Source organism: Babylonia areolata, chromosome 24 (genome assembly GCF_041734735.1).
Source record: "Babylonia areolata isolate BAREFJ2019XMU chromosome 24, ASM4173473v1, whole genome shotgun sequence".
Taxonomy (NCBI): domain Eukaryota; kingdom Metazoa; phylum Mollusca; class Gastropoda; order Neogastropoda; family Buccinidae; genus Babylonia; species Babylonia areolata.
Genome location: NC_134899.1, coordinates 36,924,338 through 36,996,426, shown reverse-complemented (window position 1 = coordinate 36,996,426; position 72,089 = coordinate 36,924,338). Strand labels below are relative to the sequence as shown.

The window sequence follows — 72,089 nt, the reverse complement described above, 5'->3', positions numbered from 1 at the left end:
GCATCAGTAAAACGGCTGATGTTCATAAACATTTTCTTTAAATAATGATGATGACAATGATAATAATGATAATTATGATAATAATCAGAAGAAGAAGAACCAAAGGTTAAATGTCCCATAGCCTTTTATGGCCACCAGGGCAGTGAATTCTTTGCCACTGTGTCTAGGACTCGGCATAGGAAGGTGGGGCCCAGTCCTCTCCTTCCGCCGTTTTTACCTTCCCCAACTGAAGTCAGGTACCCATTCACACTTGGCTGGAGTGAGAGAAATGGGAGTGAAGCGCCTTTACCAAGGACAGACCACCAGGTCGACACGAGAGATCGAACCCTGACCATGGATCAGAGGTCCAACACCTTGCTGATCGTGCCACGGGCCTCCGTGATAATTTTGATGACGATGATGATAATTATAATAATAATGATAATAACGATTAGAAGAATAACACTGATGATAAAATCAACAATTATATCTATACAACGCGCAGTCCAATAATTGTGGTCTGAGCGCTTCACAGTAACACAGCTGTTCCAGTAAAGATGCATTGCAACACGTTACATCATCCATCAAAACATGCAGGTAGTTCTAAGTGAGAAAAGCATTACAAGATGCGTCAAGGTAATGCCTCATAAGTTCATGATGAATGCAAAGTACATAGCAAACTATATGTGTACACACACACACACAACAATCAATTAAAGGCATCTCTCTCAGGTCAGCGCAGCGTCCACATCTACGGTTCTGAAGGACAGGGGACGTCACCCTTACTTCATGCGTCTGGTTCCCGCTGACGACAAGCAGGCCCAGGTAAATCCCTCAACAGGACGGAAAGTGTAAAGGCATTTACACCTCCAGTTTTATATTCACACGTTTTCATTACCGTCTCTGTGAATTAGTTATGCATGCGTGTGAATGACTCGTGACTCAGCACTTTATTATCATAAAAGTTACTACTACGACCACTGCTAGTTCTGTTTTTTTTTTTAATCTTCTTCGAATCATTCCTATTGCACACATTTACCGATGTTGTGATGTCTGTTCATATGATATGCTTGAGCACGATATAGGCTGTTCGTTTGCTGTTCTTCTACTGTTTATATACTTGTGTGTGTGTGTGTGTGTGTGTGTGTGTGTGTGTGTGTGTGCGCGCGCGCGCGCGTGCAGTACGTTTTCTGAACAAAGAGTTGTCCAAACTAAACCAGTTATCATCGTTCAGGTCATGCTGGACATCGTCAAGACCATGAACGCCAACTACATCCAGGTCATCTACGACAGCAGCACCGCCTACGCCACCGGACTCTTCGAGAAACTGCAGGAAGAAACCAGCAGCGGCCGCTACAACATCTGCATCGCCCAGAGCATCCCCACCACGCTGCACGAGCAAACCAGCCAGTACAAGTACATCGTGGACGTGCTGCGGGAAGAGAGCGCCGCCAAGATCGTCATCGTCATCCTCCATGCCACGGTGACCAACAAAACCATGACCGCCATCTTGCCCCTGCTGACGTCAGAGGACAACTTCCTGTTCCTGGGCAGCGAGTCGTGGGGCCGGCGCCACGAGCTGATCAAGGGCCGGACCCGCCTGGACGGGTCGCTGGTGCTGTCGCAGGAGATCGCCGCCGACAAGCAGTTTGAGCAGCACCTGGACACTCTGCCCGCTGTCAGCGCGGTGAACCCCTGGCTGAAGGACTTCTGGGAGGCTCGGCTGAACTGCTACCTGGACAAGAGTTTCCGGAGAGAGGGGAGGAAAGGACCCTGCATCGGGCATGTGGCCCAGGACTACGTTCAGGACTCCCGCATCCCCTTCCACATCCAGGCGGTGTACGCCCTGGTGAAGGGATTCCACACTGCCCTGACCCTGCACTGCGGGGATGTCGCCAAGCGTACGTGCAAGAGTCTGACGTCCTCTCAGCTGGTGAGGGCGATGCATGACGTGCAGCTGGACCTGTACAGCCGCGGACCGACCTCGCCCGTGTTCGACAGCAACGGGGACGGGCTGGTCGGCTACAACGTGCTGAGGGTGGCCAGGGACAGGCAGTCTGCACACGGAGACGTCGTGTTCCTGGACGTGAGTTGTGCTTCTGTCACTCCAGTCAGTCAGGAGCGACCTTTCTCCTTTCTCTCTCTCTCTCTCCGTTCTCCCCTTTCAGTCTGTCTCTCACGTTCCTTTTCCCACTTTCAGTTCTGGGCCGGATTGCATGAGGCGATCTTTGCGGCGCTAAGTTTGCTCAGAGTTAAGAATGCTCCTAAGCATATGGAATTTACCATAGCACACTAAGCGCTGCCAAGTTCGCTCATGCAACCCTCCCCAGGTTCTCAAGGACGCGGCACTGCGTTCGGGCTCTTCCATAAACGCTACAACACATCTGCTATGCGGATGCCTGATCGACCACCGGCACAACCCAACGCGGCGTCACTGCGTTCGGACACGTCCGTATACGTTACAGCACATCTGCTGGACAGATACCTGACCAGCAGCATAACCCAACGCACTTAAACCCCCACTATCTGTCTATATTACACACTGACACAGACATTATTCGTTTTCATGAGAAAATACAAATGGAACTACAACTCATTTTCTACCACTACTACCACCACCACCCTAAAGTTCTCATTTTACGGAATACAATGTATGTTGATTTGATAAAGTAGAAAATGTTTTGTTGGAGCTACGATACTTGTCAAGGATCTCAAGATTGCTGACTGATATATCACGTTGATGGTATTTTATTACACATTGACGTGCCAAAGTATGGAGTCTGCCTCAGACAACGACCGCAGCCAGCTAGCTTCTTACGTGCAGCAGACTGTACGCTTAACGAGTGTGTGCATGTATGCCAACGAAGCAAACTTCTTGTTTGATTTTGCACCGTTTAGGAATCTGTGACTTTGCGGTAACTTATGTTGTTTTTGCTGCGAGCATATGGTAATGGTTTGTGGTATGGAGAGCAAATAATAGGTGATGATACGAGTTGCAAGGTGCGAAAAAACAACCACCAAAAACAACACAACCCCAAACACGTCCAATGATCATGAAAACGAGGTTTTGGCTTTGAATGAATTACGCCCCCCCCCCCCCCCACAATACAGATGGTGGATAATTTTACTTCCCCTTCCTCCTTCAGCAGTATCACATTTTTTCCCTCAACATTCCAAACAAATAAAATGCAGCATGACTGCGTGAGGAAAAAGCAAGGCAAACTTTCCTGGTTTTTTTGTTTTTGTTTTTTGAATTATAGTTTGTTGTTTGTTGTTTATTTGTTGTTACTTAAATACACTGATTAGTAATATTTGTGTTTGGGATAAATGCCTACTGACTTCTGGCATGTACACATTGTATAATGTTATATTTCTTGTATGTTAGTTTTTCTTTTCTTTTCTTCATAAAAAATGTATGTTTCAACCAGACAGCTGGTGTGGCCAATGTTAAAAAAAATCACAATACCAAATGTGGTTAATATTTGTATAAATTACATGAAATATGGAACATTTTCATGTGCCCCACAGGGTTTCCCGAAATAAACAAAGGACAATAAACAAATCACATAATTCGAGGTCATGTCCGAACAGCAAAATAAGAAACGTGTGTGGTTGATACTTTTTTTTTCAGTGGTGAACGCTAATTTGTAGGTAGAAAGCAAGGAAGTCTTTTGACTTCTTCTTTCTTTCTAACTTGACGGGCGCTATAGTTGAGTGGTTAAAACATCTGACTTTCAATCCGAGGGTCCCGGGTTCGAATCTCGGTAACAGCGACTGGTGGGTAAAGGGTAGAGATTTTTCCCCGATCTCCCAAGTCAGCACATGTGCAGACCTGCTAGTGCCTGAACTCCCTTTGTGCGTATACGCACGCAGATCAAATACGCACGTTAAAGATCCTGTAATCCATGTCAGTGTCCGGTGGGTTATGGCGACACGAAAATACCAAGCATGCATCAACCAGGACAGTCGTCGGCAAGTCGATGTTGGTCATGTAACGGAAAGAAGAAATAATTCCAGCAAAGGAGTGTGGAAAGAGGCGGGTTGAAAAGAAACCCCTCATTAAGGACTTTTTTTTTTTTTTTTTTTTTTTTTTTGCTGCCCCGTCATCTGCACCGTTTCAGTGGCATTACTCCCACGCCGCTCATTTAGATTCCCCCATACACGGCCACACCCGGGTTTGTCCGTCGTAGTTCCAGCGTCGGCAGTCCACAGGGAACCGTCGATGTTAGGTCGCCAGGAGGCCACACACCAGAGGAGACCCTGCACTGCTGCTGAGTCACTTCGGTGGTATTCAGTGGTGCCTGTTCTGTTTTAACGTACTTAGGACACCACCTACTAAGCCCCCTACTAACAACAATAATGGCTTAGTCGCGGAGCCAGACTGAGTGAGCGTCCCTCCCAGAGTGGAGATCTCATTAAGGACTTGATCTGTTGACCAGGTGGGGCGGTGGACGCAGGAGGGGTTGAAACTGGATAAAGACAAGGTGAAGGTCGTGAGTTCCGTGTGTCCCAACCCCATCAAGTGTGGCAGGTGCTTCCCGCCCCGTCGGCCCTCTGATCCAGGAGGGTGAGTCACTGTGTGCCGCTCTCCTCACCACACGATCTGTCATTACTCAAGTTACGAGCCAGAAGCTCGATATGGAAATAATTGTGAAAAGGAGTTTCTCTCTCTCTCTTCACTTTCAAAGGGACCCAATTTCATTTATTCCTTTCATTTTGACGACTGGCTTACAAAACCGCAAAGGCCACACACCAGAGCTGGGAACTTTGGTTAAATAAGGACTGAACATTATGGTAACAGGAAATTAAGTTTTATAGATCATGATATACATGTCTACTATAATTCCCGGTGTTCATTACTGGGCGATAAACTGACCGCCTGTCTATCAAACCCTGGTCTCGTCTATCACCATCCCTGGGTTCTGGCCCCAAGGAGCAGTGTGTGTTTGTCTCCATCAATGACTATCTTTTTCTTTTTGACCACCTTCTCACCCTTCACCGAGTTCTCGAGCATCTCTTTGAAATTTCAGTGGTGATGTACAAAACATGGCTTTACAATAAGTACAGCTGCGGTTTGCGTATATCGGAGAGCTGCTGAGAGTTGAGTGAATGTCTGAAGAGGACACCCTATCCCATTCCCCCCGAGTATACCAAATACTGTAGTAATCTCTCATTGTGTGCCTTTTTACCTTTGTAAATTCATGTAAATAACACATGGAGTAACATAGTGTACACATGTACAATTAAAAGTGATGGGGAGACAACGTTTCGAGTCGTGTTGGAAGGCAAGATTTGTCGAGATGAACTCAGTGCACTGACTGGATAATCACAGTTCAGCTTTCTGAGTTGAGTTGGATCCATGGTGAGTGAAAATGGCGAGCAGTATGAAGGAAAGTGAAGATAGGAGTGGAGGGTATGAGGCTGGCGTGCGGGCAGACGAGGAAGAAAAAAATGGGGGGCGGGGGGGTCGTGGATGGTACAGATAAATGAGGGATGGAGGGGGTGGAGGGGATAGGGAGGAGAAGCCGAAGATTGGAGGGTAGATTGAAGTTGAAGTGTTCAGTGTCATTCATTCATCTGCGAAGTTTCTTTTAAATCAGACCTTGAATAATCACCTTCAAGGAATCGTTTGTCCAGCCAGGCTCAGTATATTTCTTTCACTCTCTCTCTCTCATTCACCCTCCTGGGTCCCCCTCCCCCTTTATTCCCCAAAGCTGTAGTATCAGACATTTTCAGGTGCAGTAACGAGCTCAGGGTAAGGTTGCATGAGCGATATTAACAGTGCTAAGGTTGCTCAGCTCTATCTCTTTCATTACGACGTGGACTGCAGTCTTCCCTGCCTGGGAATCACTTTGGTAGAGCTTTGTCTTTGCAGCAGTAATTGTTCGGTGATTTATAAACTCTTAGACGACAGTTCGCATATACCACTCATATATCTCATTGTCAATGTTAATGATTGTTCTATACAGTCATTGGTAGGGTCAAAATCACATGTAGGTGCGTTAAGTACACACAGTGGTGCTGGTACAGTGCTTGGACATTGTGTGGAATAATTAAGAACACCCCAAGAGTCAGGAATTCTCCTACGCCTGTGGCATTAGCGAAGAATTGGGAACGTTCTTTGCACTGCTTAGATCGTTCGAGCAACCCCAGTCAGGTTAAGATTCTTTCCCCATTCTTCTTCTTCATATACGCACTATTTGCAGTGGATGTAGATAGCGAAAAGTGAATGGAATAATAGACCATGCCTAAAATCTTAATCCTCGAATAAAAACCTTCCGAGTTCTCTGTCTGTCTCCGTCTTTGAACGCCCCTCCCACGTCTGTATCAACCTCTCTAATGTGTGTGCGCGCGCCTGTGCGTTCGCCTGTGTTTGTGTGCGTGCGCGAGTGTGTAAGTGTACACGTACACATGTGTCAGGAGAGCTCTTTGCACGTGCGTGTGCGTGTGTGTAGAGGATGAGGTATGTGTGTGTATGCATGTCTGTACTGTGGGAGCAACGGAATATTGGACCGTGCGGGTGTGCATATATATTTGTGTGTGTGTGTGTGTGTGTGTGGATATGGGCTCACGTGTGTGTGCGCTTGAATAAGGGTGTGTATGTGTGCCGTGGAAGCTGCGATACGTAGCCTAGGGATGAGTGTGTGGAGGAGACGGGGGGTGGTGGTTCAGGGCAATTTGGGAGATGGTGTGTGTGTGCGTGTGTCGGGGCTCGTGTACGTTTATGTGTATTTGTTTGTGCTTTCCTGTGAAACTGCATGTGTGTGTGTGTGTGAATGTGTCTGCATGTTTTACATTTATTTGCTTATTTATCATCATTATTTGTCTTTTTATTCTTTTTTTTTTTTTTACTATTATTATTCTCATCGTCATTATTATTTTCTTTTTTTCTCAAGGCCTGACTAAGCGCGTTAGGTTTCGTTGCTAGTCAGGCATCTGCTTGGCAGATGTGGTGCAGCGTATAATTATGTATTCGTCCGTACGCAGTGACGCCTCCTTGAGCTACTGATACTGATACTGATCTAATGCTCCCCTCCCTCCAACCCATCCACCGCTCTATGCATTGCACGAAACAGTCCAGCGGAAAACCCAGGGCAGCAGCAGCAGCAACAGCAGACAGGCGGCGTCCCGGTCAGCGGCGTAGCAGGACTGGGCGCCGCTTCGGGGGTCATCATCATCATCCTCGTCATCCTCCTCGTCTGTGTAGCCAAACGACGGCGCTCCGTGTCTGGTAAGTCCAGTTAATTCAACAATGCCCCCCCCCCCACTGCCAGCGCCCCCTTCCCCCCACATCCGTTATAATATATATATATCTAAAAAGAAGTATTAATTCTTCTTCTTGGCTCGTGGGCTGCAACTCCCAAGTTCACTCGTATGCATACGAGTGGGCTTTTGCGTGTATGGCCATTTTTATCCCGCAATGTAGGCAGCCATACTCCGTTTTCGAGGGTGTATTCATTCACTTTTCGTCGACTGTGTTTTTTAAGAGAAGGCAAGGTGTTTCCGCATGAAAAATCTGCTAATAAGAATAGCTATAAAAGTGCGTCGAGACATGTCCCATTTTCGATATGACAAGACTGTTTACATTATCTCCAGCACTGGTTGCAAATGCTCAAGAACAAAATGACACCATCGCCAACAAACTGGTGGTAGATGCGTTCAAAATAGCCAAAAACCCACAAATAAAAAACAACACTTTTTTTTTTATCATTTAATTCTTTTTTTTACCCTCTGCAGAAAAAAAATAAACAGAAAGCAAACAGTAACATAAAAGTTTTCGTATTTCGTACAAAACATTTTTCAATTGTTAAGGAACGAATGAAACTGTGACGTGGTTAGCTGGGCCTTATACATAGACGTCAGCTGGATTCATGTGAGGCCCGAGAGAATTTAGCCGACTTTTACTCGTGATGGAATGGATGATGAAGAATTATGAATGTCTTTTGTAAACGAAGCTTGGAGTGTTGACTGTTGACAAAGTTTTGGGGTTGGACCCTGCGTATCTTTGACTTTAACCGTGTGCATGCTGATGAGAATAGTACTGCTGGTATGAAGCTTTGCTGGTGGCGGTGGTGGTGGTTTTACAGGAGCGGTAAGTTATTATACTTTCTTGCTTTGTGACCACGTGTGCGTGTGACGTCAGTACATGTGTATGGCACATTGAGGGAGGGGTGGTGGTGGTGAGAGTGCGCTAGCCTCGACTCGTATCAATGCTTTCCAGCACACAGATTTCTACGAATGACAGTTATCTAAGACTCGAAGTCTGGCCCAATTTTTTTTCATACACAAGTACAGACCACTGTTGCTGGATTGTAAAATGCGTGAGATCGCTGCCCTGTCGGCGGCTGAGGTCCCACTGAACAGCTGAGGTCCTGTCGACATGTTTTGTTTTCTCTCCCAGAGCCCAGCGACAGTCTGGCCCGGACCCGACCCGAAGAGGACACCCAGATGGCCAGCAGAGTGCGCTACGTGCCCTCGGATACCATGGGCGCCAACAACTGCTACGCCAGCCCCTGTGAGCTGACCGTCAGCGCCGGTCACTTCGAGCATCGGCTCCCCCCACCCCTCCCCTGCCCCACGAGGCAGCGGCTGGACAGGTACCTGACGCCCATTGGACAGCGTGATGTCGCCTCCAACAGCACGGGGTCCATCTCTCCTGACGAGTGCAGCCTGAGATTCGCCAATGACTGCGAGCCGGAACGTTTTTAAGTCCTACGCTTTCTGGACGACAGTGGACATTACCCGCAACCTCAATGGGATGGGTATTCATGGAAGCACACTCAATGAAATAACATCCATTTTCGGAGAAAAAAACAAAAAAGAAAAGAAAAAACAAAAAAAAACAACCCAACAACAAAAAGACAAATATGAAACGAGGGCGTTTTATGAAGGCTTCATATCGGACATAAACATTACGCGCTCTCTTATTCTGAAAAGATCCACTTCAGACTTGTGTGGAGAGAACGAATCCCACGTGCAGACTGAAACATCAAGCACTCTTGTTTAAAAAGATCCACTTCGGTGTGACTTGTGTCGAGAGAACGTTTCAATCTCACGTGCAGAATAAACAGGAATCTTTCGCTTCACAGCATTAAAAGAAAAGAAGAGAAGAAATCGGTTGTCTACCTTACAAGACGTAAACTATGGATTTGATGTGTCACATCGGCTGGTAATAATATATACTACTTACATGGCGCAAACCCCCCATGTAAAGGGCTCAAAGCGCCTCACATGAAACAATACATATTATACACATGCCAACCAGCTCAGCTATGGCTTATTTTATATTTTGATTGGATTGCACAAAATTTACCGTGGGCAGCTATCTTAAAAAACAAACAAACAAAAAAAAAACCCGTTATAGATAACAACTGTGACAGTGTTATGCTTGTTTTATTTTATCTATTATCATTCAACACTTTTTTTCTTGCTTGCGACATTTTTTGGTTATTTTTTTCCCTTGGTACAACTTATTGTGACGTTTTATTTCTCTATAATTTGTTTAGATATTTACTCTTTCTTCAACTTTTCATACCCTAGCTCACCCTTCTGTTTTTATACTATTACCCCCCCCCCCCCCCCCAATTTTTTAATGTCTTTGCATTTGACGCATGCTGTATATGCGAGCATTATTATGTCTCTCTCTCTCTATATATATATATATGTGTGTATCTATATTAAGAGATATACAATGTACATATCTATAAACAGAGATGCACATGTAAACAGAAGTTTAGATTTTTGACTCACTTGTGTAAACAAAGTGAGTCTATGTTTTAACCCGGTGTTCGGTTGTGTGTGTGTGTGTGTGTGTGTTTAACATTAACATTTTCTCTGCAAAAACTTTGTCAGTTGACACCAAATTAGGCATAAAAATAGGAAAAATTCAGTTATTTCCAGTCATCTTGTTTAAAACAATATTGCACCTCTGGGATGGGCACAAAAAATTAAAAAAATGAAGCCTAATTATATGCAAACTGCATTTACTGTTATATTTATATTTTTTGTATTCTCTAAACTTGGCACTTTGATCTGATATTCTGACCAAACAACAAGAGTAGTCATTATCATTTTTTGTTCAAACCGGAACTTCTTTTGCTAAGCATGGAAGTATTATTTATGCAGATAGTAAAAAGGGAAATTACTCTAATTAATGCTAAGGGACATAATTTGCTTTAAACTGATCTTTCTCATTTTAAACATTACATTTTGAAATTATACTCCATAAATAGCTTAGATTTTTTTTAAGTGTATCACAAGTGAGTCTTGAAGGCCTTGCCTCTCTTGTTACTATTAATTTTGACATTTTATCTGTTGTTTCTTTTAACACAAGTACGGAAAATACAACGAGTAATAGGAAAATCTCTATAGTTTAGTTTCAATTGTTGAAATTTTGATCATGTATCCCTCCGTTTTTGTATCAATGAAAAAAACCCCCAAAAAACATAGCGAGTGAATGAGAGAGACAGACAGACAGACAGAGAGAGAGACAGAAAGAGTTAGTTTTCCAATTGTGTGCTTTTAACAAATGTAATGGTCAATACTGCTGTGGATGATTATCTTTTGCATTACCGTCGTTGGTGGCTCCATATGCTTATATTATACAGGCCCTGTTCCTTGCTCAATTTGATATCCGTGTGCTACTGATGACACATGTTTTTCAAATAAACTTTTAGTTTTTGTAAAACTAGTTTCGACTTTTCATCTTCACCTTGCTTTAAGAGCATTTCACTCCTGCTAGTTTCAAGGAAGCATCAGAGTATGGACAGACCACTATACACTACACATCTGCGGGAAGACGGAGGAGAAGGGGGAGAGGAGCAGGGGTGCGGAGAGGGAAGTATGTAGAGCGTGTGGTACGCGCTATCAATCGGACTTGTTACTACCACTTCGCTATCAATAAGATTTATTACTATCAGTCAGACTACCTGCTGCCTAAGAAACTCTTCTTCAGTGAGCTTCAAACGAGCAGTGCGGTCCCACGATGGTCAGAAGAAACGTTTCAAAGAGCCTCAGATAAAAAAAAGAAAAAAAAAGAAAAGCGATTTATATCTCAGCTGATGCCAAGGGCAAATCAGATCGGTTTTCCAACACGGTTTAGGACCAACCTTTGTACATAACAGGAGACGCATGTATGCAGGTCTGTGCACGGACAGCAAGCGGGCGAGAGATGAGCCGTTTTGTCACTCTTCTCTGTACCACTTTTGAAAGCGTGTGCTTTAATTTGCTTTGAGCTTTTCGTTATGTTACCTAATCATTCTGGTTGTTGTTGTTGGAAGGAAATAAATGTGGTGGTATCATGATCAACCCGGAGGCTGGCTTGCAGATACATACACAAGTCAAGCATGGACTTAAGTCTATCAAACAATGAACATTAAAAACACACCGTGCATGTTGCTTCTGTGCTTGCTACTTTATTCAGTTAAAGATTAAATGAAAAATGTGTACTAAACATTAAATGAAAAATGTGTACTAAACAACAGCAGCAACAACAAAAAACTTGCTATGTCTTGAGTTGCACATTTCAAAACTTGGAATCATTTTCTTGCATTTGTGTAAATCTAGAATGAATTTGAACTCAAATACCAATTCAGGTGAGTCTGCAGATGCCAAGGACTGTGCATTCATCGGCATAACAAAGTGAAGGCATCGCTGTTCCCTGGCAAAGTTCGTTCTTCAAAACAAAATGCTTGGTCTTCAGTTCATCTGACGCAAACAGAAAACGAGTACACAATCATGGCCCATACATCTCAGCGATCAAAATGAATTACTAAATATAGTAAAGAAAGAAATTCTGTTCTTATGATCAAAGTAAACTAACCAGTTTCATGGCTTTTGCAATGGTCGTGAAAGCTCAACGATTTAAATTGAGAGCTCCCTTCATGTGTGGTCCTTTAAAAACATTTTTACAAGATGTTCACATGTGTCCTACGGATAAGCAAAAAACAACAATTTGCCTATGTCACAAAGGTAGAATGAAAAACAAGACAATCAAAATTTCAGAGGTCAAAATAAGGGAAGTGACCCTATGCACCGCCAAATTAGTAATACAGATGGGGTTGTGCAATGGGCGTGAAATCTCAATGATTTAAATTGAGAGCTCCCTTCATGTGTGGTCCTTTAAAAACATTTTTACAAGATGTTCACGTGTGTCCTACGGATAAGCAAAAAACTACTTGCCTATGTCACAAAGGTAGAATGAAAAACAAGACAATCAAAATTTCAGAGGTCAAAATAAGGGAGGTGACCCTATGCACCGCCAAATTAGTAATACAGATGGGGGTGGGTGTGACTGAAAACATGTCAAACAATTGTCTACATCAAGGGGTAGACTTAGTGAAAACATATCATACAGCTCAAACATTCACAATATGTCAAACAATTGTTTATACAGTAAGGGGTACACTGAGTGAAAACATATACAGCTCAAGCATTCACAACCTCAAGTCCAAAAAGAATCTTACAGGTAATGTGGCCGGTTTGTAAAACAGTACCAGGGCGTGGTTGCAGAAGCAAAAAGTAACACTCATTTGTCCAGACTAACAGACGAAAGAGATTTTTTTACAAAAAAATTAATTTGACGTTACTGGTTTAGTCCGGTTACAAAATACCCGTCTACTCTTCTATGTTGAAGTCAGAATCACTGTGTACCCAAATGGGTATACCCTTTGGACGGAAAAGTTGTCCACCTTTCTGGTTTGACATTCTTATATTCTACTTAACATTTTTGCCCGTCGGCAGTGCAAAACATATGTGAAAAAAATACAAAACGGGCAAAAATGTTAATTAGATATATATAGAAATGTCTACTAGATTTGATGATTTTAAATGAAACTTGGCCCGATTATAAAGGTGTCTAAAAAGGGATGCTTTTGGGGGCATTCCATGCACCTAGCAAGAGGCTTGGAAAGAATAGAGGATAACACAAAGTGAAGGAGAAAATGTCACGGACGGGTATTTTCGATTTCGCACGTCTGCCCGATTTGTAAACGGTCATGCGTAGACATGGGTAAAGATGAAAATAAAGAATGGCATACAAACTCAACGGAATGAAGTTAGCAGTGTGAGACCCAACTCATCGACTTAACGGAATGAAGTTATCACACGAATCGGACACAATTCTGGAATGAAGATATCATTCTGAAACACACTTTGACGGAATGAAGTTGTGCTAGTACATACACACCGAATCCAGGAATGAAGTTGTCAGCTGTACACACACATTCGCGGAATGAACTGTTCATCGATGCAAAATCAATGCACAGTCAATGTACACTGACATCCAGACACATGTTCCATGGAAGGCTGTCCTAAATCATCCCATCTGAACACGTGGAGATGCACACGCAACATCATTAGTCACAGAAAGAAGTTGTCATCAATGCACAAACAATCACGGAATGAAGTTGTCCGCTGTGGACACACAATGCCTGACTGAAGTTCGCAGACACACGCAATCACGATTTGAAACCCCCCAATTAGTGTCTTCAAAAGTCATTTTTGCAAGGTGACACAAGCATGGAATGAAGTTGTCTTGTCTAACGCGGATAAACATTGTCCGCGGATGTAGAAAGCCTACACACACATTTTCTAATTCTCACACGTCAAAAACGAAAAGGTACTCGCCTGCGAGGGTCACGAGGAAGGGATGTATGAGTATTATGTAAAGGCACTCGAACGGTGTACTGCAATATATTCTTGACTTTATTCCGTTGTTTGGCATTTCCCATGTGCTTTCGTGAAAATATTCACATATATGTTCATGGGTTTGTATTCAGAAGCACGCGATTTTGTTTCTTGTATGTTGTTGGTTTGGCGCCTATGAGCATTCATAAGAATATGCTAGATATTCGTGAGTTGCAAAAAATCGGGATGTCCATCCATCATTGGGGTCACAGCAAACAACATGGCCAGTGGGAAAGGTTCTTGAGGTAGCTTTGGTAGAGCGCTCGGAGAGGATGAAATAACATGTACTTTCCGGCATTTTGAAAATTCGTTTAATTTCTTCAGACTGATGGATACCGACACCAAAATACTAATTAAGTGAATGCAAGAAAACGGGGCTGCTTATGGAAGTTGTGCAATGCGACGTGTGCCAGTCAACGTGCACTCTGCAAAAGCGAAGGGAAAAGAATGGATGGGATTCAATGGAGATGCCAGAGAAACAAGAACTAAGAATTTTCCAATCGAAAATGGTCCTTCGACAGGTCCCACTTTAATCTCCCTGATATTATGCTGTTCATTAAAAATTTCCTAGACGGCCACACCCTTCTGCAGAACTCCAACCAATGCGGCTTCAGCTACCATGGCAGTGCTGTAGACTGGGCCTCTTTTGTCCGCGAACTTTTTAAAGAGTGGCTGTCACCAACTTTGCCAACAATTAAATTTTCCGGACACGTGGAAATCGACGAAAGCATATTTGGACAGAGGTTAAGTACAACCGAGGCAAAACCAAAGGAATGCGGGTCTGGATTTTTGGTTTGGTAGAACGGCATTCCAACAGAATAATTCTGTACCCTGTCGAAAAGAGGGACAAGCCGACACTTGAACGACTCATACTCAGACATGTGAAGCCACTCACGGAAATATTTTCAGACGGATGGGCTGTCTACGATGGCCTGAACGAATTAGGCTATAAGCACTTCACTGTGTGCCACAAAACGACATTTAAGCAGACATATGTCAACGTGTCAGGCACTGAAGACAGTGCACACCAACAAAATCGATGGGGAATGGAAACATGCGACATCACATTTCCGTAGAGTCAACGGCACACACCTCGTTCAATTCGAGGGCCGTCTAGCAGGTGATGTGACGCAATTGGCACCGCCAAGTACACAAACTTCTTCCACCTTTTAAAAACAGTGTACCCCCTTACCCGTGCTCCCCAATACACTTACAACACCCCGCTGTTTCCAGCATGGACGAATGAGCCGGTTCTTGAAATCAGCGCACACTGATACCAGAGGACAGAGGACATGGGTTTATCAACCGAACAGTCCTTCGATGTCGAACCTCACAATGTTTGCTGATGTGTCTGCACATCTGGACGTGTCCACGGTAGGTATAATGTTAATTTGGTAACCAACAGTACTGGTTTTGTTACGTGGCACGTCCCTAGTGCACACTTTGATTTCATGTACCAGCGTCCATACAATATCCAACTGGCTTACGAACTACAATGTAAAAGGTCATTCATGTATGTCCAACAGGCTGAACGAAGCCCCTTCCCCGCCCACACTGAGCCCGGCCCATACACAAGTGTGCCCAGCCCCATCCGCCTGGCAAGATGCGGGAGCACCATTCAAGTTTTCCAGTCTTGTCCGAAAACACACTGACTGAAAGTACTTCCACGGCAACATTTGTGCCGAAACAGCTCGTCATAAATTAGTCTTTTACGTACACGTCTTAACGGAATGAAACAATGTGTAGATCGACGCCACCAAGCTGGTTTATTGTATTGTTCGTACAGCGAGTGGATAATTTGTTTGAATGGACTACGTTAAATGTTATGAATTTTACAGTGCGTTTGCCGTTTGGATGATTTCATGTGACGACGGGTTTGTTTGTGTGTGTGTGTCCGTCTCCTGTCACGTTATGGATGTGTCGCGTGGGTGTATGTTTCTAGTTCAGCATGTTTCCTTGTGTGTTAATACCGATGTGTTGACATTTTCTCGTGTTGCCGAACTTTCAGCTTGAAAATAGCGACTGGGCTCAGACGGTGATGAGCTTGCCAACACAGCAGCCCAACATCCTGCACAACAGGCAGTGCGTGAACCACGTTCTGATACGGTCAGTTGCTGTTATTGTTGGATATGTTCGTGGAAACTAAAGTGCACAATGTAGGTCGATGAAACTTCGATGTAGTCTTATTGCTTCTGCATATGGTCGCCTGTTTGCTTTCTTTATTGACATCTTTAATTTCGACTTCCTCACATGGTATGAAGATTTACATGTCATTGGTAATGAATGCATGTATACACATACAGACATGGGCTTATGAGACAAGATCTCGCATCCGACACATGGATGCCCGACTAGGCATCGACAATGTTGACAGCGAGGAGGAATTCTGCCCCCCACCTCCTAAAAAAATAAAAAGAATACTCGCCAAGTCCTCCGCTGCCCAGCTAGCTGGAAGCCAGCCCCGTCCAGCCAACAGCACTGAAGTCACAGTGGCCACTGGCCGTTGTATATATTGTACATACATATTGTGAGTACCATTCTATTATATTTAAAAAAAATTATTTTATCGCACGGAACGCCAATCAGTAAATCCGTCGAGTTTACAATTGCCTTTAGATACATCATCATATTATTCGTTAAATCAGCATTTTTGGGGCGTGTTACATGCACCCCTCACAATCAAACCTCTAACTTTAAAACCCATTTGCACACCAAATGCTTAAAACCCATTTGCACATCAAATGCGTTCTCTTGAAAGGCACGAGGGTGGCGTTGCATGGCACGTGCATGTGCAACCTTCACGTGTAACTTGGTTTTCCTGTGTGGGATGTCATGGGCTTCATGTCGCATGCACACATGCGTGAATATGAAGATCTTCCATGACAGTACACTTTGAAAGCTCTGACGTCCACTGCACAATCGTATGTCTCCTCATTTGCCGTTTATTCCGTCTGCATTGTGTCCAACAGCGGGTCTGCATCAGACAATCACCAAACGCGTTGTCGGAATACAGAAATCTGTAGACTGTGGCACGGTATCACAGACATTATTGGCCCTGCCACACTTTGGCCACATCAAATTCGAAGATTATTTTGGACTGAAAACAGTTCATTTCAAACGACTAATTGTTTGCGCATTTGTATTTGAAAATGGCTTCAAACCGTTTTTCTGGAATGGGCCGACCTCATGGGTTTGTGCAGAGACATTTCAGCAAGAAGGCACATGGACAACTTATTCCGCTACTTCGAAGAAAGACGCTACGGTGGCTCATTGTATGCATATAATGTGTCACAAAATCAGTACCGGTACCTCGACGGCAATGTGCGCCATTTTCGGCATCGAAGCCGGCGACAGTATGTGCATATCGCGTATCGGTAAGTACAATAGTACAATCATTCTCTTAAACTTGCAGCGTCTTATACTTCCCTCTATCCGACTCACACGAAGCACAATGCTATTCTTTTGGTCTACATTTTACCAAACTGTACAATCTTAAAAGTGATTTACGTAGTGTGAACGAATCTGACAAATGGGCGAAATCGAAAATACCCGTCCATGACATTTTCTCCTTCACTTTGCGAGTCCCCAATTCTTTTCCAAGCCCCATGCTAGGTGCATAGAATGCCCCCAAAAGCATCCCTTCTTAGACACCATTCTAATTGTGCCAAGTTTCATTTAAAACTGTCTACTATAATAGATATTTCTATATATATCTAATTAAAAGTTTTGCCCGTTTTGTAGTTTTTTCACGTATGTTTTGTACTGCCAACGGGCAAAAATTGTTAATTCGAATATAAGAATGTCTAACCATAAATGGTTACCATGTTCGGCCAAAACGGGTATACCTATTCTGGTACACAGTGATTCCGAATTCAACATAGAAGAGTCGACAGGCACCAAAATTGTTAATATTGCCCAAAATACCATGAGAATAGCTTAACGATAATAAAAGCATTGCATTCATCATTAAACGATAAACAACCAGCACCAGGCCAACCTTCTTGGTGATCTTCAGACAAGGAGCAGTAGCCATCTGGACAAGACAACAGATATAACAGAGCATGCTCAGATACATCAAACCCATCAATCCCGACTGTTACTTTTCTCACTGAACACCTCTTTTTTTGACTAAGGCATCCATGATTCTGGAGCCAGTTGCATTGCTCGGACGGAAGAGCCTAGTATGGTCGTAACCCGCTACAAACTGTGTGTAGTATGGAACTGACCAATGGCGTAGTTCGGTCAACGTAGGCATTTAGTCACGTTTAACTGTCAAAAAGTTAGAACCAAGCAATGCAACTGGCACCTGGGCTCCAAGAATTATCAAGATTACAGGGGCTGATCTATCTTCTCCAGAAGACATATATCATAAGCGGATACTAAAAAAAGCAAAATCAATCAGCCAGGACGAATCACATCCAGCTTTTGGGATTTTCGAGATGCTCCCCTCTGGTCGACGGTACAGAAGCATAAGGACGAACACCAATCACTTCGCCAATAGCTTTTTTCCCCAAAGCAATCAGTGCCCTGTCTCCCGAACAAATCCAATATGATAAATAGAAAGAATTGTGCAATCAACAAACATCTACCTGAGGATCCAGTCATCAGCCCCATCCATATGTAATATGCAGCTTCTGCTCAAACGTACGCGTGTGTGTGTGTGTGTGTGTGTGCGTGTGTGAGCATGCACAAGTTTTTATATCAATATGCACTTGTATGTATCCTAATTTCTACTGTATCTGTGTGTATGATTTTCGATTTGTGTTCGTATCTTGATATGTACTACCCCCCCCCAATATTCCTTGTGACCTCGGTACACTTGGTAATAAAGACATTTCTATTCTATTCTAAAAAAAGAAACCGCATACAATAAATATGTTTTTCGCCTGTTGGTCTTATTTCTTACATTGGGACCAGACCGCTCTTATGCTCTGTACCTTTGAGTCAAAACAAGTACATCGCTGCCTGCGACAAGACTTGAGTAACACAACATCCAGTTTTCGCAGCACCGTTTTGTGTCTGCTTGAGTTACTCAGGTTTTACCGTGACTGGCGAACTCGAAACGACCACCCACCCTTTCTACTGAGTCTGGTTTTTCTCTCCCTTTTTTTTGTAATGGTCCTATGTCTGAAATTTACTGACATTTTCTAGCCTTTTTTTGTTGTGTTCATTTGCTGACTAATCCGTTCCTTTCATCTGCTCTGGAATGAGGTAACAAACAACGCTTTGTGGCACACACAAGTTCTGCCTTCAGAAGAGATGCAGGTAGTCAGGGTTATTGATGCCAGACACACCGCAGGGCCGAGGAGGGGGGAGCCCATGGGCAGGCGAAGTGACTGGATGGCGTGCAATGTCCATGTGGTCACTGGCCAGCTGGCTGTCCGTGTGGTCACTGGCCGGCTGGCTGTCCGTGTGGTCACTGGCCGGCTGGCTGTCCGTGTGGTCACTGGCCCGCTGGCTGTCCGTGTGGTCACTGGCCGGCTGGCTGTCCGTGTGGTCACTGGCCGGCTGGCTGTCCGTGTGGTCACTGGCCGGCTGGCTGTCTGTGTGGTCACTGGCCGGCTGGCTGTCCGTGAGGTCACTGGCCCGCTGGCTGTCCGTGAGGTCACTGGCCGGCTGGCTGTCCGTGTGGTCACTGGCCGGCTGGCTGTCCGTGTGGTCACTGGCCCGCTGGCTGTCCGTGAGGTCACTGGCCGGCTGGCTGTCCGTGTGGTCACTGGCCGGCTGGCTGTCCGTGAGGTCACTGGCCGGCTGGCTGTCCGTGTGGTCACTGGCCGGCTGGCTGTCCGTGAGGTCACTGGCCGGCTGGCTGTCCGTGAGGTCACTGGCCGGCTGGCTGTCCGTGTAGCCAAACATACCGCAGGGCCGAGGATGGGGGAGCCCAGGGGCATGCGGGGTGACTGGATGGTGTGCAATGTCCCTGTAGTCAATGACCGTCTGTCTGCAGGGTCGTGGGGGGCGGTCAGCCACGGGAAGAGGGGGGGAGGGTTCTGAGGTGAGCTCCAGGGTAGTGTGGTACACGTGCGAGGGGTCTGACTCGAACAGGGTCACGCCCCCCCGTTTCCTGTGGCCGCTCCCTCCCTGGGAGAAATGCCCATCGGAATCTGAAATTTCCAACCACACAGTACCAACATTACGGTCCAATGACATTCGTTTCTGTTTCAAAAAACAAAACAAAAACAAACCAAATCAACACAAATACAGGTTTCAGGTCATTTTCACACACACCACACACTCTCTCTCACCTCTCCGTCTACGCCGGATGAGCAGAATGACGACAATGAGGAGAACGATGATGATGACGATAAAAACCGTTCCAGCCCCAGCTGCTACAGACACTGACAAGCCATCTGACCTGTGTAGCAGTGGAAAAAGATTGCTGATCTATTACTTCAAAGCGTCCATAATTATGCCACAAGGTTTAAACCAATCACCGCATGCACAAACACACACATACAATATCAAAATGTAGCCAGAAACGGAAATTTGAAATAACAGACAAATCACATTCACCTTACACTAAAAATACAAGGTTAATCATTATACAGGAAACACAGACATCTCATTGAGATAAGTTACTGGGAGGAAACAAACAAACAAAAGCCCACTGAAGAACATGTAGAACCACATACACAAAAGAAAGGATGAACAAAAAAGAAGAGAACTTTTAAGAATGATGAATCACAAGCAGCATGCATCAGAATTAGGCCAAAAAAAACAACAAAAACCCCCAAAGAAGTGAAGAAGAAAAAAAGAAAGACATGACAGCATACCCTGTGGAGGAGGAGGGGTTAGAGGAGCACAAGTCTCCATCATGATTCAGTGCAGGGCACGAGGAAGGGCGCTCAGAGTGATCCTTTTCTAACGGGACCAGCTTATCTTGGTTCACTGATAAACCTGTCGCCTTCATCCACGTGCCAACCTTTCCGAGCATAAGAATGAAATATCTTAAAGATAAAAATTTATCCATATACAGTCTCCAATCTCACTTCAATCTGTTCTACTCTCTCCTTTCATAAACATTTCATGCAAAATGCACAAACACCACGCACACGTATACAGCTTGCACACACCAAAATTACTATTCATGCGCACGCACGCACACACACACACACACACGCACAAGCGTGTTTAATGAGTGTAGAGAGTTAAGTATGTGTGCGTTCGTGCGTGTGTATATCAGCGAACAACCAAGCATGTCGGAAAAGAACTAGGGTCCATAGTAGTATGTCAGTATGAATCATATGTGACGTTTCAACTTCACAATCATTTTCAAGCTGCATGGCATGACTATAGTCAAGTTGTAATACCTGATGAGGGTAAGGACACACACACTTACACCATAGAGAGAGAGACAGAGACAAACTACAGATTCAAGAGATACTTCACCGTTCTGTACACGAGCCGCTCCCCATCAGATCCAGATGAAGCGCCATCATCCTGCGAGCCTGATTCCACCTGCAGCACCTCGTACCCCACCCCGACCACATCCCCACTGCTGTCAAACACGCGGGTGTCCGCCCCTCCACTCTGCACCTCCACCTCCACCCCGCGCACTGCCTCCGCTAGCCGGGATGACGTCAGCCCTCGACAAACCCTTGATGCGTTCGCCCCGCAGTGCCGGGTCAGCGCGGCGTGGAACCCTTTAAGCAGAGCGCGTGCAGACAGGATGGACAGGGGCACGGCCGGGGAGTCCTGCTCGTAATCAGCGGCCATGTTCTTGGGGCACGGCCGCCGGCCTCTGCGTTGGAAGCTCTTGTCCATGAAGCAGCCGAGCCGGGCCTCCCAGAAGGCAGGGAGCCAGGGATTGGAGGACTGGGTGGGGTCAACAGAGGTGGTGAAGTCATGCTGGAACACTGGGTCCCCGTGAACACCCGGCGCCAACACCAAAGACCCTTCCGGCATCGTCACGTTCCCCCTCCTCCCCCACCACGCATCGCCCCACAGGAACCGGAAGTGGTGGTCGTCGTCTGACGTCAGCAGCAGCAGTGGCAAGATGGCGGCCATGACGTTGTGAATCAGGGAGTCGTTCAAGAGGATGACGACAACCCTGGTGCTGCTCTTCTCTCTCAGTCTGATAGCGATGTGCCCATGATGGGAGGATGGCGTTGTGGGGATGCTCTGGGCGATGCAGATGTTGTAGCGGTCGCTGCGGCTTTCCTCCTGCAGTTTCTGGAAGAGTCCGGTGGCGTAGGCGGAGCTGCTGTCGTAGATGACCTGGATGTGGTCAGCTCCAAGGGTCTGGACGATGTCCAGCATGACCTGGAGAGGTCAGAACGTGACGGGAGTGAGGCGCACATACAACAGAACACAAATTACGTTTGGCTAGACGGGTCCACACACAGTAGCCCAGTTTGGACTACTGCTACCGTTTCAGTTTCAAGGAGGCGTAAAAGCAAGCAGACTGATCCATATACACTACAACATATCTGCTTTGAAAAGGCGGGAGCGTCTGCCTAACTCAACAACTTCGTTTGTTAGCACAGCTTAATTAACCTACAAGTGCGCGCACGCACACACACACACACACACAATTTCAAAGAAATTGTACTGTTTTGGTCCTTCCTCCAAACACATCAGGCAGGCTAAGGAAAGTACTTCAACTCTCTGAGTTCAGTTCAGTTCAGTTCCTCAAGGAGGCATCACAGCGACTGGACAAATCCATATACGCTACACAACATCTAAGCCGATGCCTGACCAGCAGCGTAAACCAACGCGCCAAGAGGTCGTCAACTCTGAATTACGATTCAACACGAATGTAACAGGGAGGTGGGAGGGAAATGATAGGTGTGTGTGTGTGGAGAGGTATGGAGGTGTGTGTGGAGAGGTATGGAGGGGGTGGGCGGGGCAGTAGAGGAGAAAGAAAGAACGAGAAATAGAACACAGCGAGTGAGACTGGGATCTCACCTGCACTTGAGTGTCGTCCACAGGCACAAGCCTCATCAGGTAAGGATACTTGCTCCGGTCTTGTTGAAGCGGTGTGGGAGTTGCACTGACCTGTCAGACAAGGAATTATGAGTAGTTTTAAAGCAGAACACACACCCCCCCCGCCCCGTCCCAGCCATCACTCTTATAAAAAAAAAAAAAAACGAGCAAAGTTTTCGGTTTATCATATATCTGCCAAGAATTTATAGCATTTTCCATTTTAAATGAATTTAAATATACAGCAGGACAGTAGGCGCTGTATATCTATCTGTATACATATTTTATACGTGTGCGTGCGTGCGTGTTTATTGAAATATATTTGCATTGCTGATAACGAATGACTGTACAGTGCCTTCTATAATTATGTACTAACATTAACGTTAGTACCAGCCGCCGTGGCGAAGTGGTTAGCGTCACGGACTGACGGCTGGGAGGACGCGGGTTCGAATCCCAGCGGAGGTGGGTTTTTCGGCCCGTGGCCGGCTCCTACCCAGAGTTGAGTGTGCTGTGGGCTTAAATGGGGAGACTGGGACCACACAGTCGAGTGTCATCCACTTCAAGGATGCGTCTTTGGGTGTGTTGCTCTAATTACCTGACCAACACTGCAAGTGTCTGTATCTCTCGGGCCTGGTTAACGCCGGGATATCATTATGACAGGAAGCGTAGAGTACAGCCTTGTCACGCAGTCCCAAACCAAAATGGACCTCCATAGCAACATCGTCATCATCATCGTCATCCTCCTCCTCCATCGTCATCAATATAAAACAAAATAGTCTCAAAGTCTGTGGCCTTTCATGCCCTGCTCTCATGGTGACCTCAGTTTCGATACCCCTCCACTTCCGTGCTTGGGGTGAGTCCTGTCAATGTCGTCAGTGTCGGCGGATTCATGGGGGGCTGTTGTTTGAGGGATGTGGTGGCGGTCTCCACTCTGGGAGAGACGCTCACTCAGTCTGGCTCCGCGACTAAGCCATTATTGTCGTTAGTAGGGGGCTTAGTAGGTGGTGTCCTAAGTACGTTAAAACAGAACAGGCACCACTGAACACCACCGAAGTGACTCAGCAGCAGTGCAGGGTCTCCTCTGGTGTGTGGCCTCCTGGCGACCTAACATCGATGGTTCCCTGTGGACTGCCGACGCTGGAACTGCGACGGACGAACCCGGTTGTGGCCGTGTATGGGGGAATCTAAATGAGCGGCGTGGGAGTAATGCCACTGAAACGGCGCAGATGATGGGGCAGAAAAAACAAAACAAAAAAAACAAACAAAAAAAACAAACAAAAAAAACATTAACGTTAGTACCCTCCCCATGTGGGACCCATACAACCCATCCTCACCTGGACGAAGGTGGTCTGCAGGTGGGTAAGAGTGTCATAGGCGGCCAGGCTGCTGTCAGTGTCATCCGCCGTCGCCAACACCACCACCCCCACCACCCTCTCCAGCACCAGGCTGCTGTTCCGTTCACCTCCCAGCACCAGCCTGCCGGCGTACAAGTCCGTCAGTCTCTGCCGGACGTGTAGCGGACTTCCACAGGTGTTAATCACCACAAGACCCACTGTTCTACTCGGCTGAACGGCCTGAGGACAGAAAAAAAAAACTTACCACGGTGACATTACTACTACTACTGCTACTGTATCATACCTATATGGCGCCAACTTATCCTATAACAGGCTCTAAGTGCTTCACATGATCGCCACCAGGCCTACTGTTCTGCCCAGCTGAACGGCCTGAGGACTGGAAAACCTTACCACAGTGACAATAATAATATTAACAATAAAATAATAATAACCATAATACTTCTAATAATAATATGATGTACTTACAAAGCGCAAACTTATCGAAAATCGGCACCAAGCGTCTCACATAAACACCACCAGGCCTACTGTTCTGCCCGGTATAATGGCCAGAGGACAGGAAAATCTTATTATGATGGCATTAATACTATACAACTACTATATTGCACTTATATGGTATGCACATTTCATATAATATTTCGTAATTACTATTATAATATCATCATCATCATTATCATTATTGCTGCTCACTGCCAAGTGGACTGTTTTAGGGTCAACTCAGGGCTGTCGATGCCATTAGTATCAATGTCAGGATTGAACAAAGTAAACTGACCACAAACGGAGGCGATAGTCACACAGAGAGAGAGAGAGAGAGCTCAGAACTCAAAACTTTTTTTTTATTCAAGGATTAAGATTTCAGGCATGGCCCATTCTTCCAATCTGTCCTTGCTAATCTACATTAGTTACAATAGCACTTCCCAGAGAGAGAGAGAGAGAAGGGGGGAGGGAGAAGGGAGAGAATTAGACACCGAGACAGAACACACGGAGACATACACAGGAAGACAAGAGACACCGAGACAAAACGGACTGGCACAGGCAGCAGACACACAAGATTCGGACAAGATACAGCAAATGCTGAACGACAGCGCCAGACGAAGTTGAAACTGATGTTAAGGTGGTGTAAAATAAATAAAAAAGTACCTTTAAGATCAAGAGAAAAACACGACGTTTCGAGTCTTAGACTTTCTCAACTTGACGAAGAGTCTCCAAGACTCGAAACGTCGTGTTTATATCTTTGACAAAGCGTCTCTAAGACTCAAAACGTCATGTTTTAATCTTCATCTTCAAGTACCTTTGGTTTTGCACCACCTTTCATCATTTTTAACTTCGATTTAAACGGTTCAGCAATCACCAACTTTTCACCGTCAACAGTGCCAGAACTTTCCTGCTCACCTTCTCCACTGCCAGCCTCATGGCCTGCGCCACGTCTGCCCCCTCCCTCCCCTTCACACCCCCGCACATCAAGGGCACCTCCCAGCTCCTCGCGCTCACGGGCACCAGCGCTATGACGTAAAAGTCGCCCTCCACGAACATGACGTCAGCGCTAACGTCACGCACGCAGTGCAGGCAGTCGTGGTCGTCATCACACTGCGCGTGCGGCAGCTGCTCCCACGTCAGGGGGTGGTCGTTCCGGTCGTAGAACTCTGCCTGCTCTGTGTCCATCTTCAGGGTGTTGCCTTGGAACTCGCCGATCTGTGTTTTGGGCAGACATAATCATGCACATAACACACAATACGCGCACATACACACACGCACGCGCTCACACGCACACATACGTAAATACACGCACACATACGTAAATGCACACTTACACGTGGAAGCACATGCAAACACACACATATACACACGCACGCACTCACATCCACAAGAACGCAGAAAACATATACACACACGCAGACACACCATGTACAAATGGATTATACAGCCTCCAAAAATATAGGACCATCTGTTATTAAACTAGGAATAACGTTGGCTTAAAAAACAACAGCCGGATAGTTTCAGTTTTAATCCCCAATAAAGAATAGTGTATACTGTTACAGTCACAATCTCTGATAAACAAAACTGAAAAACATTTACAGTTATATAATTTCGATAAACAAAACTGAAGAATAGTTACAGCTATATCTCCCATAAACAAGACTGAAGAATCATTAAAATCACAATCTCAAATAATGACAGCAGACATGCGGGTGTGTTCATTTTGTTATAATTATATCCTGACTGTTCATTAACTGTTTCTGTGAATGTCTGCCATTTACATTCTCATGGAGACTTATGGTCTGTAAGCACTTAAAATACGCACATCGCGCACGCAAACACACAATGTATAGTAACAGTAACCAGGATACCAAACCTGAGAACGATAGATCGACGGAGAGACTGAACATGGGTGTGTATGCAAAAAATGTAAAGTATGCCATGATGCTGACAATGCACACCGTCCCCTACCCTCTGATTTCTATTAGAAAAAAAATGTTGAAAATTTTAAGAAAAAAGGAATGTTTGCTTCTCTAATAACTTTAAAAGACAAGATAGTTCACTGCCATATTAGCAAGAGCAGGAACTGGAATAAACTGAAAACATTTCATATCAACAAACGGAAAAGAAAAATAAATACCTCTCTGAAAGAGTACTCATCACCCGTTCCCCTGACCAAGTTGTACACCATGTACGCCGTAACCCCCTTGTCCACAACCACGTCACCGTCGCTGTCAAAGCGTACGGAAGTCTCGGACCTGAAGGCGCCGACCAAGGACGAGAGGCCCGCCAAGTTCAAGGTCGCCGCCTGCAGAGCGTCCTGCACGTGCTGGCGCCCTGTGATGCTGGAGGACAGATCCTGGCAGACCCCTGTGTGCCCCTCCCCGCACTTGTCCCTCTGCATCTGCTTCAGCAGTTCCACCATGACGGCTGCCGCTTTGAGGGCGTAACCCACACTCGCGTTTCTCTGACCCCCTTCTCCCATTCTCTGAGCGGCGAGCAGATTCAAAGACTTTTCCCAACACTCCACATTCGAGGGGCAACCCGTCAACTGAACAAAGTAAGCCTCCAGCCAAGGCAGCCGCCGTGCGTGATGACTGAACACCGTCCTGTTGGTCCACAGGTGCGTCCAGAAAGCTTCGAACTCTGGCGCCGGGATGTGAGGGGGCGTGGTGAGCAGGGCCCCCGCAGCCAAGGGCAGGAGGCGACCGGTGTGGTGCTGCTGCAGGGTGGCGAGGTTCAGACCCACGGCCTCGCTGAGCACGAGCTGTGGGGAGGGGACGAGGCTGGCGTTCAGGGTGTGGAGCAGCTGCCGGGTGCTGGAGGGGCTGGCCACCACCACCACGCCCCGGATCGGGCCCTGCTCCGGACTCTGCAGCTGCCGGCACAACCAGCATGGTAATGTACAGTCAGCCTTGTGGATTGAAACACCATTCCACTCTTTACGACTACTGCTAACTTCAGTGCATATGTGAGCAACAACCAGAACAGTACAGCTGTCAACCTTGTCGATCAAAACACTATTCCACTCTTCAACTACTGCTAACTTCGGTGCATAATTTAAGCAACAACCAGTACAGTAAAGTCAACCTTGTGGATCAAAACACTATTCCACTCTTCAACTACTGCTAACTTCAGTGCATAATTTAAGCAACAACCAGTAAAGTCAGCCTTGGGTAATGATGAAAACACTATTCCACTCTTTTCAACTACTGCAACAACCAGTACAGTACATCAGCCTTGTGGATTAAAACACTATTCCACTCTTTTCTACTAATGTTAACTTCGAGATAGTACATAATATGTAAGCAACAACACACCTACAGGAAAGGAATGTCGTGATTTGCTTTGGCTTTGCTATGTTGTATGCTATTTTCTTATGTTCTCCTTGTAATCTGCACAACAACGTGTATCATACACTTCATCATTCTGAAAACAAATATACAAGTTAAAAAAAAAAAAAAAAAAAAAGCTGGAAAAGAATACCAAAATACAATATGGTAAAAATATGAGAAACTTGATACCCCCCCCCCCCCGCCCCACCCCAATACGGTGCATGGATGCCTAAACGGCGGGGGTAAAAACAACCATACACGTGAAAATGCACTGTGTACATGCGCGTGAGCGTGGGAGTTGCAGCCGACGAACAGAGATTGATTCTTACAACTGCATCAATAAAGCAAAAGCCAACTGCTGTTCTCAACACCACCACCGCACACACACACACACACACACACACTCTCAATACCTTCTGCGCCACACTTTTGGCTGCAGTGTCAAACTGGGATGAGCGGATATCCAAGGGGAGCTCTGCGTACAGAGGAACGCAGATGTTTCTGTCCTCCAACAGTTTCCTCAGTTTACTTGCTGCTGATTGGCCGTAATCGTCGTCATCGTAGACCACGGCCACATAATTCCAGTCGAGGGCTGCCAAAAGTCTGGCCATCACCTGTAAAATTTTTGGACGATACACGGATTATGGTGCGAGACATCGCGAGTGACACATTTTTGCGTTTCTTTTTTTTTCTTTTTCTTTGGCACGACAAATGTATGAAATCTCAGAGAAGAGATTGTAAAATTTTAAAATCTACAGAATCCGGGATGTGGGGTATACAGTCTGAAAAGCTGATTATAAATTATGGTTTGAAAGCATCTGGAAAGCTCTCCTGCAATCAAACATTGTAAATTTCAACTAAAAAGTATTTAAAAGGTGCGTGGTGAATCACTGACTTGGTCGAATAAGCATACAATTAATGAATACAGATACACATAAACAAATAAAATAACATACTGGAATAACATAATATTACTGATGTTAACTAAGACTCTTTTCAATGCAACTGTAAGTGAGTTTGTGAGTGAGTGAGTGAGTGAGAGTGTGTGTGTGTGTGTGTGTGTGTTCAGTTTAACTGTGTGCTAGTGCACACTCTTAAGACACAGAGAGAGAGTGAGAGAGAAGCGAGAGAGAGAGAGAGAGAGAGAGAGAGAGAGAGAGAGAGAGTGAGAGAGAAGCGAGAGAGAGAGAGAGAGAGAGAGAGAAGCGAGAGTGAGAGAGAAGCGAGAGAGAGAAGCGAGTGAGAGAAGCGTCAGAGAGAGAGAAGCGAGAGAGAGAGAGAGAGAGAAAGGAGCGAGAGAGAGAGAGAGAAGCGAGAGTGATAGAGAAGGAGAGATGAGAGAGAAGCGAGAGAGAGAGAATCGAGAGACAGAGAAGCGGGGAGCGAGAGAGAGAGAAGCGAGAGAGAGAGAGAGAGAAGCGTGAGAGAAGCGAGAGAGAGAGAGAGAGAGAGAGAGAGAGAGAAACAGAGAGAATGTGGTGTATGTTTGTTTATTGAAAACAATGCAATGCCTCCTGTTCATATCGAAATAAACGACAATTATGTGCTAAGTTCATCTGACTCTGTGTGTGTGTGTGTGTGTGTGTGTGTGTGTGTGTGTGTGTGTGCACGTGCTGACTACAATGCCACGGTCCCTGCTCTAAAAGAAATAACGAAAATAATGTGCTGCATTATCTTGTGAAGCTCTGTGAAGTAAACGTGCATCCCTACTTATATGTTTATTTAAAAAAACAAACTAAAAACCGAAAATCACGTGCTCAGTTCCTTTTCTTCGCCCACTGTGTGTGTGTGTGTGTGTGTGCGTGTGTATTTGTGGGGCTGTGTGTGTGTGTATTTGTGGGGCTGTGTGTGTGTGTGTGTGTGTGTGTATGCAGACAACTATAATAATCCCTGCTCATATATCAAAATGAACGAAAATCACGTGCTGAGTTCTTCCTTTTTCTTCTGTGTGTGTGTGTGTGTGTTTACATCGAAATAAACGAGAATTACGTGCTGAGTTGCGTGTGTGCGCGCACGTGCTGACGTAATATCAGCACAAAAAGGTATTGATGTCAAAATTAATGCTTCGAAGGGGGGGGGGGGGGGGGGGGGGGGGGGGGCCGGGGCGGGACAGGAGAGAGAGAGAGAGAGAGTGTGTGTGTGTGTGCTGTGCTGGTAGTACCCTGAACTGGTCCAATACGTGCCACGGAGAATTCGCCTGTCAGGATCGGTATTTTGATAACAGCGGCCTTGACTTAAATCAACCAACCACCACGATTAAAAAAGACACACATGTCCGAAAAATGACTTTCTACTCAAAGCCTTTTTACTACAGGGTCAATTAACGGAAGAGTGGTGAAAAGTGTTTCCGTTTTGGAGAGTATCTAATTCAGATGCAGATCCATGAACGCAACGTGCAAAAAAGTATAGCGTTGCATGGCGTTTTGAAACGGGTTCTCTTCAAGCATCCAGTTCGCCGCATTTTGAATCAAGTAAGAATCCAAACCGTATGGAAGTATGGATCGAAGCATAAATTCGATCAGTTGGAAACGAACCTATCACATACACATATGTACCTTTTGATTTTCTCAAGGGATTTACACTAATCTCACGATCGACCCCTGGGGCTTTCAGTTACTGATTTTCGTTGAATTTACGGAAAAATCTCATCTCTGATTTTTTTTTTGTTTTGTTTTTTGAATAGATGTGTATATTTTCAATGTCATCATTATCATCATCTTTTTTTCAACGTCACCCCTTTTTTCTTTACCACTACCACTAAAAATGATTATTAGAATCAGCACTATGCATATTCTCTGTCACACTGAGCACTGGATTAGAGGATACATATGTATATACATCCATTTTCCTCATTTTCTTCTTTTGTGTGTGGCCGAAGTTGCACTTATTCCATGGAACATCAGCTGCTTTTCTTATCTTTATTAGTAAGAATGAATGTATCGCATGCATGCAAGCATACATTGTTATTTCCGCCATGCACCACGCTGAGATGAAAATCCAAATGTTTTAAAAATTGTCTTGACGGGCTCTTACCTTGATTTGAACGTGGTCATTGGCCACCACACGAAAGAAGTTAGGATGCAGTTCTTTGTCGCTTAGCTCCTTCCCTGTGGCCGAGCCACTGATCTGAACCAGTCGCTGATTGGCTGGCAGGTAACCAATCAAACGGGACACCACCGAGGCCTCTGCAGTTGCATCCGGACCAAGCATTCCTGGAGAAAAGGAGATGAACTTGGCACGAGATCGATAAGAGATTTCCACTTCCTCCAGAGAAAGAAATACCTTTCTCTTTTGCCGTCTCATGCACACATACATATTTTTGGCTTATACCACATTAGTGAACAGACGTTCAATCATTTATCAACCCTCCTCACTCACATCCTCTCCCCCAACACTACACTGCACACACCTATGATTGATGTCAAAACTGAATAATGAAAATCAAAGGTACTTTTGATTTTAAACCATCATTTTATCCCTTTTAACTTCGTTTTAAAGGGTGCAGCGGTCACCATTTTTTCATCTGAAAACATGCAAGGCCCTCACACACTCGCCCATCCCCGACCACCACACACATACTCTACATGATGTCAAGATGACCAAAAACATGAACGGTCCCAAACCAAACTTGGTGAATGGAAACAGGAATTGTGGAATGGATGGATGAGAGAAGACTGAATAACTACATAAACAAAAAAACACAGATCCCAAACTTCCTTACCAAACAACAAGGGTTGTTGCTGTTGCACAGACGAATCCTGACCCACACGGTACTTCTGGAGCAGTCTCACGGCGCCTTGGGCTGCTTTAGCAGGAAGTCTGCACGTGCGGTACGCTTCCAGCCCTTACCGAATGAATGGATATGAATACGCATTTACACCAACAACATACACATACGAAACAAAAAACAGCACGGCCATACATAAAACCAACATTCATTCCCCTCAGGATAAAAAACCAAAAACGAAGAAAACGCACTATGACACGGAAGTAACACCGTTGTCAGCTATGTTTTCCACTTGCACGTGGTAATTAAATTTTCACCTTAGCTTCCTAAAACGCACCTGATGAAGTTTCGACGCCAGTGTCCGTTTATTTGCTTATTTATTTATTTATTATTTTAATGTGTGTGTGAAAGGAATGTATCAGCTGTTGAATCGTTGCGCCGAAAGCATATTGTCTGCTTTTTCAAAGAAAATTCTTATGTCACAGTTTTCAAACTGGGGCAAAACGCCTACAAGGTGTTGGGGCAAGACGCCTACCATTGGGGTTTTTGCTTCTTCACACAGCGTTTCGCCCCCTGCGATTTGGCAAACAAAAGTGAACTCTTCGCTTATGCTTCTTTCTGACCAAGTATTTTGCTTGATAAATTTTAAGTATCATCTCTGCTTTTGCATCTTTTTTTTATTCGCCAGAGAGAGAGAGAGAGAGAGAGAGAGAGAGCAGAAATGTTTTTATGTACGTAGGCATTGGGTCGGGAAGGGGTCAAAACAAAGATTCATTCGTGTACACCCTGCGCACAAATGAGTTGTTAACGATGAAAATCACGCTTTAAATTCATTACATGTATACTCCCGCACACACACGTATACTTGAACAACATGTAAAACCAATGATGAACCAAAGCTGTCAAAGGGCAAATACAAGAAGTACAATAATAAACATGTTATAAATACAGCCTCGTTGCCATGAGCAGAAGAACATCAAACTACATTAACTGAAGTGAAAATTCATAATACCCAGTAAAAAAAAAAAAAAAAAAAAATCATCTCTGGCATCCTAGTTTATTCTTTTCTCTTGTTGATAGCATGAAAAACTGATCTTGATACATTAAACAAGTTGGTATTATTTGTTGCTCCGAGTAGCTCGGAAAATGCTACATCGAAAGAACCATTAAGAAATCTCATAGTCAAGTCTTTGTACAAAACAATCAAATGAGAAATGGAACTCATTCATCGTGATGGTGACAATAGCTGTTGTATAAATGATATTGGTGACGGTAGTAGTCATTTTAGTATTTATTAACTGCCATACGTGGATGACAACAATGTGGCTTTAGTCACCAGGTTATCGACACTGACGACATATTTCTCTTCCCCTTTCTTTCTTTATCTATCTCTCTTATCCATCTGTCAATCTCTCTGTGTGTGTGTGTGTGTGTGTGTGTGTGTGTGTGTTCTTTATCATTCTTTCTGCAGGACTTTTTTGTTTTGTTTTGATTCTCTCTTTCTCCCCTTTCCATTAAATATCTATGTGTGTTATTGTAACTGATGTAGATTAGCAATGACAGACTGGAAGAGTGGGCCAGGCCTAAAATCTTAATCCTAGAAAAAAAAAGTTTTCAGTTCTTAAAAAGAAAGAAAGAAAGAAATGGAATTCATCTTCAACTTGTGTCTAAAAAAAAATGACATAATTTATCTTGATCGCATTCACTGTAACATTTATCTGTTTATTGTTGCTTACAGTCCAGCCGACCGCACAGGGACATATCAGGACTGTCAAACCATACAAATGCTCAACCGCGTCATCGCGTAAATGCCACATCCATTAAAAAACAAACAAACAAAAACAAAACAAAACACAAAAAAAAACACGCCACGTTAAAACACAGTTCATGACACAGTATCGTAACCGTTTGATCATTCCAAGATTACAAACAAGACAGGCAAGGCCTTCAAGACTCACTTGTGATACACTTTAAAAAAATCTAATCGTTAAAATGTGTTCTGTATTTGTCATTACAAAGCTTCGGGTTAAAAGAAAAGAAAAAGAAAAAAGAAAAAAAAGTCCTGACAGCAGATTCGAACCCCGCGTGTTCGGGTGAGAAGAAACTGTCTTACCCATTACACACTATCTTGACTCCTTTACTGACGTAAAAAAATATAACATTTAAACATGCTTTTTTAAAGGGCGATAAATCGTTTGCGGTATTCGCAGTGAGAACGCTGTTTAAATCATATTATTCTGGTGTATCTTGGGCATCCAAAAAATCTGTAAGGGCAATTAAAAATTCTTTTTAAGTCCGCGGTAAAGGAGACGTGGCTATCGCCCCAAACACACTGCAACATTTACCCGTTTTCTCTGGATCTAGATAGATGTACAAGTTTAGTTACACCGGGTTGACACGGTCGATTCAATTTTTCTTTTATATTCATTCTAGTTTTAAAGTAGATATGAAAATTGAGTATTTTGTTAAACTAATAACATGCAGAGCCAAGTACAAGTACTTCTGAACGTCGTATGAAGTGAAAAGGACTTCATTTTGAGAAAAGTCAAGACTGGAAATTTTTACGTTTCATCAATTCAAGGGTATTAACTCTTAACTCTCATGGTTTGTTATTTTCAACTGTGTATTCCGACTGATTCTGTGGATATTTTTATGGCAGTTTGGGGCATAATCCAGTAAGTGACGAGGCGTTCACAAATCTTTATGGCGATATTAACATTTTTACTCGTGCACTCTTCGGTGTCGAAGTCAGAAATCAAATCTACCCAAATTAGTATACCTATTTCTGACGATGTTATGGCAGTTATGCACCAGCTCTGGTTCGACATTCTTATATTATAATTAACATTTTTACCCGTCTGCAGTACAAAACATACGTGAGAAAGTCCAAAACGGGTGAAAATGTTAATTATATATATATAAGTTTGTAAACGAACTTGGCCCGATTACAAATGTGTGTCGGATATTTCGGACGGAATGACGTGTGAACTTCGCCGTGCCAGTGTGTAAAGGAAAGTGCACGACGAGGGGTGACAACGTTTTCTGATGTACATAAATGCGGTTCAATGTTCTTCATAATACACACACTAACGGAATGAAGTTCGCACTCATGCATGAAACCACGGAATGAATGTTTGTGCGCCACACACACATAGTAGTACACACACACACACTGTCACACACACACACTGTGACGTGACACACACTGACACACACACGGACAACATGTAATCTGTCCACTACAGTGAAGTTGTGGGTGTACACTCACATGGATACAAGTTTTCCACAACCAGGCCGCACGAAAAAGCACACTCAATCAAGGTTCTCGAGGAACGGATGCTGGAGTACTTGGCACAGGCACTCGATCGTTTGGACGCAAAATACGTCTGACTTCAGCACATTATTTATGTGTGCAAATGTGTCTTTCAGAAACTTTGCAGACCCAAGCTAAGGCCTGGTTTTCCGTAAGAACGCGATTTGTTTTCCAGTTCGGGCGTGCAGCGCCTATGAGCATTATTAATGACAGGATGGCTATTCCGGAGTTTCAGCAAGTCGGTGTGTCCATCCCTAATTGGCATGACACAAAACATGGCCAGCGCAAAAGGATATCGCGGGAGCTACCGTAAAACAATTGCCAAAAACGAAATTCACACATGTTCGTTCCGTGATTTAGAAAATCCATTCAATTTCTTCAGATTAATGGACAGCGACGAGATCACACTAGTTAAATGGATGCAGGAGAAAGGACTTTTAATAAGCAGCGTCGAGTGCGAGAAATGCAATGCAAAGTGCGCTTTGCAAAGAAGAGTCCGCAAAAAAAAAAAAAAAAACGGACTAAAATGGAGATGCACACAAAGTGGCAATCATGAAATATCCATACGGAGATGGTCCTTCTTTGACCGTTCGCATTTTGCTCTGCAGGACATTCTGCTTTTTCTAAAAAAATTCCTTGATGGACACACCCTCTTGCAGAATTCTAAACAATGCGGGTTCAGTTACCACAGGAGTGGTGTGGACTGGGCCTCATTTGTTCGGGAACTCTTCAAGGAATGGGTGGCGTGCACTTTGCCGAAAATCCAATTTTCCGCAGAAGTGGAGATCGATGAGCGTATTTTTGGCCGTCGATGTAAATACAACCGTGGCATGAACAAAGGGATGCGGGTATGGATTTTCGGTTTGGTCGAGCGCCATTCTAACAAAATCGTCCTGTATCCGGTCGAAAATAGAGATAAACACACGCTCGAAGAACTGATTGTCCGGCACGTGAAACCCGGTAGTGAAATTTACTCTGACGGATGGGCAGCATATGAGGGGCTGAACGAACTGGGGTTCCAGCATTTTACAGTCTGCCATAAGACGACCTTCCAGCAGAGATATGTGCACGAGTCTGGGGTGGAGAAAACTGTGAACATTAATATGATGGTAGGGGCATGGAAACACGCGAAAGCCTATTTCAGAAGAATAAGCGGAACTCACCTTCCGCAGTTTGAAGGACACATCGCTGAAGTCATGTGGCGGAACTGGCACCGGACAGACATGTACACAAAATTCTCCGAAGTGATCAAAAGTGTGTATTCACTGTGCGCGCCTGCCAAGTATACGTACCAGACGCCACTGTTCCACACATGGTCTGCCGCGGAAGATGTGGAACGGAGTACGGTCATACGGGAGGACAATGACGATGAAGGTGCACTGCCCACCCAGCCTGAGTCAACACCTCAGGAGAACGTCCTGTCCGGCAGCATTGACGTGAGTGTTACAGTGAATGTGTGTGTGTGTGTGTGTGTGTGTGTGTGAGTGAGATACGTACTACACGGAGGATGTTATATGTCCGGAACAGGTGTAATAGTTGTGTACGTCATTCCCATTTCTGATCCAAAACAAACAGACGTGTTACTGACAAACATTTACTTCAGGCTGAAAGTGAACTTCACTCCGTCAGAAAAAATCTGTCGTATAACCATCAGTGAACGTAACTGTGAGGTATAATATGTCTGTTTTCACACAAACTGCCACTGAAGCTGTTAAGGACGATGTGTTGGTGTCATTGCAGGAACGCCCCATGTGTTCTGCGGCCAGTGAGCGCAGTCTTATGATGCCAGAACTCTCTCCTGTTCACCTGTCTGGACGCCGTGTCCACGGTAATTGTTATTTTCCAGTCATAAGCGACTGCGCTGCTTTCTTCGGCGACTCCTTGTAATGCACACTTGCATTTTATGTACGATCGTCTGGCGAACTCATCTTTGCTTATCTGATTTACTGTCCGAAGTGGTTTATGTATGTTTAACAGGCGGATGGAAGCCCTCCCCCGCCCACACTGTCCCCACAATGGCCTTCCTCGCCACAGCCCGGGCCATCGACACTGACACCAGTGCACAGCACCCCCCCAACCCGGTAAGATGTGTATTTCGATTGACCTGTTACCTCAGTGGCAGAAACACACTGATAGAAACCATGAATACGGCACCATGCGTGCTTACTGAAAGAGCCGCACAATCATGTGTACGTACATCTATGAAACGGAATGAATCAATATTTCCACATATACCACAAAGTACATATACATTAGTGTTTGTGAATTGTATGAAACTTGTCATACTTGTATTGTTTACAGTGAATAGTTCTTGTTCATTGAAATGTGATTATTTCGAAACTGTACACTGTGATGTATGTCTTCATGATTTTACGTGACAATGGGTTTCGTGAACGTCAGCTGCGCAATGGGGTGTAGCCTATGTTTGTAAGTTAGATGGTGTTGTGTGTTGGTGTCATTAAGTATGCCTGTACATCAGTGTTATTATTGCAGAACTTTGACCTCTACCTTAGTGAGCTGGACACCGACGATGGTGAGGAGGTGCCCTCGGCATCCTCGCCACATGCACCACTTCAGACAATGGCAGAATGGCTTTCGGAATCGGTATGTATATATTTCCTATATATTTATGCAAAGCCAAATGTATACTGTTCTTCAGTTGAACATGCGTGTACAGTCTTGCCGGGTGTTTGTGTGTTGCCTTATTCACTGTCATGCATGTTATCAGTGATGTGTACCTTCATACATGAGATGATTATTAACACGCCGTTATACTGACTCATTGCCTCCACACGTGCAGACATGGGCCAAGCAAACTAGACAGCGCATCACACAAATGGACGCCCGACTGGGCCTAGACAATGTGGACAGTGACGACAACTTCGCCCCCCCCCCCCCCCCCCCCCAACCAAGAAACGGACTCGTCAAGTGCTGAAATGTCCATCGGAATGGAAGCCAGCCCCAGCGAGACACCAGCACTGAAGACTGTCCGTCCATCACTGTATATATTGTACATACTGTAAGTACCATTTCATATATTTCATGTTCATAGCTTCTCACGCCAAGGCAGAAAACCAATGGGTCCCAGTAATAAACGCGTGAATATACACGCTGAAATGTCTCTTATTCTCCATGTACTATTCTTTCCGTAATATATGCACATCTGTCATTAACACTGGGATGCCTACGTTGCAATTTACAAACATATTCGACACGGATGCACCGCGTTACCTCGAAAGCCACGGGAGCTGATTGTTTGGCATCGCACGTGCATGTGTAAACTACACGTAGAAGTCAATTTTCATGTGTGGGATGTCACGATGGTGAAATCGCATGAGCACGTGCGTTCATATGTTCTATGTGACTGGAGTACGGAATCTGTGCCCCCATGCACTAGGCCTACGTTTGTGTCCACTTCAGTCTGTTGGCATCATGTCCAACCAGTCGGCACCGCCCAGTGATGTTTCGGAGCGTCGGCGCCGTCGCAACGCGCACATTTGCCGACTGTGGAATGGTATCGCTGATATCATAGGTCCGGCAACACGCTGGCCACACAGAATCCGACGGTTGTTCTGGACTAAGAACATTGTGCACTTCGACAGAATTTTAGTATGCGCATTCTTTTACGAAAACGGCCTCAATCCGGTAATTTTTATGGAATGGGCAGAACTGCTGGGGTTGTGTCGCGACGTGGCAGCTAAACGACACATGGAAAGCCTTTTCAGATGTTTTGAAGGAGGATGGTACGGACGCGCGCTGTACGCCTACAACGTCACACATAACCAGTACCGCTACCTGGAAGGCACTGTGCGACATTACGTACATCGGAGCCCGCGCCAATGATCATAGTGTCGGTAAGTACAATGGCAAAACTTGTGATGCACTTGTTGTCACACTCGCGTGAACTAACACACTTCATTCCGTGTACACTTACCGCTTTTTTACGCAGCACAGCGCTGAAGATTTTTCTGAACGGGTGATTTCGAACTGACCCATGGGTCACATTTTTTCTTTCACTTTGCGTATCCCCCATTCTTTCCAAGCCCCTTGCTAGGTGCATGGAATGCCCCAAAAAGCATCCCTTTTTAGACACCTTTCTAATCTCGACAAGTTCGTTTTAAAATCCTCTACTAAAGTCGACAAACTTACATATATAATAATTATTAACATTTTCACCCGTTTTGGACTTTCTCACGTATGGTTTGTACTGCAGACGGGTAAAAATGTTAATTATAATATAAGAATGTCGAACCAGATATGGTGCACAACTTCGTCACAAGCCGGTATACCCATTTGGGTGGACTTGATTTCTGACTTCAACATCGAAGACTGCACGGGTAAAAATGTTAATATTGCCATCTTTATCAGAATAAATATTTAACGGTATCCTTCTCCAACTTTCCATCACATGTTATCGTGTATTGTCGATTGAATACATGATTGAACGGGCAGGTCAACAACTTGAAACAAAATGGCGTCATTCGCGTTCGCGAAGAATATGAGCACGCGCTTTGAATATGTATAAATATGTGTACGCAACTGATTTTTGCCCATGACCTTCAGGGCTCAGCCAATAGATCTATAAAGTCTACTCGTCGTATTGCTTTTAGTATTTTCCGAAAAAGACCACTTGGGCGAATGAACATAGTGAAAGTGCTGTACACTGAGAGTAAAACAGACAAGCTTTTTATGTACTGAGTATAATTTCAAAATGTAATGTTTAAGATGAGAAAGATCAGTTTAAAGCAAATTAAGCCCCCTAGCATTAATTACAGATTCCCCCCCACCTTTTTTTTTTTTTTTAACTATCTGCACCAAAGACATGCAAAGTAAATACAACTTCCATGTTCAGGAAAAGAAGTTCCTGTTTGAACAAAAAATGATAAAAATGACTGCTCTTGTTGTGTCAGAATATCAGATCAAAGTGCCAAGTTTAGAGAATAAAAAAAAAAAAACAAAAAAAAACAACTAAATTCAGTTTGCATATAATTTGGCTTTTTTTGTGCCCCATCCCAGAGGTGCAATATTGTTTTAAACAAGAAGACTGGAAAGAACTGAACTTTTTCTATTTTTTATGCCAAATTTGTGTCAAGGTATTTGCAGAGAAAATGGCAATGTTAAAGTTTACCACACAGACACACACACAGACAACCGAACACAGGGTTAAAACATAGACTCACTTTAGTTTACACAAGTGAGTCAAAAACAGTAAGAAAGGGTAAAAAATACTTCAAAACCAAACAAACTATACATAAAAAAATGCCATACTGGCAAATAACACTGCATAATGGACAGTTAGTACCCATCCCAGTGTTAACAATTTCACCAACTTGGCAGAAAAATGAGACGACAGTGAAGGAAGAAAAAAAAAGCAAAAATAAAGAGAGCAACAGAAAAGAGGAAATACGTGGAGAACTTTAACAATGGCATCATCTCTCTGGAGTAGTGGTGACAGAGGGTGGACATCGTCAGATCAAATCAAATTATGGTGCTCAGAGCCTAGCCGACCACTATGGCCATCTCAAGGCTGTCGCCACGTCAGCACCTTCAAGTCACTTTTCTTGTGTAAACTAGTCATTTCATGAAATAACGTAACAGCAGCAATTTGTTTCAGCACATTGATTTGCTTTTATTTTGCATTTGCTTTTGTTCGTTTAAGTTTATAAGATAAAAATTATATCTGTATCACATGAATAGCTGTCTGATATCATGGCCGGTCAAGCACAATTTATACCTCATTACGTTATTTGCGCTTTGACCGTCTATTTGTGAAGAACGTGCCTATTTGTCAGTGACTGCGTGACTCCTGTCAATTGGTGTGCGATTCAATAGTAGATTAAAACATATTCTAAGTTGCACCCGCGTTCTCTTGGCATGTTACAATTTTGGTCGTTGAACGATAGTTGGCAAAGGTAAGGATGGCATTTGAATGCAAAAAGTTTTTAACAGTTCCCTTTGCTTGTTCGCATTTGCACACTCAGTATCAACCGAAGCTGGCAGACAGACAAGAGGGTTGAAGCCTACAGACTCGACATTCTTTCTGCAGAAAGTCAGTGAAGAGCAGTACAACACGCTCCTTCACCTTGTTCGAGAAACATTTAAAGTAACAAAGCAAAAGCGGGCGCAATTGCAGAAAAATGCTGTACAACAGTACCAAAGGCGTAAGACAGATTTCTATGTTGTTTCTGATTCGTTGTATTTTCAAGGAAAGCAAATTTTGACAAAAAAAGCCATGCACGTCATGTGGTGCAGAGTACTTTCAAAGGGAATCTTGGCAGTGGAAGCAGATCCACCTGGCAGCAGATGAAGAGAACGTGCGCTGGTGTGTCTTTCGAAAGAGTCCCAACTCTGAAAATGGCATCGTCCTGTGTTTGAAAACAAGGTTACTCCGAAACCAGTCATGTCCAGTCAGGTCAAAGAGTGCTGGCAGACTAACATGCAGCTTTATGAAGCACTTTAAGAAGGAAAGCCGCAGAGACATATCTGATGTATCATTGACACTTTTTCAAGCTTTCTTATGCTTCAACTTTTCGCAAGGAAAATGAGTGCCAAAGTCGCCAAAACCCTGAAACTTCTTTCTTCCCCAGAGCATAGAGAACCAACAATTGTTCAGTGTGACCAGGGCGCCAAGTTTATAGGTAGAGTGGACAGACCTTTTCAACGGAGGGGTATAAAAGTGATCAAAAGCTATGCCTATCACCCACAGTCACAGGGAAAATGTGAAAGGTCTCAGAGAAGTGCACAGCAAGATTCACTACAAGATGAGACAACGTCAAGGCTTCAAATGAGCCCGGAATCTATTTGAGATTCAAGAAGCCATCAACAATGTCCCAGAGGAAGTGCTTGGGTACAGGTCACCTGCTCACATTATGGAGGAACGGGGGCAACGTGAGCTTGTGTCGATCAGTGAGAGAAGCATCTCAGCATTTATGCGACAGCAGGACCAAGAGCAATTCAAGGATTCGAACATTAGTCAATCAAATCAAAAACGCTTCATGAATCCACATAGAAATTAACTTATGCAATCACAGGCTCGTTGTAAACACCAACATAAAATTAATGTTGTCTCCGCAAAGGAGAGAAGGTTCTCATTAGGTACCCAAGAGATGGCAGCAGACGTGTGCCACATAGAAGATACACATGCAAAGGTGTAATGAGTGAAAGAAACCTGGCTCGAGACAAGTTCAAGGTGGGGTTTGAGAAACCGGACGGAAAAAACAAAGGACAACCAGCTGACTTCTGTGCCAAACATGATCGGAGTCACAATACAAAAAGAGAAATAAGCAGCAAAGAGAAGAGTAAGTGAAGAGCATAAAAGGGGTTTGCATCGACAAAAGTATGCCATCCCAGTGAGCCAAGGTACAACTGGAAAGCGCCCAAAATAAAGGTGCTTCTGGACCCAAATGAGCCAACCGGTAGATGCCATTTTCAATCTGTCGCACCAGCTTTCCCTGTTTGGCATAAACAGGAACCCCTAAGCGCTTTGCCAAGAAGTCGTTGAACATTTTGCTCAACATCCTGATGCATACAATGAGTTCATTGTTGGAAATCCAGTAATATACAGCAGTGACATGAGACACAGAGACTGGCATCGTCTCTTTAATCCTGAACAAGCCACACAGAACACATGGACAATACGGAACACACACATGGTCTGCCTCGGTGGTTTTTCAACTGGAAATTAACAAACAATGAGGCCTGGAGATGAAATGATAAATAGTAAAGAGTGGTAACTCTCTCCATTCACAAGGTACACAATTTCAAGTCAGTGCTGCTTCACCTGTGTGCTAGCTGAATCGGTAGCGTAAGCAGCACTGACTTGAAATTGTGTATCTTGTGAATGGAGAGTTACCACTCTTTACTATTGTTAATCATTTGATCTCCAGGCCTCACTGTTAATTTCCAGTTGAAAAACCACCGAGGCAACCATGTGTTTGTTCTCTATTGTCCATGTGTTCTGTGTGGCTTGTTCAGGATTAATGAGGCTATGCCAGTCTTGAATAAAAGCTAATTTGTGTTTGCGCATTTCTTCTGTCTTTGCTGCTGTGTGCACGTAGATGATCGGTATAAGGACAGGCCCGACGTTTTCCTTCTGAGGAAGTGTCTGGGTTTGTTCCAATGTACCTTTTATTTACTTGTGTGCTAGCTGAATCGGTAGCGTAAGCAGCACTAACTTGAAATTGTGTACCTTGTGAATGGAGAGAATTACCATTCTTTACTATTTGTTAATCTTACCTTGGAGAAACAAAATAATGGCAGACAAGAAAAAGCGACCAAGAACAGCAAATTTCTTGAACTATGAATTTCAATTCTTGAAAGAAAATAATGAGAACTCGGAAACGCTTTTTGATAGATTAGGATCAATTGTGGTATCCGAAATGTTGAAGATTTGACGGGAAATCGCCAATGCTGTGAATGCCCAAGGCACCCGCATTCGGACTGTCAAACAGGTCTGAGCGAAATCAAATCAAATCATTGTGCTTAGAGCCTCACCGACCACTAAGGCCATCTCAAGGCTATCACCACATTAACATCTACTTCAAGGGTAAAAAAGTATAAAAAACAAACAACAACAACAACAAAATAACCAAACAAACACAACAAATAAAACTAATCACCGCTTCAATCTTTTTACTCAAAAGAGGTTGGGTTTTTTTGTGTTTTTTTAAAATCTTCCAGAGTTTAAAACATTCAAATCAGATTTAAAATATTCACCTCTTTTAAGAAGAGGTCTGAGCCCCGGCAGAAAGGTGGTGCTGATCATGAATAAAGAAAAGAATCCCCTATCCCCACCCCGTCAGGCAGTGAAGAGAAACCATGGTGGGTGAAAGGAGTGATGTAATGGGAGAAAACACTGTCATCTGTGGAATACATGGTAAGATTCCGAATGTGAAGTTGTCACCGTGCATGATTTGTTTTCGTTTACATGGCACTGAAGGAGTGGACAGGATAAATCAGTGTGTACATAAAACCCCCGACATTTTTCTAATGTAAAGGACAGTTATCTTCTGTGGCTGTACATATGTATGTGTATATACATACAATATTTTCATATTGTGAAATGTTTGTGGTGTGTATCATTTGTATAAATTGTCCTGGACTCAAGAATAATAATAAATAAAAATGTACTCTGCTGTTTTCAGAAGGTGGAGAATGGGTGGTGCTGCCAGAATGGAAAGCTGTGGCTGTGAAGTATAATCTTTACAACGCAGAGGGTCAAGTTAACTTGATGAAAGACCAAAATGAACTGATCTTGTTTTCATTGAATAAAATAAACACACATGTTACATGTAAAATTAATGTGCTAGCAGATTGTGTATGCGTTTCATCATTTAGTTCATGATAGCAAAAGTATGTGAAGGTAATGAACACACATGAACAAGTATTATGTTTGAAAAATAAAACAACTTCATACAAACAGGAATTCAATTCCCTCAGAGACAGCAATCATACTTATGATCACTGCATTAATCCTGTGAAATGTACAATTTGTACAGCGAATTATATTTTTGGGTAACAAAAACGTGTTCCCCCTTTGTATATGACTGAGAAACAACGGAGTCATTAAAAAAAATATCATTAAAGAACTTGATATTGCGGTTTAAAGTTCTGAACACACACGTCTTGTTTTATCATGTTATATATAACTGGACTCAAAGTATCACTTTGATTCTATGTTGTGTGACATACTACAGGAAATAAAGTATTTATCTGTACATTTTGTAACAGAATACATCTAGACCACAACAGCTCAATCATCTTTTGGATATACCCCTGTGTATCCTTACGCAAAGAGCTTTTTGGTTGAAGAAGGTAAAGCAGAATAGTGCAACGTGTACAACATTGCTATTCGTCTCAGTACCCCCCGCAAAATGTCCAATGGTTTTTCTTTATAACACAGTTTGTGATGCAGTTTTTTCCCATCATTCAATAATCACGGAAAAACAAAAGTCCCAAATCTGCTACTTTTCTATTGTGCCTCAACTGGTCAAAAGAATATTGGAGATCATTGCATGAGAGAGGCACAGGAAGTGGTAAAAGATTTCATATGGCGTTCAAAATATATTTCTTAAGACACTGACAGACCGAATTTACCAATAATCATACGTAATTCTATTTAGCAATTATAAGACGAGCGAGAGGTTGCAAGGCCACCCCGTGAAGTACAAACTGTCCCAGCCAACAAAAGGACAGCTGAAGAGGAGCTTCGTACACCAGAGCAGGATCCTAGAACGGCAACATCAAGATATCCTTGACCATGCCCCCAAAAATGATACCCCGGTGTCTTGCCGTCCCTGCCTGGAGTGAAGGAACCCCTCCCCTCATCCAGTGCAGCATTCCTGGTGTTGGCTCCACAGATTCTCAAAGCGGCCCTGAAAGAAAGTCCCTCCCCCGTGAACAAATCCACACCCAGTTCCTCAAAGAATTCTGGACTCATGTCTACACCGACGGCTCTGCAGCAGATGCCATTCGGAACGGAGGAGCAGGAGTCTATGTTCAGTATCCAGGCGGCAGAGAAGAAAAGATCTGCCTCGCTACCGGTCTGTACTCCACTAATTACAGAGCCGAAGCAGAAGCCTTGAAAACAGCAGCAGTCTACGTCGAGGTCAGCCCCTACGCCAGCCACAACATTGTCTTCCTGACCGACGCCCTGTCCATCTTGCAGGCCCTTTGGTCCAACAGAGATCCAGAACTCGACGATCTGTCCTCCTCCCTCTGCACAAGTCACACAGTCACCCTGCAGTGGATTCCCTCCCACTGCAAGGTGCTTGGCAACAAAACTGCTGACTCCCTAGCAAAGGAAGGCACTATGAAAAAGCGGATGGACAGGTCTACCAGCTTCTCTGAATCCAGGACTATCATTAAGGCCAAGTTGCAGAACAAATGGAAGCAGCAGCATCCACGGCACAACAGAGCACATCCGTACTACCTGCTGACTCGTCGAAAGCAGGTAGCCATTTTCAGGCTCAGGACAGGCCACAACCGCCTGAAACACCAAATATACGCGAAACTCCGTATCGGCGACACAGCAGTGCCCCTGCAGAACAGGCAGCCAGACAACAGAACATCTGCTGCAGTCCCACCCGCTCCACCAAGCGCTTCGAGAGAAAACCTGGCCCGACCCAATCCCAGCGGCCTGGAATCTCTACAGAGGACTGGAGGGATGTACTGCAGCCTTCGTCGAGGAGACGGGGGAATCCATCTGATAAATGACGAACGAGACAACAACAATAAGACAAGAATGAACAGTAAATTTTCTTCCAAAGATGGGAGATTTTTCATGTTTTAAATAATCAACAGAAATATGAAGAGAAAGAAAATGTCATTTAAATGTTATATATTCATTAATTCCAACTGTAAGTGGGGAATTATTAAGTTGAACTGTTGTAAAAGCACATCATGAAATCATCAGCCCAGAACAATTTAAAGATGACAATCGACACACACACACATTTAAGAGAAATATGCATTTTTGATAGAACAGCAGAATAGGGGCAGTTCATGATCACGCCGTGATTTCATACGAACGCAAAATTTGTCTTAAAGACATTTTACACCAGAAAATTTTCAATGAAAAAACAAACTGTTATTTTCAGGCTGTGGTGAACCATCAGTGCCACGAAGCGGACGGGAACAGAACATGGGACTGAATATGAATTCATTCAAGCCCATCGAAAGGTGTCCCACGCTGACCGGCCGAGAGGACCCATGGAGTGGGGGGACACCCCTGTTGAAACTGTTGTTTGTTCGACGATGCATAATGCTTCATCTATTGTTAGAGGTGAGAATGAGTGTGCGTGAGTGAATTTTTTGTTGTTGTTGTTGTTGTAATTATATGCTCTGGGGAAATTCCTTGCGTGTGTGTGTGTGATTTTTTTTTTTTTTTTTTTGCTGTGAAGAGTGAGAAACTCAATTCCCCAGGACAAACTGACCACCGTTGGGGACAGACAGGTGGGACACTGGCTGGAAAACATCAGTGTACGCTTCGCCAACGACCTGACAAAATCAAGCAGCTACCGTTGCACGAGTGAAGCGGGACAGACAGGCAAATCAAATCAAATCATGATGCTTGGAGCCTCGCCGACCACAAAGGCCATCTCAAGGCTATCGCCACGTTAGCATCTACTTCGTCAAGGGTAAAAAGAAAAAAAAAAGTAAACAGACAGGAAGCGTACTTTGTCGAGAGGACAGACTTTCAGACATACGCATGAGAGACACCACTCTGACAGACGACAGAGAAGACTCCGACTCACCAATCGTGACGCCAGGAATATACCCAGCAGTGTTGACGGCGTCCACAAACCAGACGAGTGCCATGAGTTCCTGCAGGCTGAGCAGACTGAAGTTCCCGCACTGCCCTCCCCGCAACTCGTTCATCCGCACCATCACCGCCAGGATCACGTTCCCGCCGCTCACTGCCAGGCTGTCCTCCTCGCCCGAAGCCTGCCCCGCGACCTCTGGCGGCGCCATCACCGCCAGGCCAGCCACACACAGCAGGCGTACCACCGTCGCCCTACTCCTCCATTAACACCCACCGTCTTGATTATACTACAGTTTTTTTCTTTTTAAATCAAATGTTGTATCCTTGTCCTTCTGAACAACAGCACTTACCTTTATGGTTGTGTACGTTTAGTATCGTTGCCTTACTTAACAACAGCACTTACCGTTATGGTTGTGTAAGTGTAGTCATTTAAACACAGTGTCATCGCCTACTTCTTAATAATGACATATATACCGCCATGATAATAAATTAGTCTTTTCATTAAATGGAGTATCATTGCCCTTCTCCTTAATAACAGCACCTAACACCATGACTATGTACATGTAGCCTTTTAAATGTTGTACCACTGCCCTACTTATGAGCATGTACCGTAATAACTGTACACATTAGAGTCTTTTGAATGTAGTTCCATCTCCCTACTTAATTATATCAAATACCGCCATGTATGTCTTTTAAATGCAGTTTCACCGCCCTTCTTAACACCACCTACATCATTTTGGATGGCGAACTGGTCGATTTGAAATCCGTGTTTGTTGCACTCCACAATGTGGCAATTATCTCTTATCCGATTTTAAAGCCTTGAATATTACATACTGGCAGAACTGTTGAAATTCCTTCTTTAAATCTATGCTATTAGTATTTGCTTACGTTAAACCGATTTAACGCAATTAGCAATTTTCAGCTCCAAACTTGCTCAAGGTGATCAGTTTCATGCGAACTGAATTGTGATTACAAATTCAGCTTTCATAAGCAACACTCCAAGTTATATTCAAAAGAAAGGCTATGCTGAACCCTTTCATTTTCGATCAATCCGACGTCGGTTCAGGGATCATTCAGAAAGTATCACTGAATACCTAGCAACAAAAACAAAATTTCCCCATTTTTGGTTTGCTTGAACCCCCATGGTGTCGTCATTGCTGTTACGCTGGAATGCCATATACACGGAAACCGAAACGGAACCCCGATTCACAGTTCAGTTCAGTTATACAAGGAGGCGTCACTGCGTTCGTTCAAATTCATATTCGCTACGATTCCTGAATCCATATAAACGAAAGGGCACCAAACCGGCACAGCGATATCCCGCATTTGTCTGCTGTGATTTGAATAACGCTGAACCACTCGTAGCTCATTACAAATCAACAGTGGTCGTTGTTGCTGATTCTTTTGTTTATGAAACATCGGAAACGCGAACACACACACACACAAACACACGTAGAAAAATAATTCGCCTTATTTGTTTTAAGAGCTATTCATATTCTCACATACAGAGTAAATTAAGAAATTATCTAAAACATTTTACAAATGGTTCTGTTCTTGATGATGGAAAAGGTGGAGCAGCTGTTGTGATACCGAAATTGAACCATGAAAAAATGTATCACAAAGGTGTTTTCCTAGAAGTCTTTACAGCTTAACTAGTTGGCAGGATGTTACTAAATAAACATTTTTTTTAATGAATAAATAAATGAAATAAGTGACTGAATGAAGAAACAAACAACTGAGTAATTATAGCAGTGAATAAATAGTTTCAATTAATATTCGTAAAGGAAAACAAAAAAGATCAAGTGGGTGTGTTACTGGCTGTAAATAAATGATGACTATTTGTAAAACAAGAACAATAAATAAATGAGTAAAGAAACAGATGGATGAATCAGTCTATAACCTTTGCAGTGCATTACAATCATAAAAATCGCGCTCGCGCGCGTTTGTGTGTGTGTGTGTGTGTGTGTGTGGTGTGGTGTGGTGTGTGTGTGTGAAGCGACTGAAACCCGATTGAATGACACGGAACGAATGATAAGCCCCCAAAGGCAGCTTTCAGTCGGCTCTACCCAGGTTGGCAGACTGTTACGCAAATGACTCCGTGTTTGTGAAGCGCTTGGAGCTTGGTATCTGACCGAGGGTAGGCGCAATATAAGTGCCCATATCATCGTTATAAATAAAGCATCGTGCATACAATAAAAGTATTAAACGTATACACTCTGCAAAAAAAATGAAACAAAATAATGTATCTTTAAAAAGAAATCACAAGCGAAAACATAGATCTCAGAACTCGGAAACAATATAACAGAACTGTTGTTTCACTTCTACTACTAATTCATCTAAAACTGTAAATGACAACCAAAGAATATTTACCTCCAGATTTTTAAGCCAAGCATGGTTAATGCCACGTCTCGCTACTGGATCGAAAGTTTCCGTTCTGAACACGAGCGAACAAATCTTATGCCATTCAGACTTTGAATAGTTAACATTTGGAACGAGTCCAAGCCTGTAACTGAGGTGTGCGAGTCCAGAACTACACCCCTTTCAGAGTGGAAAGCAGGGACAAATGTTCAAAATGTTTCCAGTAAGTAAAATATTGTCCTCCTTTCCTCCCCTTTTCTCCTCTCGTGAAACATTAAAAACAAAGGTCAATTCGTACATCTCCAGCAGATACGATTATATTCTGCTGCTTGCGTCTACCGATTACAGGTACGTTTGGTCGTCAATAAATTTACTTCACACGGGGCCAAAAATGGGTAGTCGTGGACATAGTAAACATGTCAAAAGGAACGTTTCGTGAAAATGGGACAATGTCAAAATACTCCGGGGGTGCAAATCTGCTCACGGGCCAGTTTCTTCGAGGAGAAGAAATCCTCCCACCTACAGTCCATTGGACACAACTTGCCGCGACAGCTCAACCAGGACAAAGGAGCTAGCGTACAAGGCCATAGTTAGGCCCATTATGGAGCACGCCTGCACCGTTTGGGACCCGCACACCGACAATCTGACCAACAAGCTGGAGAAAACCCAGCGAAGAGCAGCCCGCTTTGTCCTGAACCGGCACAGAAACACATCCAGTGTTGCCGATGGACCTTCCATCAACAACGCCGCCGCACCAGCCGACTTGCCACGCTGTACAAGATACAGAGCGGCGGTGGCATGTGTAAAGTCTGACAGCCTTAAACCCCTGACTGCAAGCAACAGAAGAACGTACCACACAAACCAGTACCAGCGACATGCCGCACAGATTACAGAAGCTACTCCTCCCCCCCCCCCCCCCCCCACCCCCGTACCATCCGTGACTGGAATGCCCTCCAGTCCCCCTCCTTGGACACCATCCCCAAGGTCTATTTGTGGCGAAATGTTAGTCTCCTCTATTTGCACATTAAAAAAAAAAAAAAAAAATCAACTCTGAATGCAATGCTGGTGCATGAATGTTTTTGTATGTGGTAACTGATATAGGCTGGGTAGCGATCTGATTTTAAAATCTTTCAAGCGAATGGGGCATTATTCTCTTCCTGGGACACACAATGTTAACAAAAGCGTGTAAGCTGACTGCACGTCGACAAAAAGATTATTCGACCTACCCCCCCTTTCCTTTGATCACAAGTCTACGGCTTTACTACCACCAAAAACGAATGGCTACGTCGTCTATTCCCGTGAACAACATTGTGTCGCTTCGCCGCGACAGCCACACATTTCCAGACCTTTGAACACTGAAAGAATAATGACGTGCTTTACTCCGTGTGTATAGGGAGTCAGGGTGTGTGTGTGTGTGTGTGTGTGATCTGAAATGTCCCCCGGGGAACGTCCCCCACCCATGCTGGTTCGCCCCCCCCCCCTTCCCCCAACCAAAACAAAAAGTTTGATACGCTCCTTCCACGTACGGTTGCAACATTAGGTGTGTGTAGGGTGTGTGTGTGTGTGTGTGTGTAGTCACATTCTGGTGTGTGTATGTAACATAGATGTAATGTTTTATGTTAACAAAAGCGTTTTTGTAAAGCACCTAGAGCAGATTTCTGGATAGTGTGCTATATAACTATCCATTATTATTATTATTATTATTAAATACTTCAAAAGATTCAGAGACAGCAACATCCAGTGAAGACTATTGATACCCCAGAAATTTTTTTTTTTAATCTAACTGTAGCTAATACTTTTTTTTTTTAATGTAGCCACGTGAGCAACCTGTGGTGGAATGCAGAATGCGATAAGGCACCAGTAAGAAAAAGTCATCAAATAACATTTATGATCGAAAAGTTGGAAATCACAAAAATACTAACGACGCAGACTAATCCAAAGAAAAACAAACACATTTGGCACGTTTTTGAAAACAAAATTTACAATGATTACACTGAAAACGTGCAGAAATATTTAAACATTGTGAAGAGTCAAATACAGCTCCCAGATTATCCCATCTCGAAACAAAATAATAAATTCCCTTCTTCGGAAGAAAGTTCTAAGCTTTTGCTGATTTGTGTTCTTTCAATTTCTTATTAAGTAGATTAGACGGATTATCACAGGTACAGATGACATTTAGATAAGACAGAAATCTGATATTTACAAAGAACCTATTGATTTTTATGATAACGATCACAACAGCTCTTCAGTAACGAAACATGAAATAAAAGATATGTAATACTAATTATATATTCAATGCAAAACAAGAAAACTTCGGTTGGAACTCATGCAGTTCAAACTAAGTGATCAGGCATCTATCCGATAAAATGGGTCAACATTTTCTTCAATACATTAAAAAAAAAAAAAGGTGGAATACAAGCTGGCCTCGAATGAGTCCCGAGGTCATTTGAGGTTAGTCAACTGAAGATCGACCCACCCCCTATTTGGAAATTGTTGTGCTACTGTCCGTTTAATCAACATCTCTCTCTCTCTAGATAGGCTATATATATATATATATATAGAGAGAGAGAGAGAGAGAGACGGGGGGTGGGGGTGGTGGGGGGGGGGGGGCGTGTGACTATAAGCATGCAAATACATAAAACCACAAACATATCTTTTAAACATCTGAAACTGCATACAATAAATCAACGAAGAGAGAGAGAGAGAGGGGGGGGGGGATTATTTTTCAATGCAACTCTGTGTATGCATGCGCGCGTCTGTGTCTGTGAAATGGTGTGGGGGTGGGGGTGGGGGGGAGAGAGAGAGAGATGTGTATGGGGAGGGGCAGGGGGTGTTTTCAGTTTTAACTGCTTGATAGTGCACACTCGCATGTGTATGTGAGAGGAAGAGAGAGTGGGGGAGAGAGAGGGAGAAAGAGTGTGTTTATGTGTGTGCGTACTTGCGGGACACCCAGCTCCTGCTCGTGAATGTCGGACAGGGTGGTGCCGACTCTCACCTGGAATTGTCCGTCTTGTAAAAAATTGTGGATGAACTAAGGCAGGTGTCCTCGGAAGCCAAGCTTGTGCAAGTCCGAGAGAATTCCAAATTTCCAGGTGACAGAGGCGTAAGACGCCTTAGGCGACGCGGCCTCCACCTGTTTCTTTGCCTCAAAGAAGAATGTCTTCTTTTCTGTCTTGACCTTCTGGATTTGTTTTTCTTTTTTCCAGGCGGGGCAGTCTTTCGATGAGGACGGGTGGCCACCTCCGCAGTTCGCACAACGGGCTGGACTGACGCAATTGCCCTGGTGCGCCGCCTTCGAACAGGTGCCACACGCCTCTTCCTCCTTGCATCGGTCTCTCATGTGTCCAAATTTCTGGCATTTGAAACATTAGAGGGGACGGCATGTACAGGCTTACACTAGCCATCAGGTATCCGACTCGAATGTCCTTGGGGACATCCGGGCAGCAGAAGGTGAGGAAGAAAGTGTTGATCGGGACTCTGTCCGACCCCTTCCTCACCGTCACCCTGTCTCAGCTTCAGACACACCTTTCAACTCCGGGCATCTGATAACCCCCTTTGAGCAGTTGGGACCTTTGTGAGGAGAAACCTTCACCGCCCTATCCACAAAAGTGGTCGCCTTGAGAAGGAGCTGTGTCTGCCTTTTTGTCTGCACTAAGAACGCTCCGCTCCTCAGCCTCTTGATGGATTTCAGCGATCCTGCCAGACACTGAAAGCCCTTCTGGATAGCGAAGGGGCTGAGAGCCGACAAGGGCTTGTCGTCATCAGCGCCCTCCATCACAAGCCACGAAGGCCAAAATCCAGAGGTCTCAACGACCTCCGAATCTGAGTCTGAGTCGTCTGTTCCTTGTCGTCGTCTTTCTCCAAATGTAGGGGGGTGTAATTGTTTGGAATTCATGTTGGAAAAATTATATATTCATCCCTCCCTTACCCACCCACCATGGATTCCAACTTAGGGGCCAGGGTCAAGGGAACACCAGCTTGACCCCTTCCAGGTTTCGGGAGGGATATACGACCAACAGCCTAGCTCCAACGTGTTCCCCCCCGATCATGCCCAGCTCCCGGGGACAGAGAACCGAGCACTATGGGGGTTACCTTCGTTAGCCTCTAAACTGCCAGTCTTGACCCAGCCCCACGAGGGGGTAGCCGATTGACACACACGGGCCAATGTGTGCCGCCTGTCTTAGGAGAGGTCCGAGCCAAAGGGATGTGTTGAGAGCAGCGTGCTCTCTCAATCCCCAGGATCTCATTCCCCTCCATCACAGGTCGTGCCGCACGGCAAACACGGCGGGCCTAAAGAAGGCCGCAGAGAAAAAAGAATGTGGAAAAGAAGGCTTGATGGGGAGCTGAGGACAGAAAAGAGGCGGTAAAAAGAACAGAGAATAGCGAAAGGGACAGTGGGTCACGTTTAGTTTGGGTCTCACTCACAACCTGTTAGGCATGCGAAGCCCTATCAGGGGCATCAGTACAAAAACCACCACTTATTCAGCCCTAACAGCTACGATGGCTATGTAGGCTGTCAATTAAGACCTGGGACCAGAGCAGCAAAACCCCAAGAAGCACTGATGCCCCCGCCGACATAGCTCGCTCGATCACTGGCCACTAAGCCTCCCGATCACGACAAGATAGTGACCCTCCCGGGAGAGGGTCAAGAGAACACCAGCCTGACCCCCTCCAGGTTTCGGGAGGCATTTTGCAGTTCCTAGGAGCTGACCTTTCCAACACCTCAAACCAATTACTCAAGAAAAGACTGAGGAACATTATGAGTGAGTACTCCAGGCTGAAAAAAAAAAAAGTTAATCGGGAGTGCATCCAAAGAAAACTGGCCGTCTTCCTATCACAGTCACCGGTTTTAAGCAGTGCAGAACCCCAGACTTCTGCTCCGTTTCTTCAACAGCCTTATATTTTGACACCAGAACAGCAAGTCCTTGCCTCAGCTGAAAAGACCATGGCATCCCTGAGGAGAGAGCTTGAGGACAAGAAAGGTGAACTTTTGGCAGCGAAAGAAGAAAAAGAAGTTTTGCTGGCAAGTATTCATGATATGTCTGTCACTACTGAGCAGCTTCAGCTTCAGGTTCAACAGCTTAAGCAGTCTTCAGAAGAATTACAAGCTGAATTAAAAGAATCACAAGGCATGCTGAATGCAGAAAAGGCTACTCTCCAGAAAATTCACTCAAGTACATACTACAGAAGACTGAAACGAAGAGAGAGGAACCTGAACAAGAAGGCTGCTATCACCATGGCCCATGAAACTGGAGGCTGTGAAAAAGCCACAAGAAAACTACGACGGCAAAAGAAAATCCTCCAGACGCAGGCATCGAATGCGAAGAAAGAACTGGACAGGCATCGAAGATCATCTGCAGATAAAATCAACCAGCTTCAGCAAGCCATTGCTGATTTAGTAGCAAAAAACCCTGCTGCTGCTGACGACACACCAGTGGTCAGGCTTAAAGATAAACTGGGAAAATTTAAGCCTGAGGCAAAAATTTGCATCATGTCTCTGGTTGGGGAACAGGAGACTCCAGCACACCGATGTGGCTCAGTCATCCAAACAGTTGTACATCAGATCTGCGGGGCCAGCATTCCAGACCAGAACCTACCATCTCAACGTTCAGCTTTGCGCTTTGCTGACCAAGCACATGTCATCAGCAAAGCTCATGTGGCAGAGACTCTGATACAGGCCGACCACTGGGATTTGCACATAGATGGAACAAGCCGAGGTGGGAAAAAGTATGTCTGCCAGCAAGCTACAACATCAGTAGAGACTCTCTCCCTAGGATTCATCCCAGTAGCAGTAGAGAATACAACCACTCTACTAGAAATCAGCATACAAATGCTTGAAGAAGTTTCTGACCTGTATCCAGCTCAAGAAGCTCAACAGAACTTTGTTAACATGTTGCTTGGTTTGACTGGCGTTATGACTGACAGAGCAGCCGTTATGAAGTCCTTTGGTGCTGCCTTGGAAGACCAACGCCGGGTTTTACTGGACACAGGTTGGTTTGTTGATTTATTCTTATAATATATATTCACATTAAGTGATACGATGCAGTGCAAACAAAAAGGAAACACCCACACCCACACTCTCACACCCAAAATCAAAACTGGAATAAAGCCTTAATTTCTTACATTAAGGGTGACCATATGATTACTAATTGTGTTTAATCATAATAAAGAAGTGTTTCAGTAAATAATCTATTCATTACAACATTAGAAATGAAAAACCATAATAATTTCTGGACACAGATGAGGGCTTGGAGTTCCTGCACTGTAATGCTCACTTCTTGCTCGGACTGAGCACAGAATGCAAGAAGATCCTTGCAGAAGAAGAAAAGAACCTTGGAGAGCAGCTTGGGAGAGATGCACTGCCTCTGTTCAACGGATACCGCCATGCTGAATGCTCTGCTTTCAGGTAACCCATTCACTCCATCATGTATCCATAAATGATAATGAGTGTTGTCTTATGAATATGCTACATTGAAACTACAAAATTAACCAGTGTCAATATACATATATTTTGAAATTTTGTTCTAGTACAGGGATACGTTACAAATGTTTGTTATTCTGACTCATCACTGGAACTCATTTTATCATATTTATTTACCTCTTGTTTTTCAAAGTTTACTGGTCGGTGTTTTTTTTTTCAAATATTGCTCTGTCCTGTCAGGTATATCGCATGGCATGTGATATCATGGGCCCCCGGGGAGATGACAAGAATGGAGGCAGAGACACATGGCTAGCATACTGCTTGATGACTGAGAAAGTATCTACCATCACAAGCTTTTGGGAGAACCGGTTCAACAACCTCTTTCAAGTAAGTTATCTTAGAAATATTCTAGGAAAAACTTCTTTATCTTAATGTAAAAAATTAATAATAATCTACATTGTATTTTCACAATTGTTAAAAGTGATGGCAATGGAATAAATCAAAGTGAAAAAAAAGTAAACCTGTTTTTTTTCCAGGCTGCTGCCAGTCTTCACTTCCACAAAGAAGACATCTATGACTGCCTTCAGAACTACATTGGCCTCAAAAACCGAAAAATCCAGAGTCTTCTTGCAGACAACCAGTGTCACATAATTGACTGCCACCTGATTGCTCTTGGCATTCTTTTCCTCAGAATCACTGGTAAGTTAAAATTCTCCTCTAAAAATGCGACAGGACTACGTGTAAAATATCTTACAATAGAATTACAGTGAACTTATAGTCCATTTATGTATACATTCAAATCATATCAACAATCAGTGGATCATATTAATCACAGATATACATGAGACATTTATCAGAACAATAATAAGAAAAGATTCATTAGACACATGAATGGGGTCAAGGAAAATTTGTATTGCAACAATTGCATGATATGCATAAATGGAATACTAACTGACCTTTTCTGTCTCTCGCTTGTTAGACACACACACACACACAAACCTATACATATATATATAGAGAGAGAGAGACAGAGACAGTTGTTTTGTTTTTTTAATTTCAGTTTGTTTTTTGTTGCAGGTCCATACTGGAGTGTGTTGGGATGCCAGATCCACTACCTGGATTTCTACCTTTATGTTGGTAGGATGTACCAGCTGCTTCAAAAGTGGAGTGAGGATGCATCCACCGCTCTCAACCGTGACTTTGAGCCCTTGTTTCCAGAGGCAGGATTTGAGCCAGATGACCAGATTTTTACATCCCTTGTCCAAGTTGAGGAGGAGAAGACTGCAGAAATCAAAAGCCTGCTGCAGAAGCTTTGCACAAGCATGGTCACTGTTGTGGAGAGACAACTTGCAGACTTTCTGCCAGGTGGGAAATATCACAGCATGCAAAATGAAGCTCTCCACCAGAAACTGCAGCACTCCCAAATCACCAACCTAGTCAGTGAACAGTGCTTCGCTGACCTCGACTTCTCCCTCTTTAAACGTAGAAATGCCTCCCTGCACCACCATGCTACTGTGAACATGTTGAAAAGAAATAAATCTGTATCAGCATGGTTGTTAGAAAAAGGCCACAAAGAAAAGCAGGATCTCCTGAAGCTTGCCATCAGAACAGCATCTTCTCTTCGAGAGAAACATATCCTCATGGAGAAGCAGACTCTGAAGAAAAGAAAGGAGATCATCATGCAAGAGCAACAACGGCGGGAGGAAGATGAAGAAAGACGGTCACAAAAAATACTGGAGGTGACCAGGGAACTTCAAGAACACAATGGGCCATGTGTCACGGAGCAAGACATCATCCACCTCATCAGCACCTTTCGAACCAAAGCTAGTCTGAAGAAGGCTTTGAGAGCAGAACTTTTGTGGCATAAGCTTGTGCAGAATAAAAAAAAAAAATCATCTTTGTTGAAGGTGACAGGATCCCCTCTCACCCTTGTCAACAGGCTGCTGACTTTCTTGGGTTATCCAACTGTGACACATTTGCCACCCCTCAAACGGGCCAGACAAGATCAAGATGTCTTACCATCATCAGAATCTTCTTCAGAAGATGAGCCAGGCTCTGGCTCAGATTCTGAAGAATTTGACTATAACAACTGGTCATACAATTTTGAAGTAGAAAAGGAGGGTGAGCTCGTAGCTGTTTACTACGAGGACAACTTTTTTATCGGCGAGGTCACCACCGTGTACAGCCCCACTTCTGCTGAAGTGAGCTTCCTAGAAAGGACAAAACTGGGTGGCAAGGTGGTACACAGATGGCCCCAGAGACCTGACCGATTTCAGATTGATTCTTCAGTCATTTTTGCCAACAGTCTGATTCTTGCTCACTCCTCCTCTGTACAATGTGTTCAAGATGCATTTATTCAAAAATCTTTTGTAATCAGAAGACAGCTTTAGTAGTACATGCACACAGCTAGCATGGACATACAAGACACTGGACACAGGCAATATGTACAACACAGCAATGACCACTTCCGAACATTTTTCTCCTTTTGTTAAACCTGCCTTGGTGGCAGTGATCAACACTAATGAGAGGAGGTGCAGCACTTGTCACAACTGCCAGATCGTCAGTTAAGCAGGGTTTTTTTTCCAGCACCTGACGGTGAGAAGGTTGTGATCAAGTGAAATGTGTCAAGGTGGTGACGGAATGGTTTGACATGTTAATGTGCATGGAATTTATGTTGGACATGACATATTTTTTCATATGTTGCATTGAGGAAGTTGGAATTAAGTTTCATGTATCTTGCTTACAGTTGAAAATGTTTAAATGGTGCTGAATAGTAAAATACAGTACATATCTGTATTAATTTTTTTTCTGAAAAACAGGATTTTTAAGTAATCGCATCAGCGACGTGCACCATCTTTTATGATAAATTCAGGTATCAATCACTTTCTGACAGCTTAATTAAAGTGGTTTTAATGTTGATTTCAATTATTTAGAAAGCTCACATAACACTGAATACACATACAAAATTTCTTGGTCTGACTTTGGATAGTTACTGAAATATTCATTTTTGAGAACTACTACCCATTGATTCAAGCTTTTTTCCATCGGTCAAATTGGCGATTCTGCAAAATTTGAGACCATGGCACTGAAAATTCAGTTAACTGTCCTGCCTGAAAAAAATTCAGTGTACTTTCTGTGATACATTCTGCAAGAAAATGAATAATGAAATGGATCAGTTCATTTTTTTCAGAACTGTAGACCTTCGAAATTGCTATTCCGTGCAGATTTACATGTCTGAATTTACTATTTCCCCCAAATTTGACAGGTCTGTTCACAAATTTCTTTGCTGCTGAAGTTTTTGTGCTTTCTTGTGCAATATGCCACTATCATATGGTTTTAGAAAGTACATGAGTTTTTCTTTTAGTATCCTCATGGACAGTGCAGTATGACAGTTGAATTTTGAAATTATTCAGTATTACCAGGACGTACGCATTGTCGCATCTTTAAAATGGTATATCTTTGGAACTAATCAACATATTCACTTACTTTATTTTTCTTATATTGTCTAGTTGTTTGCTAAAAATCACATTTCAGTGACTGTATTGAAATTCTAAATTTTCGCTGCCGCCACCTACATTATGACGCCTTGGCAGGTTTTTGATTGACCACACCTGACCACTGAAAACTGCTGATTATTGCTGACCATTACTAACCACATCCAAAGTTTTACATAATGTGGGCATTTTGGCATGGTGATGAGAAGACTTCTAGACTTGGTTCGACGATTCATTGAGCAGTTCTGACTACTAGTCAGAAATATGCAGCTTGCGATATGTTAACTTCTGATTTGCACAATGCGTTCTTTCTTATACAATATTTGGACTTTTTCATATGCTTTGATCACTTACCACTGCTGATCAACCACTACTGATCACTATCCCAAAGTGTATGATGAAACAGGGAACTTAATCCTACTGGAATATAGAACGGGGGAATAATAGATACGGGGAACTTCCGACATTCTCCCTGAATCTCTACAATGAAGCTGGAAGGCAAGCGGAGAGTCAGGGGTAGGGTAGTGATGGATGTTTGGACCGAGTGAGGTGGGAGAGAGTGAAGGGACAAGTAAAGCATCGGGGGTGGGCGAATAATGGGTCGGAAGGCTGGTAGAGCTAGGAACCTTTGGAATGGGCAGATGAGGGGGAGCGGTGCAGGGGTGGGAGGGTCGGTTTACAGTTTCAAAGGACCAATATCCGCAGAAACCCGCTTTTGAAGAAATGTGTAAGTAAAAAAACAAAAAAAAACAACAACAAACAAACAAACAAAACAAACAAAAAAAATCCCCCCCCCCCCCCCCCCAAAAAAAAAACACCCCGCCGTTCTTTGAAACAAAGACAACACGCATTTCCCTTGTGAAGAAAACCGCCGATCTGCAACAACAAAACACACACGTGCGCGCGCGCGCTTCTCTTCCTCCGTTCCCTCCAACCTGCCCTTCTTTCCTCTCCACTTCCTGTTCCCTTGCACTCACCACTCCTAGTCCTAACACTTCTTTTTCTCAAGCTTGTGTCAATAGTGATTGTTTTATTATTTGTCGCACACTTTAAAATCCTAATAAGGCGAATATTTGACATAAGTAAAACAAACAGGCTAACTAGTAAGCCTTGTGTAGTGTTTGTATATATATACATCGGAGAAAATACAACAGCTCCATGCGTTCATACATTTGTGCTCTTGATTGACAGTTGTTGAGTATTCCGTGACATTATAATGTGTGTTGTTTGTCTCATCATAGGACCACTGCCGACAAGGAGCAAAGGCAACAAATACATCGTAGCTATCAGTGATCATTTCACCGAGTACCTTGTGGCCAAAGCAATCCCCATTTGCAGCATGGAAGCTGATAACATGATAATACACGATATATGGAATTCATTAATCGTTGGGTAGTTCTGTGAAATAAAAAGCGAAATAATTCTAACAGAACATTATCCGAGAGAGCTGTTTGCGTGACGTAAGCCTGTTACACCACTCAATCCCCCCACCCCCCTCCCCTGCGTCATAATTCACTCGACGTACATCTGCGACCGTGTTTATGCCGGCAGTCGAGAGATTGGACGACCTATTGCAATATGACAAAACGTACAGTTATTCCATGGGAACTGTTCCGTGTACGGGGAAGAGGGGAAGTGGATTCAGGTCAGTATGCTGACTTTACGCCATGTCAACGGCTATGGTTATCTCATGGCTTATTCCATTAAAAAAAAGAAAAAGAAAAAAAAGTAATAATCACCAGAAACCCTTTTTGTTGTTATCACAAGTGCAGTCATTTCACGACTGTTCATAGGGAAGAATGGAAGTGGGTGAGTATGCCACTTAAATGAGTATGCCACTAGTACCAGTAGTAGTTTGTTCTTTCCTGAAACACCACAGTCATGGTTCAAAGTCTACAACGCAACAAGGACCCCCACCAATTCTAGCAGTGGAGTGACCTTTGCTTAACACTCAGTCAAATGAGTAGGCCACTAGAATTAGTGGTGGGTTCTTTCCAAAAATCCCTCAGTCACGCTTCAAAGTCTACAAAGCAATGAGGACCCCAACTCTAGCAGTGGAGTGACCTTTGCTTAACAATCAGTTAAATGCGAGAATTAGAGGTTGTTTCTTTCCAAAACCCCCACAGTCACGCTTCAAAGTCTACAAGGCAATGAGGACCCTCCAGCAGCAGTACAACTGACCAATCATAACGGAGATCACGCTTTCAGAAAAAGCAACAGCAGTTTTGCCCATATTCTCCAAAGAAAACCTACACACTAAACATTCGAAAATAAGCGTGCAAATAATAGTGAAGTATCCATCTTCATACATGAAACGTATGGTATTAATTCGTGTTCTTAACAGTTCTGTCGATTATTAAACCTGGAACAAAAATAGTTTTTCTGTTAACACATGTAATTGCTTCTTTTTGAAGTCATATCCCTTATGATTTTGCATACATTTCATCATTTTTGAAACCAATTATCCTTTAAGTTACAATGTACGGTGTATGGTGATTTAAAAAAAAAATCATATCATAGTTATAGTCGTGAAGATGACCTTGTAGCCTTTCTTTTTTGTGCGAGTAATCACATGGACTCAATGATGGGAGTATGAAAGAATGACTCACGGCCGATTTTGAATCACTGGCTCACGTGTGTAAACATTGTGAGCCTGTGGAAGAACCCCGTGTTCGTTCTGTGTGTGTGTGTGACGGCTCGTTGGCGACTTGTGTGCATGCCTGTCTGCACCTCTTTTTCCTTCCCTTTCCCCCCCTTTCTCTCTCCCTTCTCCTCCTCTCTCTCCCTCTCTTTCCATCCCTCTCCTTCACCTCCCTCTCTCCTTCATGCTTTTGCACGTGTGGCGTGTCTCTTCTCCTGAACGTTTTTTTGAAATCTGAGCGAGTTCAGGAATCTATCTGGTTGGAAAGAAAGATTTCTCTGGGTTGTTGAGGCCAAGCTTTGAAGAGAGACGGGTCGCCGTTCCAGCGCGCGTGCTGTTGGGCGCCGTCGGTGAAGTAGTGGGGGCGCTTCCCTTGTCACCCCCTTCTTCTGTATTAGTCTGTGTTTCACTCTGGGCCATTGGCGTGCCTGTTTACCTGGTGACAGGTGAGGGAGTCTGTGTTTGTCTTCGTAACATTAATTTAGTGATGTGACTTGTGATATTTGTTGACATCAGAGTGAGGTTTAGGTTGCTTGTAAGGTTGGGGTGATTTTTTTTTTTTAGTGGAAATCTTTTAAATCCAGTATTCTTTTACTTCCAAATATTTGGGGGGAATTTGTAAATTTGTTGTGTTTAGGTGTAACATTTTTGCCATAATATTCAGCTCGGATTGTTTCAAATTTGTTTTCTTTATAATGGGGATTGTCTAATTGCAGTCTGTAGATTTTCCCAAACATTGTTGTAGGGATGGAAATGTGATATAGCCTGACTGGTGCTGTTTCTAATATTCGGAACTAGCATGCTTGAAACTAATATTATTGCCATTTGTGGTTAGTCATAGTGGACTTCAAGAAGGCATTCGACAGAGTGTGGCATGCGGCACTCTGGGCGACCATGAACTACTACAACATCAACGCAAACCTCATCCGCGCCATACAGAACCTCTACGAGAATGCCAGCAGTGCAGTTTACCTCAACGGGGACATTGGAGACTGGTTCCGAACCACAGTTGGAGTGAGACAAGGATGGTTGCTCTCGCCGACACTCTTCAATGTTTTCCTTGAAAGAATTATGACAGATGCACTTGAAGACCACCAAGGAAGTCAGCATTGGTGGCAGAACAATCACAAACCTGCGTTTTGCTGATGATATAGACGGACTCGCAGGCTCAGAACAAGAACTGGAGAACCTGGTCAGGCAACTAGACAGATCCGCCACAGCTTACGGCATGGAAATCAGTGCAAACAAAACAAAACTGATGACAAACAATGACAATGGCATCCAAACTGACATCACTGCCAACGGAGAAAAGCTTGAAACCGTGAAGAATTTCAAATACCTTGGAGCAATAGTTTCAGATGAGGGGTCCAAGCCTGAAGTATTAGCCAGAATTGCAATGACAGCTGCAACACTAGCCAAGTTGAACACCATTTGGAAGGACAAGGCAGTCAAGCTCAGCTCAAAGATAAGACTCATGCGTTCTCTTATCTACTCAGTTCTCCTGTATGCTTGTGAAACATGGACCCTTACAGCAGAATTGGAGAAGAGGATTCAGGCCTCCGAAATGAGATGCTTCAGAAGACTGCTTGGCATCTCTTATAAAGACCACATAACCAATGAGGAAGTCAAAAACAGAATAAGGCAAGCCATTGGTCCCTATGAAGACCTCACCACCATCAAGAGGCGCAAATTAAAATGGTTCGGCCACGTAACAAGAGGAGAGGGGCTTGCCAAGACAGTGCTCCAAGGAACAGTCAGAGGAGGAAGGAAGAGAGGAAGACAGAAGAAGAGATGGGAAGACAACATCACAGAATGGACAGGACTGAAGCTGAGCGAGGCGGTCAAATGTGCGAAAGACAGGGATGGATGGAGAGGACTGGCTGACAGGTCATCTGTAGCGCCCCAACGGCAACCGCCATGGGGCAGCTGATGATAGTGGACGCTTTGGACGTGTGGTTTAACCCTTTTATTATTTGGAAAAAACGAAAATAAACGGATCAAATTCTTTTCACGGCGATAGTTTTGTACGCCGATAGGTCGTGTAAAAGGTTATCCACTTGCTTTGTTTAGCGCAATGTATATTGCTTAAGGAAGAGATAAGGGGGGGTGGGGGGGGGGGGGGGGGGTACTCTTTTACAACTGGTTAAAAAAAAAACAACCACCAAAAAACAGTCTGCAGAGCCAGTGGGGTGTTCAGGTTTTCCGGTGTTTCCCTCCCTTCCGTGCCGCTGCCTTCGACGGGCCCCCAGAACGCAAGCCTGGAAACTTCCTCACTCCCGTTCCCACTCCATACTTCCATCGTACCCTTTCCCACCTTCCCACTGTCCCTCTTGCCGACCAGCCTCAGCCATCGATCTACAAGTGTTCGTTTTCGGCTGTCAGTGTGAGTTGAACTCTGGCAGCGGAGCTGAGCAGAACTGGCGCTGCAATTGACTGTAAATTGCATAACTGTGCTGTGGTTAGACAGAGGTGGTTTTTTGGGGGGTTTGTAATGCCTTGTTTTGTGGCGTTTATTTATATGTGTAATTTTGCATGACCACAGTAAAACAACGAGCTGAACTCTTGTGTCTCCGAGTTTGTGTTGTCGGGACGTTAGCTAGTCAGGGAAGGGGTGGGGGTTCATGGGCAACTCCTTACGGGTTGTGACTGTGTGTGTGTGTGTGTGTATGTGCATGTATGTCTGTGTCCATGGTAAACTTTAACATTTTCATTTTCTCTGGAAATTGTCTACTGACACCAAATTTGGCACACCAAAAAAAGTTCTTCACATTCATATCAATTAAAATGTTGCACTTCTTGTTTGACCACATTTTGTAAAATTCCCCAAAAGACATAACGAATTTTTTTTTTCTTTTTCTTTTTTAACAAAACCTTTACACTTTTATCTTTTATGAGTAGACAATTTTACTAAAAAAAAAACAACAAAAAAAAAAAAAACTGACGTATGTTGCCGACACGTCTGTCAGACCAGGAGCACCTCTTCACTGGTCAACTGGAATAAAAACCACGTAGAATATATCACGAAAATAGAAGTGTCTTTACTTACAATTACCAATTTATTTCATTGAACTAAAAAAAGTACTTTTGATAAAACACAGCATATACAGCTGCTGGTGCTTCTATGACATCCGGAAAGAACTGTGATAAATGATTTTGTAATGGCAGCGATTGTTCTTAGTTATTGCTGTCCATGATAATAAACGTCCGTGTATATATCACATGAAAACATCAATGTCCAGAAAGCCCCAGTTTTTATTCCATGTGCTATGGTGAATCTACCATGGTCTGGAATTTTGTGGAGGGAATGGATGGGGTCTGTGATGAAATTAGATTTTTTTTTTCAGCGTACTATCACACATTCAAAGCAGCCATCCAAGTGAGGCATCCTGCTACTGGTTCTTCACCGGACGTGAAACAGCGCACGAACAGCGGCGGAGGTCATACTGGCTGACCTTGGAGAGGCGCCACCCCAAAGTAGCAGTAAAAGGAGAGACCTGGAGGCAAAGACTCATCCTCGAGGCCATTACAACCAGAGCGAAAGGCACCAGGACTCCTTTTGAAGGACGGTCGATCATTGCGTGCTGAAGGCTGAGTTAAGTCAGCGTCTGTTATAACGAAAACTGTTTCCTTTTTCTCCTTTATCTTTGCAAAAGAACCCCAAGTCACGGCTCAAAGTCTACAAAGCAATGCGGACACACACACTGGTACTGGTAGCGATCTTATCTTTACTAAGGGGCCCAAGTGTTTTTAAGTTTTCAAAGAAATACAAGGATGAGAGAACCCCTACACTGGATTTTGTACCTGCTACTTTCTTTCCACCCCGCTCTCTCTGGGGAAAACCCAGGCACCTTTCCGGAGACCGAGCTTTATCAGGTAAACGAAAAACATGATCATGCTGCCCACAACTCAGCCAACCACAATGGGCCATCTTGGGGCTGACAATATTGAACAAACAAATATAAGTACTGCACTGTGATATTCATCTTTGGTTCGTGGTTTTGGTTGTTTATTTGGGAATTATATGTTCTTATTAGCTCCTTCCAATTCTTTCAGGGGAAACCCATATCCACGGAGTTTAATCAGGTTTTTAAAATTTTTTTAAAAAAAGGTTGCCATGGCCCAGCCAACCACAACGGGCCATCTCATGGCTGAAAACGAACAAAAGCAAAATGGAGACAATTATTGGAACAATTAGAGGCATCGCACATTCAAAAGAGGAAATGATGTATCAAACTGAAAAAAAGGAATTCCCAAGGCATTAAGAAAACCCGAACTATTTGTTTTCTTGTTTTAGGTCTATGTTCCCCCAGGTCTGAGCAAGTTCCCAAGAGTATGTATGTTTAATCACAATAGGACAGGAGTGAATCCTTGTTTGCTTCTTTTTAATTCAGAACGTGTTTCTTTTGTTGTTCTAATTCAAAACGCAATAGCTTTCATCAAAACTACTCAGAACTGACTCGCAGCTGGATCAAAGTAACGCTGAATATTCGCCACAAGAGTTGGTTCCATCGACGCAGAACATTAGAAACGAGCCTGAGGCTCGCAGCCAAGCCTCAGTCCTGGTCTTGAAAGACTGAGGGGAAATGGCTGAGATAATAACCATGGTCAGGAATCTGGTTTTACAGGCGGATGGATAGCTGAAGGAAAGGAGTACCTGTGGGAGTCAGTGCGGGAGTAGAAGAAAAAACCCTGCCAGGACGTAATAATGCACACAGAATGTGAAGCAGCGGTCTGCAGTGACAAGTAATGACCAGTAATGGCCAACATCAGCCAATAGTGGTCAGCTAATGGTCAATCCTGCCAAGACGTCCCATTACTGCATAAAAGATAACGCAAGCTGAAGTCTGAAAGTGGTCAGCAGAGGTCAGGCAGCAGTCAAACACCTGCCATGACAATCATGTGCAAATGTGGCAACATAATGTTTGAGCACTTTGGGATTGTGGTCAGTTGTGTGGGAACACAGACTAGGGGGAATACAGACCTGGGGAACAATGATCCAGAAAACGTAAATTTTGGGGAACATTAGACACTCATACCTGTCTGATTGAAATTTTGGGGGAACACAGACCTGACCCCCAGAGATTGACACCGATTTGAATCTACCTGCTGAGGCGAGTGTACACAGTGCAGACATCGAAGGAACTTTCAGTGCCAATGACCACGATGCAACCCATTTTAAAAAATATTAGGCTTTTGTTGGCAGGAAGCACATTCATTGGTCCTCCATGTGTGCTGCCAAAGACTTGGTTACGCATATTCTTGGTTTGGAAATATTTGGGGTTTTGAAAGACGTTGTGCAGGAACTGACAACTTACAGTGAGAAACAACATTGCTCTTGCACACGAATCCAAGGAAAATAAATGTGTGCATGAAGAAAATGGTGCACAAAGTGTTTGGGCCAGGCACTGTTGAGCTGAACCTGCGGATTCAAGGTGCAAGCATTTGATCGGCTGGAGGCTGCCCTCAAGTGGAGGCAACAGCAAGCGAAGGAGTCGACTGTGATGGCATTCGCTGAAAGCAGGCAGTCTGCACAGGATGGCAGAACACGTTATCACACACAGAACAGTTGCTGAACGAGGAAAAATCTATTCTATGCCTCCTTCAGGTGATATCGATCAGATGGCTGTTGCTATGAATAAATGTGTGGCTGACCTTGTCAACAGCACTCTGCTGCCAGAAGATGTCAAGGGCATCAAGACGGTACTTGCTGGAATCAGTCCTGTGGCTGTCCCGTGTGGAGAAGGCTCTGGCTGAAGTAGCTCTGGTCAAGGTCAAGGTCACACCTGACATTGCTCAGTTATCTCTCTACCTCCGTTCTTTTGTCTCGCTTTCTCTTTCCCCCCGTCGAGTGAAATTGAAAAAAGTGATGGGCGAGGTGATAATAGGGAGGGTGTGCAGCTTACTGCCTGGCGGGCGTTTCGTCGCTCACAGTGCGAGAAGTAGGTCATATGACGACATGCGCAGCCCACCACTGTAACTGGCCTCTGGGTATGAACTGCCTTTGTTCGAACAACCTTTCTGCATAGTTTATAAATGGATCACTTCGAAATCGTTATGGCAGATTTGACAAACACGCTAAAAATAAACACAGAAGACTTAAATAATGAGCGTAATTACAAAACCAAAAATACACTGTAAATGTTATATCCCACATGTGTTACATAATGTATATAACTCCAGGGAGAATCGATTCTGAGTTTTTGAGTTGCCTCCCTTGGATTGTAATTTGGGTTGGTTTTTGTTTGTTTCATTATTATTTTAATTTCAATGTATCATTATGGAAAGGAGATCTGATTATATATGTTTAGTACGTTTTAAAAACTTATTTTTATTTATTTATGATTATTTCTACATTCACGTTGCACTTCCCGCACTGTGGCACGCATTCGCTGGGCAGCCATTGTAATCAGCGCAGCCGAATTCAGGTTCATGTCAATGCTTTTGCTTTATATGAATGTTTAATGTGGTATTCCTTCCTTGCTTTAGTTTTAGGTAAATTTTATGGAAGACATTTGGATATTTTGTGGAAGAGAAAAAAAAAAGTAAAACAGTTACGAACCGGTATGTGAGCACCATGTCAAATGTAGGAAATGTTACCTCCCACGTTGGGAAAGTCATGGAGAAAATTGTAAATATTAGAATGGTATATTACTGTGACAAAAATAACATAATTCCGTCAGCTCAAACTGCATTCCGGAAAGGAAGATCTACAACTGATCATTTGACCCGTCTCACTACCCAAATTAAAAAACAGTTTTCAAAGCGAAAAAGTATCCTTGCGTCCTCCTTCGATCTTACTAAAGCTTATGACCGAGTATGGCATTGCAGACTGTTATTTAAGCTGAAACAAACTGGTCTGTCAGGTCATGTTTATGACTATATTAAATCCTTTTTAAGTGGGAGATATATAATGGCAAAAGAGGGAGTAACTTTATCAACCTGTAGACCTATAAACATGGGAATCCCACAGGGTTCCATTATTTCTCCACTGTTGTTCAACATTATGCTTTATGATTTACACACGTTTTTCATTATCTACCAAGCTGGCTCAATATGCTGATGATATTGCTATATGGATTCAGACATACTTGAGGAAAAGGACAAGCCTACATTACATCAATTATGTACAGAAACATTTTCAGGGTGAACTCGATAGACTGAGTAGCTATATGCACTCTAATGGTTTTGAGTTTTCTGTAGAAAAAACACATTTGATCCTCTTTAATTAATGGTTATAATCCCAGCAAACTACCACGATTTCTTTCGGGAGGACGTGAAATATTTTTCAAGTCGGAAAATTTTTTTCTTGGGATCCATTTACTTCAAAACTAAACTGGAAGAAACACATTGATTCAATAGTGACTAAAGCTGTTAAAAGTTTAAATTTCTTAAAAATTGTAAGTCACTCTCCTTGGGGACAAGACTCCAAAATTCTTTTACATTTAGCGACATCTCTCGCAAGATCAAGATTGACCTACAGTCAGGAAATCTTTGCTGCTCCGCCGATGTTTCTAAAGAAGCTGCAAATAATTGACAGTAAAGCTGTGAAACTGGCTTTATGGGTACCTGTGCATACCAAGACCTCAGAAGCTTATAAAGCCTGTGGGCATTCTACGACTAGATGAAATCAGAAAAATAATTTCTGCTAAATACATTGTGAAATGTACAGCAGTGGATGATTTTGAGGAATTAAATATTAGGTCTGATATTGATTTTCCAAAAAATGCACAAAATAATTCAAATCTACAAACCATTCGCACATGTGTCAGATATTTTAAATTCTTCAGACATTGATTTACATGATATGGCACCTCGTTTTCTGGTGCCACCTGTCCCTCCTTGGGAGTTAACAAAAGCAAACGTCAACATATGTGCTTCTGACACAACAAAAGGAGAATCTCCACATATAATAGCAGCATCTGTCAGAACTGAATTAGAAGAAAATTTTGATCGTCATTTAAAAGTTTACACTGATGCTCGGTCCTGGATGATAGCAGTGCAGGATCTGCTTTTGTCTTTCCTGGCCTAAAAACAGAAAAATCATTATTTAGGTAAGGTACATTCAATTTTTACAGCTGAATTGGTAGCCATCCTTATGGCCTTAAATCATCTTGTTGATATACCAGTCATAATAAGTATACTATATACTATTTTGTGTTGATTCTCAATCTATTTTAAAAAGTTTGCTCCTTTTTGAGAATAATCAAAGAGAAGATTTATTGTCTGAAATTAGGTATTTATTGCACTCCCTATTTGTGAAGGGTACAAATGTTGATTTTTGTTGGATACCATCCCATACTGGATTCCTTTATAACGACCAAGCAGACAGGGCAGCAAAAAGGGGAGCAAAGAATCATATAGATAGTATAAAAATATACTGCCCATTGTCATACAAGGAAATAAGCAATATACTAGATACTTTTATAGGTGCTTGAATTCAAGTCTAAAACCTCGTCAGTTGACTCTCTCAGACTTTGGTTCGACTCGCAGACCAATTCTGAGTTTAGCTCTTAGACTATTATCAAATTCATTACAGACCAAGTATTGTTCTAATGTCAAATGCATATGCTTTAGTAAACTGACAATTAAGCATATAATTTTGACTGTAGCTTGAAGAAGCCTTAAGTACATGAAAGTGTCTTCACAAGTGACTGAGAGCGTTGATGTTTTTGACTTTTTGCATTCATTTTCAGTTGTTTCGCTTGTCAGTTTAACGACTTCTCTTTTACGAAGTCCTTCAAGTAATTTCCTGTAATTGTATTTAGATTTTTTTTTTTTTTTTTTTTCAAATTTCACCCTCATTTGCCCAGTTTCCCCCAACCCTCCCATTCATTCACATCTCCCACCCCTTCTTACCAATAATACTCAAATGTATTCATAAATACTTTAACAAAATGTCTTCAATCACCAATATGTGTGACGGGACATTAAACAAAATTCCTCCTTAGTTTTATGATGTTAGTTTTTTGGGTAATATTTTTGTTTTCAATAATTCAGGTCATTTAGGTATTTTTGTAACTCCTGGGAAAAAGTAAAACAACTAATTTTGTTACTTTGATTCATGCACTGGATTCAAGTTGAATTCGGAAGTCATGGGAATTGTTGCCCCTGAATTTTTCAAACATGGCCGCGGACATTAAATTTTGTACACTGGCCCAGCTTATGATTGGATATTTTATTAAAACTTTGTGGTTTGGCTATTTCGTTTTCTTACAGAAAGACTGTTTACATTATTTCAACTGTTCCGTTTGATTATTTCGTTATTTTAAGAAAGAATATTTACGTTATTTCATCTGTTGCATTAGACTGAGCATTCAAAACTTAAATGTAGATTCAGATGAGGTGACAAGTGGTAACTTTTACAGGGTTACCAGTTCGGTGTTCAATTCTACTGTGGGGTCACCTAGCAACTTTACTCAGCTTGGCTCAAACAGTAACTTTGTTCAACTACGTTCGAGTTGTGGGTTTTACTAACTTACGGGTTCATCTGAGTTGTTAGTTCTTACGGATTCCAAATGTTTAGCGGATATCTATATGTCAGTTTTCTCGTCCATTGAAGTCTTCTCCGCCTACCAAATGTGCATGTCCCTTCTGTCTACTTGTCATGCCCCTTGCGTGCTGACCGACGTGCTACATAAACTTGCAAAAATAGTCACCGAAAATGTCCAAAATCCTTACGTCAGAACAGCGATTTCCACGACGAAATTTTAGCTTTTCAGTAACTGGGGGGGAAAAAAAAAGGAAAATGGAGACGCACATGAACACGCGGTTCTGTAAAATTAACCGGGGAGTCCCGACGAAAGTGGGTCTGCACACCCTCCCACATGACCAAGTATAGAGGTCATCATTTGATGTTAGATCAAAGTGGTGACGAAGGATGAGGTGGTGAGCCTGTATTGGTGTAGCACAGCATATTTTATGACATGGGGTGATGGGCAGTGTACTGATGTATCAGAGTACTATAATATATATCTCTCTCTCTCTCTCTATATATATATATTATATTGATAGATATGTCAAAAACTATATAAATTTGTCAATGCTGTTAGTACCGCTTAAACTATGCATGGGAATTGTCAAAATAGGCCCCTGAATTTTGGACACTAAGACAGTAAATTACCT

General features: G+C 43.5%; 2 protein-coding genes across 4 annotated transcripts in view; one reads left to right on the top strand and one right to left on the bottom strand.

The window, feature by feature from the left end:
* LOC143298804 (uncharacterized) overlaps window positions 1-9,553 on the top strand; it is a 29,578-nt gene extending 20,025 nt beyond the window's left edge. For 2 of the 3 annotated variants that reach the window (XM_076611775.1, XM_076611776.1), the window contains 5 exons: window positions 712-804; window positions 1,214-2,065; window positions 4,419-4,546; window positions 7,056-7,210; window positions 8,381-9,553. In XM_076611775.1, the coding sequence (XP_076467890.1) occupies window positions 712-804; window positions 1,214-2,065; window positions 4,419-4,546; window positions 7,056-7,210; window positions 8,381-8,688 (1,536 nt within the window). In that variant the 3' untranslated portion in view covers window positions 8,689-9,553. The remainder of the gene's footprint in view (window positions 1-711; window positions 805-1,213; window positions 2,066-4,418; window positions 4,547-7,055; window positions 7,211-8,380) is intronic. The other variant, XM_076611777.1, reaches the window with a different exon arrangement.
* Window positions 9,554-18,915: 9,362 nt separating this feature from the next.
* On the bottom strand, window positions 18,916-47,301 carry LOC143298628 (uncharacterized). The gene is made up of 12 exons (XM_076611508.1): window positions 47,046-47,301; window positions 31,473-31,595; window positions 30,785-30,963; window positions 28,165-28,365; window positions 26,557-27,294; window positions 25,332-25,631; window positions 23,922-24,161; window positions 22,573-22,662; window positions 21,055-21,927; window positions 20,439-20,587; window positions 19,911-20,020; window positions 18,916-19,769 (listed from the first exon to the last, which is right to left on the bottom strand). Exons 1-12 carry the CDS (start codon window positions 47,260-47,262, stop codon window positions 18,916-18,918), a joined length of 4,074 nt encoding a protein of 1,357 aa, XP_076467623.1. The 5' UTR covers window positions 47,263-47,301.
* Window positions 47,302-72,089: the final 24,788 nt, after the last annotated feature.

Bases quoted from the DNA above. Each gene is read 5' to 3' on its own strand.
- LOC143298628 (XM_076611508.1), bottom strand. From the start codon at position 47,262: ATGGCGCCGCCAGAGGTCGCGGGGCAGGCTTCGGGCGAGGAGGACAGC. The intron at 31,596-47,045 runs GTGAGTCGGAGT...TCATTCGGTAAG, and splicing joins TATTCCTGGCGTCACGATTG to GGCTGGAAGCGTACCGCACG. The intron at 21,928-22,572 runs GTGAGATCCCAG...TGACCTCTCCAG, and splicing joins TGGACGACACTCAAGTGCAG to GTCATGCTGGACATCGTCCA.